Source organism: Populus nigra, chromosome 18, assembly GCF_951802175.1.
Source record: "Populus nigra chromosome 18, ddPopNigr1.1, whole genome shotgun sequence".
NCBI lineage: Eukaryota > Viridiplantae > Streptophyta > Magnoliopsida > Malpighiales > Salicaceae > Populus > Populus nigra.
This window is the reverse complement of record NC_084869.1, coordinates 4,650,034-4,722,122: the sequence shown is the minus strand read 5'-3', so window position 1 is coordinate 4,722,122 and position 72,089 is coordinate 4,650,034. Positions and strand designations below refer to the sequence as shown.

Here is a 72,089-nt window from a genome sequence, read left to right as displayed (position 1 = left end):
ATATACATGTTCCTAAAAAAGAAAAAGAAAATAGACAATTTGCCTTTTAACATTGATAGAAAAAGACTTTCCCTTCAAGAAAACCATGTAAACCTCAATAAGTGGAAAAAGTTCAACTCAATATGGCTTAAAGTCACCATTGCAAATTATATCATGTAGTTGAGAAAGATGCAACACTTTGGTAAGTAATGAAAATATCAAAAGGTCTTTAACATTATCTAATTATCTAGAATCACCATCAAGCCAAATAACAAACTACTAGTTGCCATTTCTCTTTTCTAGTCTAAATCCAACAACATCTTCCTTTTTAAGTATAAAATGAAGACCATTACTTTATATGAGTTAGTTTTAATAAAAGATATATACCTAGTTAATGATGAGGTTTGTATCTCAATAAAAATTTTAGTAAGTCTCTTTTAAAATTTATTGTTTTGCATGACTTTAGTGTACTGTTAAAGAGATGGGAAAACAATACAAACCTACCCTCATAAATAGAACATATAACTTTAATCTTATACTAAATATATATATATATATATATATATATATATATATATATATATATATATATGATGTACTGTAGATATGAAAAGCTAACCAATGCATGTTTATAGATGGAAATGACTCTGGTTAAGGGTAGAACAATTAGTTTAGAAATTTTTGTCTTGAACCATATATTAAGACATTAGGAGAATAATAGACAAGAAGAGAAAATCACCCTTCTATTATAAAGGGAAGCATTCCTTTTAATTAACTTAGAGATTTTTAGGAGGAAAAAAAAATTAAGAACCTAAAACCTATTAATCTTCTCTAGCACCAAAATAGCATCCTCAAGCTCTACTCCACCAAAAATTACATGATAGAGGGAAACATTCCTTTCAATAAACTTAGAGATTTTTAGGAGGACAAAAAATTAAGAACCTAAAACCTATTAATCTTCTCTAAGCACCAAAATAGCATCCTCAAACTCTACTCCACCAAAAATTACACTTATCATCATCTTTCAGAATTATGCAAATTATGCTCTTTATGTTAATTGGTGCATAGCTTGAAAAACATGATGAGAAAGTGCATTGGCACATTTCATATAAATATTCATCATTAAAAAAAAATAGTCAATTTGCCTTTGAATGGAAAGAAAGAGACTTGCCTTCAAGAGGACCATATAAACCTTAATATATGGAAAAAGCTCAAGCTAATATGGCTTAAAGTTTCCCTTGCAAATTATACTAGATAGTTGGAATGCATGCAACAACATTTCTATAAGTAATGAAAATGTTAGAAAGTCCTCAAAAAAATTATAAGACTTAATCTATAAGTTGGACAAAACAATGAGCAAAAAAAATAATTATTCATTAATCAGATTCAAACCTAAAATTATGCTGCTAAAAAAAAAAATTTTGTAGTCCAAAAATTTATTTTATAGTAAACATAAACTCGGGTCCTAACCGAGCCATGCACACATATATGGGAGAATTTAAACTTAAAATTTAGTACTTTTTAGGTTTAATTTTAACTTTTTACATTCTCATTAAGAAAAACTTGTTTCTTTATTATAAAATTAATTTTCATTCATCAATAATTTATTGAAATCATGTTATTTTTTCATGTTAAAAAGCTTACATTATAAATTAAATTCCAACAAAATTTTAACCTAAAATATAAATAAACTCCACTTTTAATTTAGCCTCAAAATATTAACCATGTTTTAAACAAAAATTTCCGACATTAAGAAGTTAATTAAAGATGTTGGAGACCCAATCGAGACAACCCTCAAATGTTGCGGACTCTTGTAAGGTTTTCCCGACAATTTTCTTCTGGGAATTGGGAAACATATGATTCAAAAGAAGAATATGATGCTGATTATAATAGAAAGTAACATTTCATCAATAAAGCTTTTTTTAGCTTCAAAAGTTTTTCTTCTCGTAAACTTGTTGAAGAGCAGTTAATATTGTTACAAATATAGCTGTTAAAAAAAATGTTAATTAGTTACAATTCTTATTTGATAATGCTAGAGGCAAGATCAGGAAGCAGGCACGAAGTAAGCAGGCCGGCAGAGTATCATGAAACATTAATGCCACTTTCTTTAGCTGCTACCAGTGATCTGAGCTTATAAGCATCACATATACAATTATAGAGTTGGAGATCCCTATATACTGTTACTAAATGTAATTATGTGTAGCGAGAAAATTGAAGGCAATGATAATCATTTATTAAAATGGGGGCATGGTTCAAAGTCCAGAAGATCTTCTGCTCAAGGAAGACGATGAGCTCATAATTTCTTGACCAAGCTCCTTTATCTTGTTAAGTAGAAGCATTTGCTCAGTCTCAATCTGTACCATGTACTCTTCTTGCATGTCCTCTAGGCTTTGCATCTCGCTCAAAGCTGTCGAGAGCCCCTCTAGGCTGCCCTCCTCAATCAGAGATTGAAACTTGATCATCAATTGTTTCATCTGGTACAGAAGCAACTTCACACTTGTAAGTATATGTTAATTCATGTAAAAACATAATAAGTATAAGATTTCATGATGAATCCGATAAAAGTGTAAAAATGTGTGTGTGTATGAACACAGAAACAGTGATTTTACAATGAAGAGTGAGGATGACAAATTGGTATGGCATAGATCAAAAAAGCTCAGAGGTGGGGGTAAAGAATTTTTACAAGCTTTTAATCAAATTGGGATTTGCATGTGCTTTGAGTCTCTTGAGCTTGAATTTTTCTGTTGATTATTTGAGAGCAATAAAGATGCTTACTTTTTGGTCCACACAGAATCTTGTACCATATAAAAGATTATGGAGTGTAACGAAGTTGACCGACCCTAAATATTTGAGAGAAAAAGTTTATCATATGCTTCACAAAAGTCCTGATAATTTCCAAATCTGAAGCCAACTAAGAGTTTCATTTCAATGCTTATAGCAATATATCACCTCAAGTGAAAAGAAAGGAAATTAAATGATAATGAGTAACACATTCACACCTGGTTAGAGATTTGGTGTGATTTGATTAAAGATGTGTCAGACTCCAAACTGTTTCTTGCTTGTAGTTCTGGAACTTTCCTAGTTATCCGAACATGGATCTCTCCCCTTGTTACTCCTTGGAGAGGAATCCACTTGTCGGACATCTGGTTTGGAGGCAATCCCTGATACTCTACAACACAATCACCAATACTATAGGTGGGCAGTAAGGCATTATAGTCTTTCACATGCAACTCTAAGGGACTGCCATCATCAGGAAACTCGAGGGTTTGATTCCAATGAGGATTCAGAGTTTTGTACATAACCTGAAGGACAAGACAAGGAACGTTAGGTAAGTGATTGAAGTGTTGTAACATCCAACAGAAGCAACAGCAAGGCATAAACCAGACCACATACCTTTGTTCTCTTCTTCAAGCTTCCATATTGCACCCTCACATATGGATCACTTGTCCCCCTAAGATCAGCAGCAATAAGATCCTTCGCTTCAACAAGAACAAGTTCAATCCAACCATTGAATGAACCTGACATAGAACCCTAAGCATATTCAAGGAAGACGAAAACAACATCAGTAGCTATCAGAAGTTCTGAACATTTGATAGCTGACAACAAGCTGTTCAAAATGGCTTGGTAATATCGCAGCTTGTTTGCACTCTATAAAACAAGCAGGCTATGAATAAATCTAAACTTCAAGTCTGATTTTATATCAGCGCAGCAAGCAGGCCAGCCTAGTATGTTTTACATTTCAACACACCGCACATGTCCACGGGAAATTTGTTTGAAACTACCGAACATTATTTATGGTGAGGTAACTGCCTAAATTTTTAATGCCATGATAACGAATTTTTTATTCAAAATGCATTTTAGAAAACTACAGGAAAGAATATATAGTTAAACTTAAAATTTATTAAAATCATACCCGTGATCCTTCAGAGTCATTGACTTGTACTGCTTCTATTTGAAGCCTTAATTCTCCAGTATTCACTTTTTCAAGGGGAACCCATATGTCCCTGATAAATCCCTCCATCAAACCTTCCAAATTCACTCGTGCACTACCAATGCTCTCATCTCCAAAGATTTCTTCACTGTAGCATTTAATCTTAAGGCATCTATCATCTACTATCTCATCAAATTCAAACTTCTGATTCCAGAGAGGATTAGAGCTATGTGCAGTCCGTGTTTTCTGTAGGACCTGAAAAGATAGGTATGCATCATGATCAGAATCAAACATAAATAGTCACATGAAGCAGTCAAGTAGTTTCACATGCATAATATCTTAATATCATCTGATTTTCAAATTCAGGTTCATACACATCATATATAAAGGAACTAGAATACTACCTTTCCATACTGCAGTTTAACATATGGGTCACACTTTCCAGATCTTTCTTTTGAAAGAAGACCTTTTCCCTCCATGACAGCCACGTTAATCTTCCTTCCTGTTCTTGAAAGAATATTTGATGATCCATATATTGACTTCTGAGAGCTAACGTTGTTCAAGCTATGGGAACCATCAGAGAACAGCCATTCTTTGACCACAAGCTTTACTGTCAACTGCCACATGTACATAAACAAGAAAAATGGCTTAGTTATCATCATTGGATCCTCTAGTGAGAAAATTTAGATGATTTACTTCACATCAATTGCATATAAAACAAAATGAATTTTGAAAAAAAAACTGAATGTTATCAAATACTCAAAATTTGAAACCAACACTTGATAAGCTTGTGTGGGTGAAAATTTGTATCACGGCTTAGTCTAGAACTCCATCAAAAGGAAATAAAATCAACCACATTTCATTATCTGGGATTCAAACTAGTAACTACAGCAAAAAATGGTGAAATTTTACAGCTGATGCCACAAAGATGACCTAATGCTAATCCAGGCTTCAATATTCCATCATAACAATCTTCTGTTATGCACTACAGGAGAAATATATTGATATAATGAAGCAATTCAAAACCAACTAATCACAATGAAATTCAGCATGTCTTACCTCCCCTGAAGTAACTCCCTCAAATGGAACAACCATTTCAACCTCTTTTCCGCAAATCTCAGCATGTTTGGCTATTACACCAGAGTCAGGTCCTATTGCCCAAAACGTTGTTGAATCATCAGCAACATACTTCATCTGCTTGAACAGACCGAAACAGATGATGAATATTGATACACCAATAAATTTTTCAGAAGGAAAAAAAAGCCTGGGATGTCTAATGAACAAACTCTACCCAATACAAGTTAAAAGAATGCATTCTTGTTGAATACATGATTTCAGAGGAACATTTATTTCTGAAATTTAGCTCTGCTTACTTCTACTTTTTTTAGATATAGATAATGCTAAAAAATATGAAATCATAAGTTTGCTTGCTCTGATTTTTTGGATATGAAATAGAGACTTGGCTATCATGGACACGTTTTAACATCCCAGTCTTTTAACTTCGTGCATTACAATTTACATTGCATGAATAATGTAGTAAGAAATTTACATAGTATGCGTAGTAAAAATAACTCAATGACAGATCAAGTCAATTAATTAAATTTTAAAGTTAATTTAATAAAATAATAATAATTTATGGTTCTTATTAGCTCCCAAGTATTAGAGCATTGAAATTATTCCAAAAAGAAAAAAAAAGTCACAGAAAAATTTATTATGAGATAATACATAGGATGCTTGTGATGGTTTTAATAAAGGAATCAAAAACCTCCCCTCATTTGAAGCTCTCAATCTCCTATAACAATAGACAAAAATAATTACATGCCCTACCCCCAGCTTTTGGCTGACAAAAGAATTAACTCACACAATAAGTAAACCCAATGGAAGTGTCCTAGTGCTCTAAAACTTTACACAAAACAAGAATCAGTATGTACCTTGATCTCACAACTTGCTAAATAATCATACTTCACACTGTTGGGTGGGCAGTTGTAAAGATGTAATCGAAGAGTTCCAGTTTCTTCATGTAAGAACATGTTAAATGTGGAATCCCATCTAGGGTTTGAGCCTGGTCTCACATCTGTTCTCCTTGTCAAATGTCCAAGCTCGACCTCCACAAATGTTTGCAGATATTTATCATCAAAATGCTCTATGAAACTACCATTTACCCTTCTTGGCGGACTTCCTCTCTGGTTATTTCTAGAAAGTTTGCTAGCTGAGATGACTGACACGTATACAATTCCACCAACAGCCTTTTTCCTTAAATCTACTGCTGGTAAGCTGAAACAACGACGGCGAGGCTCAATCATTGTCTTGACTAAGGTGTCAGTGAAAACCTTAACCTGAAATTTTAAAGAAAAAGAACAGACACTTGTATAAGACCAACAGTACTGGAGGAACTAGAAATTTAAAGTACACCAAGATAAATTATTATGAACTACTAAAAAACATACATGTCATAATTTAGCTAAAAAAAAAAAGAAACATGATAAATTCCACCTAACTATTTCAAGAGGCGTAGAGGCAGGAGAATTACAAATAATTATAGCAATAATAAAAACAGAAACATTCTAAATTTACTACTTATTCATGTAAATATAATTAGTTAAACACACACCAGCCAAGAAGAAACGCCTGGCAGCTCGGTGGCAGGTAATGACTGGCTTCCTCCACTTCCAAAGGCAACTCCTATTCTTACTTCAGGAATTGACACAAATGAGTACAAAACCGCTCTCCCATCCAGAACTGGCATCAAGAGAAGCTGATAAAAAATAGATGAGCGATTAAACATCAACCACAGAGGGCAAAATCTGATGGAGTTGAAAGCCAAACCAAATTCGAAATTTAGGGCTACTCACCCAAGAAACAAGTAAATTTAATGTAAAACATAAATTGGCAGTCAGTCCCAAGTAGAATTACCACGAAAATAAATAATATATTAGAAAGAAGTGTTCCATGCTTGCAGATCTCCCAAGTACAGAACCGAACCTAGATCCTTTTTCCTCGAGGAGCCCCACATTTAAAATAGTATAGACAAAAGCATTTCCAAATGTTCATTTCCCGCAGAAATGAATTTTCAGAGTTTGGCAAACAAAACCCAAGTAATTAGCAAGGAATGGATGATCTCAAAGCTATAAATGGTTGGGAAGAAGCATTTTTTACATTTACTTAAAGCACTTTCAAAACTACTTAGAGATTCAAATTTTGAGGCGGCTGGAGAGAGAGGGAGGGAGAGGGAGAGGGAAGCAGAAGAGAGGAAGAGAGTGGTAAAGAACTGAGACACAAACTTACTAATTGTTCCCCAGGAATGAGATCATGGAATGCTGGTAGTGACATATAAGGGAGCTATAAGCTAACCTAAGAAATGATGCAATAAAAAAATCATAAAAAAAAATATGTTCATCAACCTGATAGTCATCAGTCAGCCTACTGTATCAATAGATGAATCATAGCGCTGAGAGAATGTGACTGTTATTAACAACTCATAAACTTACTTTTGGATGTTAATATTGAAATGCAACTGATCCTACCAAATAAATGACGTTAGTTTGTGTAAAAGATACCTGACGGTTCTCTTACATTCACTTTCTAGTGTCAATATCAATGAGGAACATATAGAACCAATCCATTAGCCATATACATTTTGATCAATCAGCCAGTGCCAAGACAATATTATATAGAGTGCGGAAAACAGGACATTTTACATACCTCACCCTTGATGTGGAGGCTGTTTATAACAATCCGAGCAGTTCCCATTAATGGCTTTGCCAGCTTAGCCAGTAACAAAATGCTCATGTCTTTGGAGTCCCAATCAAATCCCAAATGCATAATTCTCTGTCAGAAAGCATAAAAACTGCTGCATGAAAATCTGAGACAAATTTACTGTTTGAAGGGGAAAAAAACACATCATGCTACAAAAATTAATGAAACAATTTGTTATAAATTTTATTAATGTGTATTATCCATGTAGTGGCTTGACTGCTCCCTTTCTTTATTCATTAAAAAGCACACATTTCAATAGAACATGCTCCCATTCTTTAGATTTTTAAGGTTGGTGGTTGGCATATCAACCACCTCAGTTACATCAAGCTCAGTCACTGGTTCTCACTTCTCATCATTCAGTGCCTAGCTTAATCACTAACTCACACTGCCACGACAAAGGGGAACAGAAACCAGATCAAAATGTTATCCCCGTTGAATCATGGGCTCTCAATGGGATAACTTTTGGTCATATCTTCAGAGAAACTGCCATGACTATACTTGCATCAGTGAGTACTGAAACAGAGGCAATTGCATGTTCTTTACAAATTCATACCAATATGGGTTCAGGATGCCATCAGTTTAGCAAACCCCACCTTTGGTTTCTCTTTGTTGTTGAAGAATCCTTTCAACTCTTGAAAGCCTCAATATCAAAATAAATTAAGATAAGTGACATAGACCTTCTCCATGCAGTTTTATCAAGGATTAAACTTTTGTAAAATGTTGTGATACTTAGTCATATTTTGTTGTGAACATGAAATATTTCTTGATGGGACTTCCTTTTTGTTCCACATGTTTAGGAAAGTCCATGGCAAAATACATGATTTTAATTTCGAAAACATATATGATAGTCAATCATCACCATCATTAATATAATTATCTCAACTTGAGCCCTTGCATGCTACAACTGTCTTTTGCACTAAATGAATAACAGGATCCACCAAACAGATCAACAAATTTCTGAAGGCACAGAAAGCTAAGTTTGCATGTAAGACAACAAACAGGAAAAACAGTGGTAGAACTTGTTGATTAACATTTAATTGTAAGGCACTATAAGAAAGCATTAGTTTATTTATATGTAGGTTCCTTGCAACCTGTACTGAGGGATAAATTCACAAACATAACTCAGAAAGTGAAAAGGGACCAAACCTGATCACCAGAAGTTGACCAGTGAGTCCCATGAAGACCAAGGGATGGTGGGCATGAACCAAGTGAAAATTCCTGCAACTCGAGTTTTTCCTACAAGAAGGGTAATATTTTCTCAGGAAACGTGTACCATAATGCTAATCCTAACTTAAATATTCATGCCAATTGATACACGATGAAACAAGCATATCACATACCATGAGCTTCAACCTTTGTTGTTTTAATCGTTTCTGCAAAGACAAATGTTTTAACTTTTTAGTTTGGTCTCACAAACAACCCAAATTACACAGAAGTTGTGCATGAGAACACTGTAATATATGCAAAAGACAGTTCATTTAGATCAAATAAAGGCAAAAATCATCAAAAGTTAGGAACAAGGCCAAGTTCTTGAGCCCCTTTCTGGTAGTAAAGAAATGGAAGTGTGATAGCAAATCAATCAACCACTATTTTTAAAGGATTATATTATGTTTATGATCGATTTCCAAAGAAAAAGAATGACAAAGTGGGAATGATTCTGAGTTCTAGACCACCTTTGTAGTGGTTAGGAACCAAGAGTGCAACCACTTTTATTGCAGCTTCATTTTCCTATAAGATTTTCTGTGATATAAGAAATCTACTGTGGCCCCACCACAAAAGCCCACAAGTAACAGACATCTGGAATGCGCCTTTTCATTTAGCTTTTAAAGGAGAGAAATTCATAATGAAATTTTGACTGCAACTTGAACTGAGATAAACTCAATATATCTTCTATCAATCTGTCAGAAGAAACTGAAAGATAACTAAATTTGGTATGTGATCGGTTCTCTTACAAGCCTATCTCATTCTAAAATTCAAAAATATATTATCAACTGCTAAATAAGTCAACGATGTAAAAATTTCTATTCATTTCAGCAAAATGTTCAGAGTTCGCAAACCAACAAACAAATAAACCTAGGGAGAGGGTAGAGAAAATATCCAGTAATGAATCATATGATGTAAGCCAATCAAAATCCTGACCTCAACAATGGATGAGAATCTTATTGCAAGCTTTGGGTTCATATAGTTCATCCAAATTTCCATCAACAGCTTGTTCAGCCACTCACAGTGTTCCAATGGTGTTATTGGCTGTGCAAATATGTGAAGAGAATAGATTAATGAACTTATAAATAAAAACCACAAAAGAAAATAAAGAAAAGAAGAAATACCGAGGTGTTCAATACAACTCGCTTCCACTTTTTGTTTAGGTCTTCCACAATAACTTTCTGTTGATGACTGCAATACTAAAGTGGGAAAAAAGAAAATTCTCATTATACCACAAGCACAACTAAAAGAATTGGAACCTAACTAACTGTGTAATGGCAACCTGTATATATTCATGTAAAATCTGGTATAAGTAAATTTTGTTAATTAATGAAGAAGGAACCACCACTCTAACTGTACCATAATCAAAGTATTAACCGAGAAAAGGAAAGGGTGCTCAAGAATAAACATTTGTGGCAAAGGACACAAAATACATGAAAAGGAAATCAGGCTCAGTTATTTGTTTCTTTATTTGTAAATAATTAGGCTTGATCAACATGGTTCTATGCTTGTACCGCAACCCTTGGTCAAAGATAATTATGGCACATGGAGACAATCCATGACTATGGCTTTGACAGCCAAAAACAAAATCAGACTCATAGATGGTTCAATCAAGGAGCCTAATGAGAAGAATCCAAAAGAATGTCAACAATGGAATCGCTGTAATAATTTGGTCAAAACTTGGCTGCTAGGATCAATGTCTAAGGAAATCGCTAGCAGCGTCATCATCTCCAAGGATGCCAGACAGATGTGGCTCGATTTGCAAGAGCAATTTTCACATGTGAACGTGGTTCAATTATTCCATGTTGAGAACGAGATTCATGATTATGTGCAAGGTAACATATCTATAGGGTCTTATTTAACAAAACTGAAAGGTTTATGGGATGAGCGCGATGCATTTTGCACCTTTCCAATCGGCACTTGTGGATTGATTAAAGAAGTGACTGCATATTTAGAAACGCAGAAAACCATGAAGTTCTTTATGGGCCTTAATGAGTCATATGTAGATGTTCGCAGCAACACCTTGCTACAAGATCCGTTAACCACAGTGAACAAAGCATACTCGCTGGTCTTTCGTCATGAGAAACAGTTGGAGGTGACAACAGGGAAAAGCCATACTTGAACAAAGCATACTTGTTGGTCTTTCGGCATGAGAAACAGTTGGAGGTGACAGCAGGGAAAAGCCATACTCAACCAGATGCTGCTGTTTTTGCCTTGAAGAACTTGAGCCATGAGTCTGAAGGTGAGCTAAAATGCTCTAAATGTAACAGAACAAACCACGGCACCAAAAATTGTCATGCACATCTCAAATGCACCTTCTTTCACTGGAAAGCCATACTCAATGTTTATGGGAAAAAAGGATATCGGGTCTTTGATCTTGTTCATAAAAAGGTAATGGTCTCAAGAGATGTCATTTTCTTTGAAACCATATTTCCTTTTTCTGCATGACATGATAATTTTGATACACCTAAACCTTGGTTTTCAAATAATGACCCATTTCTAAATTCTGACATGGATTCTCTCCCAAGCAAATCATTATTTTCCATCTCTAAATGGGCCTCCTTCCTTCACCAGCTCAAATGAACAAGTAATTCCCACCAGCCCAAATGAACAACAAGTTCTCACCACATCAACAACAAAACCTGCTTCTCCCATTTGTTCTCTACTGTACATAGCAGATACTACACCATCATCACCATCCCTCATCCAAACAATTAACACTTCATCCCAATCGCAAATTGTGTCCATTCAACCACTTTAACGCAGCAGCCGATCCACCAAAACTCCTCAATATTTGCAGGACTTTCATCTCGAGATGACCCTCCCTTTAAGGACCGAACCGACATCGTCCACAAATCTGGTCAAAACTTCAGGTACTGCTCACTTTCTCGATTCTTCTCTTATGATAAACTTTTTCATGTTCACAAAGCGTATACCACTCAATTCACCCTCCTTAAAGAAGCCACCAGTTTCTTCCAGGTTGTTCAAATCCCAAAATGACGTGAAGCTATGCAACATGAGATAACTGTTTTACAGGCCAAATGGACTTGAAGTTTGGTGCCATTACCACCCCATAAGCGACCAATCAGTAAAAAGTGGGTGTGCAAAATCAAGTTAAAGGCTGATAGGACAGTAGAATAGTATAAGGCCCGGTTGGTGGCCAAGGGTTATAGTCAAGTCGAAGGAGTTGATTACAAGTAGACTATTGCCCCATTTGCCAAGATGGTAACAGTTCGCGTCTTACTTAGTGTGGCAGCTTTGCGTGATTGGCATCTACATCAATTAGATGTTAATAACGCATTCTTGAATGGAGATCTTACTGAAGAAGTATACATGTCCTTGCCTCCTAGTCTTGGGCGAAAGGGGGAGAATCGTGTTTGCTAACTTCACAAATTGCTATATGAATTGAAACAAGTCTCTAGACAATGGTTTATCAAGTTGTTCGGAGCACATAAAGCTGCAGGATTCCATCAATCTCTGTCTGACTATTCTTTATTCATCCGAAGCCATCAAGGTAGTTTTTTGGCATTACTTATATATGTTGATGATGTGAAATTAGCTGAGAATGATTTGCAAGACATAAAGATCACTAAGATTTTCTTGTCCAAGCAATTCAAACTTAAAGACTTAGGGTAACTAAAATATTTTCTTGGCATAGAGGTTGCAAGATCACTGACATAGAATCAGTTTGTCGCAATGAAAATATGCCTTAGAAATTCTGGATGATACTGGGGTGTTGGGTGCCGAACCTTTTCGGTTTCCTATAGAGCTGAACATGTCACTGACACAATCCAATGGAAAGCTTATAGAGGATGCATCAACATACAGAAGGTTAGCTGGGAGGTTAATATAACTGACAATAACTGGGTCGGATCTGACATATGTTGTGCATGTGCTGAGTCGATTTATGGACAAACCTCAGCAACAAAATCTGGAAGCAACTCATAAGGGGCTCAGGTATATCCAACATACACCTGGGCAAGGTATTTTATTGCCATCCACAATTTCACTTCAATTAACAGCATTTTGTGATGCTAGTTGGGTCGTTGGAAGGATACAAGAAGATCAATTACAGGGTTTTGTATGTTACTTGGTCAGGCACCAGTTTCTTGGAAGACCAAGAAACAAACAACTATATCTCGTTCAAGCACAGAAACAGAGTATCGCTCTATGGCCACTACATGCTACGAGATTACATGGCTGAAAAACATTTTGAAAGATTTGAAGATAAATCACACACAGCCAATGACTTTATATTATGATAATCAGGCAGTCATGCACATAGCATCAAATCCAGTCTTTTATGAGCGAACTAAGCACATAGAAATAGACTATCATTTGGTACGTGAGAAAATTCATGAAGGAATGATTCGGACGGCCTATATTCAAACCAAAAATCAGCCAGCAGATTTGTTTACTAAGCCATTAAGCTCCCCATAGTTCAAAACCTTACATGACAAGCACAATAAAAATTGAACTAAACAAAATCATAAATAGAAAACAGCTGCATCACCATCCAAAACAGATGACTCAAGACAAAAAGATTAAGTTAAAAGAAGGAAAAGTGAAAGACTTGCCTGAAAAGTAGCCCAGATAGCAACGACAAGAGGAACCCAATTGGAGAAAGAGAAAACCCATTTCTCAATTCCCCAACAAACCAAAATCAAAGGGATTAAGAAAGCAAAAGAAGGCTTTTCCTCCAACAGATGATTAAAGACCTCCAAAACATCTTCAACTTTAAAACCAGCTTTACCCTTTCTTCTTCTTCCCATTTTTCCTAACAAGTCAACACCCTCAACAAGTAAACAGAAAACCTACAGCTTCACTTTCCTCTTATATATATACACTATGTACAGTACCCCCATGAAACAAATTTCCAGAGAAAAGACTTTCCTGGAACGTGTGAGAGAATCGCTGTCTTAAAAGGAAAGTTTAACGGTTAAAAATGGGAACTTGAAGAGACTGGAGCCTGCGTTCCCAGGTTGGTGAGAGACTAGAATGAAGTCGGCCAGAAAATAAGAATAACGAAATTTGGCATGCTGTTAGAATTAGTTACATTGTGGCATCCTTGTAATTTTATTTTATTAGAAATATATGTCAGTATTTATTTAAATTAATACGTTTTATATTTAGTTATTTTTATTTTATTCTTTTTAATTGATTTGGATCAAGACTCATGTGCAATTATTATTATTATTATTATTATTATTATGGTCAAGACTCAAGCTTCTAGAGTTTATGGTCAAAATTTTACTGGTGATAGCCTGCCAGAGACTTTTATTAATATTATTATTCATGGACTAATTCGGTTGCTAGCAAAGAAAATAAAATAAAATAAGACCTCGTTGACATTAACTTTATTGACTTTTGATCATGATAAGGATGAGATCTAAGGGTCCAGATTTAGTGTGATGATGAACATGTTTCTTGGAAGTGGAACACGTTGTAGCAAGGCGGCCTCATAGAATTAAGTTCCAGGTAGAGTACATTGGTTGCTTACCCATCTTCTATTTAATATCTGGCCGTACAGTATAAAAACTTGGATTGAGGTCAATGTCTGGAGTTTTGATAGCAGAATTTTGATTTTTTGTTCACCGAAATCGAGGTGTTAGATAGCTGTGCATCAATGTTGATTACTTCATTGGGGGTATCAACTAGCTATTATTAACAAAAATAAATAAATAAATAAATAAATTAGTTATCTCAACTGCCCATCATTGTAGATAAGATTATTTTTTTCTTCGGAAAAAAAAATTGTGTGTCCAAGTTTTTTGAATGTGTTTTTATATATTAAAAAAATTAAATGTAAATTAAAAAACTTATGAATATATGTAATTAAATGAATGAAGAATTTAAAGAGTTAATGAAAGGAAAAAGAAAGTAATTAATGATAATTAAAAATAAAATTGAAAAAATCAAGAGATAGGTATAGATTCAGATATTTAATCTTATTAAAAGGGATATTTTTCTAGTTATATTTACTGAATTATCTATTAAAATTATTATTCTTATTCAATCAAACAATAATAGAAATAGATACACACATTAAATTGATTGAATATAATAAAAGGTAAATAAATATTATACAAAAATCAAAGGGGCGAATAACCCTACTTTTTAGGGGGGGAAATTAGGCGACACATCATTCACTAAGAACTAAGACAAACGATGTGTTATCTGTAAGCTTAGATTTCAGCTATCATTGTGGTGACTAGAGAATGAAAGCAATGCTTCTTTTGCTTAAAAAATCAAATATTTAAGTCATTTCAATTCAAAAACATCTCACTAACACTTTTAGATCTCCCACAAACCAATTCATTAACTAAAGATACCTAAAACATGGTTCAAAAATATAAAATTAAGTTAGGTTAGTTTTGGCTTTCTCCGCTTAAATCTATTTTTTCATGCAACATTGAGACATTAAACAACTATTATCAAGCCTCTCTCATCTTATAGAACTTGTGAACACCAATAAAAACCATTTAATGGTTGGAAATGGCATAAACGATGACTTTCTCTCTCATCACGAGAACAGTGACCCCTCTGTCTCTCATCTCTCTAACCAAGACTAAAAAAAAATACAGATAAACTGTTGTACCAAAACTAGTTTCTTTGAAATTTAAAGGAACCTAAATTGCATAAATTGTGCTATTTTTAAAGATTAAAGACCTAAGTGTATTTTTCATGAAATCTCTAGCACGCCACCCATGTTTGGCTTCTCTCTCTCTCTCTTCTTGCAATTCCACCATTGCCTAAAAAATTAAAATTAATTGGCCTTTAATTAGGATCAAATGGTCCAAAATAAAACTTTGAGCACCAAAATGAAATATTTAAAAGTGAACAATAAGTCCTCAATATTTTGTGAATGTGTGATAAGTGTCCATCTACAGTAGAAAACTCATACCTTTTAGTATTTTTCTATAATGTTAATTTCATGCTTCTCATGATTTTTGTTATTTTTCAATGTCAATATTGGAGTTTTTGAAATTATTTTTATTTTCTCGTTAAAAAACATCTTTAACAATAAATTAGTTTTGTATATCCTCATATTGTGAATCATATAATTTTACTTATTTACTTATTTATATTTTAATTAATTATTTATTAACTTAATTATATTATCATAACTTGTTCATAATCATTATAATTATAATTATGTGAATTTAAAGAAAAATATTAATATATCACATAACCATAAAAAAAAATTAACCATAAATTTAGTATAGTTTTTATAGTGTTTTACTTATTTTCAACTTGAAATCAAAATTTAAGTTTTTTCTTAATAACTAAAGTTGGATTAGTTAGTTTTTATCCAAAATTAAGATCAAAAGGTTAAAAATGTTTTCTAAAAACTATATAATAAACTTTATTTTCTCAATCCATATAAAACTTGAATTTTTAGTTATTCTCGATTTCTTAAAAAGATACTATTTTCTTGTTTGACTTTATTATTTTATTAAGAAACAAGACTTATTTGAAGAATAATTAGAAATCAAATCATATATAAAATGAATTCTTATACTATCATATGCTTTTAAACAACTTAAAAGAACTTCATATGAGTTGATCTAGCATAAAAGATTGATTTCTTGATTTTTCTTCTTTAACATCTTACAAAAATGTAACTTAACATAAAAAAAATGGATGAGAAATTCATTTTTGGTGCATTTAAAGAGAATGCTATAGTTTTATTTCTATAAAAGCAAATGGTAATTTAAAAGTATTTTATCTTTAAATTAAGTATTAAGAATAAAATGATGCTACAATTTGAGCCATTTAAATTTCAAAGTCTAATACAACAAGAAAGACAAAGAAGAAAAAGAAGTTGAAGTGCTAAATTTGAGTTACCGTAAAACACTTAAGACCTAATTGTTAATAAGCAGATGAATCTAAATTTCTTGAATTCCTTCATTACTATTGTACATTTATAAAATATATTAAAAGGACTAAATATTTTACTATAACAATCAACAACTGTAAGTTTTTTTTTCTAATTTTATTCTGAAAGTTCTTTTTCTTTTTTCCAATTACAACCTTTTATAACTAATTTAATGACTACTTTGTTAAAATTTGTTCAAGAAAGATAAAATTCAACAAAAGTGGACCAAAGTGTAAAACAAGGAGAAAACCCATGGCCTATCTCAAACTAACACGATAAAGTATATTTTGGTCAACTAACTTTTCATTTTCTTCTTTTATAGTCCCTATAGTTTTTGAAATATTTATTTTAGTCCAAATATTCATTGTACTAATTTTGTAGTCTCTAGATTAGAGAAAGGATAGAGAAACTCACCAAATGACAATGAAAGAGAGATAAAGTCGTTGGTTATCCATATTTTGAAAATGAAAAAGGCTGATTTTAGTGTTAACAAGTTTCATTTGAAAAGAGTAGTTCTATGGAAGTGTTTTCAAACCTTTAAAAAGCCTACAAATGTAGATAAAGATTGAGAAAGATTTTTTTCCGAATTCATTTGGTGTCTTTAGACCAATTGAAAGATGTTTTAAGTTGAGAGATTGGTATTTTGAGATGTTAAGGATGTTTATTAAGTGTTTTTGGTTCAAAATGCATTAATAATATTTTTTTGAGGCCTGAAAACCCCAACCCTAGTTTTCTAGCTACTTTTGTGGTGGTCAAAATCTAGGTGAGTAGATGAGACAATTGCTTGTTGCTTTTGTTTTTTTTTTAAAAGATATCTACCCTTATAAAAGAAAAATAAAAAGGGTCAGATGCATGGGTCTTACCTCTTAGGCATATGTGCATCTGACACTTTATATGTTATGCTGGATGTTAGGTCTTAACCCCTTTGTATTTTTTTTATATTTGTTATTCAAATTTGAATGCACTATAAAAAAAAAATTAACATTATATTTCAATTATTATTAAATTTCTTCATGTTTCTCAAATAATATTATAGATTTTTATAGGAATGTTAACATTTTTTCACCAAATTATTATGTGTCTAGTATGAAAAACTCATGAATATTCAATTAACATGAGATTTATGTTTTTTTAATATATTTTTTATATAATTTTTTAAATTTATAATATTTTTTTGTCTTCAATCTTATATAAAATACTTGGACTTTGTTTTAATGTTTTATTTTAAATTTGCTTTTAAGATTATAATGGATTTTTGTTTAGAAAATTATGTTTGTAGTTTACAAAACGTCCTGGTATTAGGTTGGTCATCAGTTTGTGAGTATCTATTATTTATAGTATTATTAAATAAAATGTAGTTTGAAAGAACAAAACGTTATTAAACTCAATTGAGTCCATACTCGGGTTGTGGGTTTGACGAATTAACAAAAGTTATTAAACTAGATAGAGTCCATAACTTGGATCATTGATTTGAAGGGTTAACCCGTGTTATTTTTTTACCAAATTTTGTTTAATTTCATCATTCAACATTGAGTTGATTGGGAATTGAGTTTCATAATTTCATTTGTTTTACTTTCTATAAAGGTTATTTTCGTCTCAAATAAACATCCTAGTATTGAGTTGGTGCTCGATTTTGCAAGTATTTATTTTTTTATCATATAATTAAATAAAATTAGTTTCACAAAAAAATTTTTTATTAAACCTAGTGGAATACATAACTTAGGTTACAGATTTAGCAAGGTTGACCTGGATTGACTAATATGTCGTCATCTTAATATTTTTTTTTAAAAAAGTCATCTTGAATTTTCTTAAATCCAAACTATGTTTTTATCGATTGTCCAGGTTGCTTTTAGACCATCCAAGTCAACTAGATCATGTTAAGATAACTCTCACGTAATTTAATTTGAAGCATGAGCTAAGTAAGGAATTGGGTCATGAGGTTTCAAGATTGACCCGTCGGGTTAGTTTTAATGATATTGTCAAAGAATTCTTGAAAACCTAAATATTTTTTTATATTTAAAAAAAAATTGGTCTGACCTGCAATATATCGCTAGTTGTTATCTAGTTGAATCTTATTCCACCTGAAATTTCAACATCCTCACACTAGCAAGAACTATTTTTATTTATTTATTTATTTGTCTTACTCATCAAAATAGTAATACTTTATTCTCATGAACATCCAATTTGCTTAACTTTGAATGAAAATGGATATCCACTTTTTTGAATGATGGTATAACTATAACTATAATCATAACCATATCTAAATAGGAAAAAAATCAATAACCATAAACTAATAATTAAATAATTTATAAAGATTTTGGATAAATATAGTCAAACCATTGAATTTAGTAGCTACTAGATCATTGACTCGCGTTATGCTGCGGGTCGGGTCAAATGTTTTTTTTAGCATAAAAAAATAGTCAGATATTGCTAATGTTTTTTTTCTAGAGGAAAAAAACTTTTACCGTGTGGGGGTTGATATGATGTGACTTAGTTGAATTTGTGAGTCCAAAAGTAACCAAAACAACCTGTAAAGGCATAACTTGACACAAAAAAAATTTCAAGATGATATATTTTTTTTTTAGTATTAAGAGAACAACATATTAGATTGATTTTGATCAACTTAGATTAACATGTCAAATATGTGACCTGTGTTATGAGACTATGATAATCTCATAGAAAGCGAATCAAAATAAATTATAAAGTTTAATTCCCAATCAACCCAATGTTGAAGGATTAAATTGAAAAAAATAAAATTAAAAAAGAACTTAAAAAATAATTCGAATTAACTTGTTAAACCTACAACCTAGATCATAAGACCGAGATAATTTCATAATAAGCAAATCAAAATAAATTATGAAATACAATTCTTAATCAACCCGAGTTAACTACTTGGAAATTAGATATAGGGGCATTGAATGTTCCTTATTAGAATCAAATTATGCATAACATCCTATGAGGTTTTGTTTATCCTAAGATATGTTGTTGAGTTAAATATTACACTTTATTGTTTAATATTTTATAGTGTTTCCCCTAAATAACAACTATGCATATCGATCTGTGAAGAATCATCTATCATAATCAATGTTAGTGGACAAAAGCTCCAACCCAAGGTGATTAATAATCAATGTTATTTTAAAAGGATGGAGATTTACAAAGAAAAGGAAGTGAAAAGATAACACTACCACTATATTATCATCATAACACATTATCACATTTTATTAAAATTATATTTTTCACACTATTATTTATTAAAAATTTTCTATATAAATTATTTATGGAAAAACATTTTACATGTAAAATATTTTTTATTTATATTTTTTTTTAAAAAAACAAAGTTTTCAAATGGATTACGTAACAAAATATAAAATATAAGGATGGTACTAAAGTCTTTTTTTAAAAAAGAAATCAACAAAACTACACATGTCAATGACTCCAAGTTGATTTACTCATGAAACTCTTGCATCTTCATAAATAAAATAGCCCAATACTTCTTCTTTAAAAAATTTTCATAACAACTATTATATAAGTTTCTTCATTTTTTTTTAATTCTTTCAAGAGTACATAAATTTTCAAAATAACAACCTAAAAAATTAAAATTGACCCATTTTAAACTTAACACTCCATTTATCAAGAAGGATTAAGAGAATGATTGATATGTGTGCAAGGATTAGGGAAGAGACGATAAGAAAGTTTCCTTTAAAATTTTAAACTTAAACTCTAAAAAGAGAAAGAAAACCCCAATTCTTATAAATTCTAGGGTTTATGTAATTGCTGTGGGAATGTTATTTTGATGACTTGATAGTTTAGTGGTGCGTTAATGATGAGAATAACAACAAAAATTAAAGGAAAATGTTGGGCGAAAATCATAAATTTTTTGGTTCTTATGAACGGTCATAGTTGATGTTATTTGGGTTGAAAAATTATAAAATATGTTATAAAGGTGATTTGAATGTATATTTATGTGCATAATCATTTCAGAATTTAATTATGATGTGTGGAATCAATATTAATATGTTATGAAATGTTAGGTAAGTGAAAAAAGGTGTTGGAAATTGAGTATTTAAGTGTTACAAAGATGAATTGAAAGTGTAGTTGTGTGTAGAATCATGGTAAAGTTGAACTATGATGTATGAAACTATATTGGTGTGTTTTAAAAGTTAGAGTAAGTGAAGATAGTGCAGGAATTTGTGTTGATTACATGTTTAGATGGTGAATTAATTGGAAAATTGTGATTATTATTCTTGTGAATTGAGGTTTGATGTGTGAAATCGTTGGGGAAAAAATTATAAATTTATCATGATGGGTAAAACATAGTACATATGTTTTGGAAAAATTGTGAATACATATCCTTATGTAAGGGATGATTTAGCTTAAATGCACATAAAGTGTTTGATAAATGGTGTGAAAGAAAATAGGCTTAGAAAATGAAAGCTTGTTAATATTGGTGATAATTGTCAAAATATCATAAAAAGGACATAAAGTATTAACAACAAAATTTTCAATGATAGATTGAGAAGAAATGATATGAAATATTGAATTATGTAGTGCATAAATAATAAACAAAAGTGATAAGCATTAAATTGTATTACAAAAATGAATAATAATATGTTTGGAAGATTAATTGGATAACAAGAATGAATGATAAAATGGTAGATATTTAATTCAATTTGATATGTTAAGATTGAGTGGGTTAGGTATTAGAAATATGATTTGCTAAATATGACTGGAATTTTATATTTGTAAAAAATGATAGAATTGAAAAATTTGGGTTGATGATGTAATTATTGTGTAAATTGATAAAGTATAAGTTTAATTTAGCAAGATTAGGGTGAAACTAAAATTATTGTGTGATTGAAAAATTATGGCTATGAGTTTGAAAAATAAAGGAATGTGAAATCCTAAGTTTGTTGTGATTGAGATGTATATTGACAAAGGACTTGATTATTTGGTATTGATGTTATGTTGGAATTATTTTATGTATGATGTGATGATGATTTACTTGTTTGGGTTGCATATATGGTGTTTATAGTAGTTAATTTGAATATGTAAATGGTTGTTGATATGTATAGGAGAATTTGGTATGTCTAAATACCAAGTATAAGATAGTTAAAATCCAATGCCACCATGTGTATGATTAGATGTTGGACATTGAAATTCATACATTAAAAACAAAGTATTTTGAACATTGAAATTTTTTGATGAAAAATTAAGTTACTTGGACATTTAGGTTCGTTGATATAACGTTAAGATATTTTGACATTGACATAATTTATAAAAATTAGGATGAATTATGAAAATAAATAACAAAATGTTCAAACATTAAGTGTTATAGTAAAGACATGAGATGATGTAAATAAATATATATGCTTGAGCATTGGGTTGAAATTGTGGATATTTATTTGGAAATTTTAAGATTTTATCGATGCAAGTGGTGATTGGTATAATTATGTGTTGGATTGAAATTTGTTGTTAAATGATGTGAATCTAATTAAGCAAACATCATTTTTTATTTTCTGGTAGTTGTAGGAGAGCATCTAGAACCAGACTTGACTTATTAAAAATGTGATTAACAGAAGTTTAAGGTAAGGGTCACCCCCTTGCTTCTTTAATTTCTCTAAAATTTTTTTGTAATGCTAGAATGCAATATAAATTATATGTATTTTGTTCAACTATGTATCATGAGAGAATATTGCCTATAAGCAAGAGAAATATTGTATGTGAATATTGCCTACGGGAAGGAGAAATATTATTATTATGTGAATGTTGCCTATGGGTAGGAAAAAAATATTATTATGTGAATATTATCTATAGATAGAAGAAATATTATTAGTATGTGAATGTTGCCTATGAGTAGGAAAAATATTGTTATTTGAATATGTTTACTGGGCTAGAAACTAGTCTCTTTCCCTCTTTGTATGTGTGTGTGTGTGTGTGTGTAATTGTGAACGACCGTAACAACAATGATTAATATATCAATTTTAATTGAGCACAACGATGGATCCTGAAGGTAAATAAATTCAATCAGCTGTAATACTAAAGACTGATAAGTTAATTGATACTTAGCTGATCATGTTAATGTGGATAAGGTTATGGAATTGATACTTAGTTGATCGTGTTGACGGGACTAAGGTTATCGAATTGCTAGTTAGTCAATTGGATGGAAGGTGACTAAGGTTGTTGATATGATACTTAATTAACCAGGTACACAGTAACTAAGGTGAACGATATGTTCTTAGATAATCATTTGGACTGAAACAAAAATAACAACATTAATATGTATGCTAGTCATTGGTTAAGGATAAATGTAAAGGTTGAGGTGTAATTTACCTTGCAATTATGGAAGTAAATATAACGATACTATCTAAGTCAGTTGTTGGTTAAGGATAAATATAATGATTAAGATGTAATTTACCTTGTAATTATAATAATGTATATAAGGATATTATCTAAGTTAGTCATTGTTTAAGGATAAATGTAATGGTTGATGTGTAATTTACCTTGTGATTGTGAAAGTAAATATAATGATATTATGTTTTTATATGAGATCATCTAAGTAAGAGGTTATTAATATAGATAAGAAAAGACATGTGTTAATTCATTATTCATGGGAAGTGTATGTGAATGCTAGGTAATTCCATGAATGTTATGCGTATTGCAGGTTTATCTTGATCTCTTAGATGACACTGTCATTATACTGTTTTCGCTAGTTTTGAGTTGACATAAACCTTGGCTATAAGACGTCTTAAAAACTCCTTTTGTGTATGTGTATAAGTTTAATGTACCAACCCTTATAACCATTTTAGTATTCCTTAAGTAACTTATAATATGTAATTTGTCATATGTGAAACTAGAAAGAGCATGGTGGATTCATAATATAATTATTATGAAAAACATCATAAGATTATGACAAGCAATGAACAATTAAAGAAATGTTAAAATTGACTAGCGATATACTTGAAACCACATGTGTGATGATGATGTTGGAATTTTGTGATGTGTTTTACATAGGAAATAAAAGGAAAAAATTTGGGTAGAATATTTGTATAAGAAAAATTATGCTAAAATTTCATTAAATCAGAAAACTTTCCATTTGAAAAATAATAAGTCGATGTTAAAATGTAGGCCTTAAATATTTTTGAAAAAAGTTAAAAAAAACATAGTGTGAGTGGTAATAACATAAGTTATATAAAAGGAAATGAAAATTTGAATTATGGTGATGAACATACGAGAGATTGAACTAAAAAAATAAGTGCATAAAAAGCCTAAATGAAAAAAATATGTGTTAAGGGAAATTGGTTGCATGAATAAAATGAAAAAAATTTGAAAATGCTAAACATAAAATTATGTACTAAGAGAAAATAAATGCTTATTTGAACTGATTCATAGGTGGGAAAACCAGAATAATACATAATGCGTAAGAATAACATGAGTGTATTGTTAGAATAAAATGAATGTTGGGAACTAAAAAGGCATAAGAATATTTTTTTGACACAAAATGTACTGTGAAATGAAACAATGGTGCGAACGAGTGGTGATTGTTAAATAAAATATGTGAGATGTATATAATCGTACAAATTATAGGTGTCTAAGGAAATAGATTGTACTATGAATCAAAGGTGTTGTGAACAATAGTTGCTATAATGTGACTGTGATAGTGTAATGTGTATAAGGGTGAATAGAGAGTTCATCAAAAAATAATTAAAATGTATTAAATTGAAATCTAACATGGATTGATGAACTTACAAAAGTTAGTGAAATTGGTTTTGCTTGTATACTTGATAATCGTTAATAATCCCAATGACACAAATATTTATTATGAGTTTCATGATTTTATATGTTTTACAAGTATTTTCTAGTATGATGTTATCAAGCTACTTAGTTTTTCATATTGAAAAGGTTCCAGTATTGTCCAACATATGTTTTGTAAATAAATATCATGTATATAAATTGGAAAATATTGTATCCACACGAAAGTGTAAATAAAGACTATGTATCATTGTATTTATTAACAAAATTGTTAAATGATCAGTTTTAAGGTAGTTCTCATGGTTTATATATAAAAAATAATTACCTCTAAAATTCACTTAAACGACATTTGAAACGATAATAGATGCATTAAAAGTATGGGGCGTTATAGATTGCAGAAAAAGAACATTCACCAATAAAGAAAAATTAAAAGCTGAATTCCAAGATAACTTAATATTAAATGATGAAATAAAAAAATTAAAAAAATAATAAAATAAAGCACCTCGAGTCAACCCAAGTTAGCATGACAAACTTATAACCCTAGTCATGAGGCTTAGCCAAACTCATTAAAACAAATTAAAAAAATTAACGACGGCCAATTCTCAACAATCCAAATGTAAAAGGATGTCATAAACAAATCACTCAATAAAAAGAACCCCTACAAAAATGAAACACTTGCAAACTCAGGTCAAGCCACCTTACGAGCTGAATCATGCGAAATGGAATAACCTAGTAGAAGGAAAATAAAAATAAATATGACAAAGCTTAATTTTAAAAAGAATTTAATTTTAAAGGGCAAAACTGAAAAAATATATAAAAAAAGCGACAAAAAAAACTTGGGTTAATTGACCAAACTTATTGCCTAGATCTTGAGATCAGGATAACCTAATAAAAAGAAAATTATGAAGCTTATTTTTCAAAAAAAAAGGTCGAATGATAAATTTTTTAAAAAATAAGCGCAAACAAATGATGTCAATCTTTGTTAACTTTTTAAACCCGTGACCCGAATCATTATATTGGAAGCACCCCATCTAAAAACCACAAAACCCAATTTCTAACCAAACAAAAACCAATTCCTGAGCAATAAAATGTTGAAGAATAAAATTGAAAAAAAAATCAATTATAGAAAAGAATCTAAAATAGAAAAATAGCAATTAAAAAAATGATGATCAAATTTCAATTAAAAAAATAAATGAAAGGAAAAATTACAATTTTGAATTGAAGTGGAAAATTAAAAAAAAATCAAATTCACAAAAGGATCTAAAACAAAAAATAACAATAAAAAAATGAGGATCAAATTTGAAAAAAAATAATAAATTACAATTATAAATTCAATGATGAAATTGAAAACAAATAAAAAAAACCAAGAAAAAAATTAAAATTAATAAAAAAAATAAAGATCAAAATTAAAGTATTAGTATATGAGAGGACAACTCTAAAATCTTGAATGACCATTGTGAATTTCAAGGGGAGGAGAGATATAAGAGGAAAGAGAGGCAATTGGCGACACAACACCAGCACATAATTGACAACAAGTGTTGCCCCACGCAAAAGGAGACACCTTTGTACTTCCAATATCGTCATGCAAGCTGATGTTTGGATGTCATGAGACTCCATTCTTGCCTCCAGAAGATGGCAGGTACCTTCCACTCGCTGACGTGTGCATTGCACTCGCCAACCAACTTCCTCGAACATTTATCCTAGCCCCCATATTTATCAAACTTTCAATTTTGGTTTCTTAACACTTAATTGTTTTAAATTAGCTAATTTTATTTTATTTTGTAAAACCGAGTGTCAACTGAGCACCAAAAACTTCACTCAATATTGCAAGATCCCCGTATTAAAGCAACAAAAATAAACTACCAATTCAAATCACAAATAAAGTCAATTTGAAAGGATCAAATTATAAAAAAGAATCTGATGAACCGAAAAAAAAAAGAATTACCCTGAACATGCAATTCAATCCCTGATTTTGGTAAAAGAAGGTACTAAAAATTTCTTTAAACTTTAAATCACGTCCCTAAAACTCTAATTATTGTATATCAATTCATTTAAATCTTATTTCGCAAAACCGAGAACTAACCTAGCAAATGTAACATTTCCTCGACACCTAGAAATCTCCATAAACATGCATTGGAATAGATTATTAAGATCAATCACAAATAAAATAAATTTTTAAGGATAAAATTAGAAGATGAAGAAACTGAGAGAACAAAAACGTAAAAATTTCCAGGAACCAAAAAGAGAAGAAAAATCAATGTATGAATCCACGGTGATTCTTCTCTAAGTGTACAATGAAACACCAAGGGGTATTAGTTTTTTATTTCTAACATATAACCCATCGAATTGAATTCTTTAAGCTCTATTTACTATAAATAACCGATACAAAATTTCTAGAGATTTTTATAACATCTCATTAAATTATTTATTTAACACGTAAATATTTGCATTATAGATTTAAGTAGGCTTACCTTTCCGCGTGTTAACCATAGTTATTAAACTTAGATTGGTCCAATGAGTTGTCCAGGACCTAGTGGTTGTACCTGCCCGGGTGAGATAAAAGATCGGGATGGGTAAAAACCCGGCAAAACCTAGTTGAAACTTTTTTTTTTACAAATATGTTTTTTCTCCTAGTTAGAAACCTTATATATATATATATATATATATATATATATATATATATATATATATATATATATATATATATATTTTAGTTGGTTATTAACCCTTTTCAAAGTTTTCTAAATAAATATTAGAAGAATGTTTTATTTTTTTAATGTGGGATTTGAAGCCCTTTAATTTATATATTTTTTATTCATAAGAAAAAAATTATTTTTTTAATATGAAATTTGAAGTCTTTTAGTATATATACTCTATATTTACAAGAAAAAAAAATTATATTTTTTCAATATGGAATAAAAAATCTTTTTGATTTCAATACTTCAATTTAAAATGTTTAACTTAAAAGGATAATATACTAACATAATATCTTTTCAATATACAATAAAATACCTTTTGAAATAATTTTTTAAACTTCATTATTTATAACATGTATAGTTTATTTTCAAATGGATTGTTTCTTATTTTTTTATATCAAATATTAAAACTTTTAGTATTTTTTTTAATTTTTTCGAGTTAATTCAAGTTAATTCAAGTTAACACATCTAACCCGAACCCAACTTCTTAAACAGGTCAATCCCCAAATGGGGTCTGAAAAATATGTTGTTAGCTGGTAAACTAAGTTTTTAACTTTATTATTTATAACATAGATAGTTTATATTTTTATAAATTATTTTTTATATTTTATATAAAATATTAAAATTTTAAATATTTATTTTTAATTTTTTCAAATTAATTTAAGTTAATCCCGGTCATTTCATCTAATCCAAAACACAAGCTTCTTAAACAGAGTTCTGAGAACCATGTTCTTAACTGCTAAACTAAATTCTTAATCTACGATAATTATTAATTTATGATACATATGAAAAAAGAATAAAAAAAGAAGAATACCCTTATCTGTTGAATGCAGTAGCAGGTCTTAACAAACTGATCTCAGTTTCCCGCCAACTGCCAGACCGAGATATCCGGTAGTAGAACACGTGTCAATCATCCTCAAACTATTTTCCTACAGCCTCTGGCGTTTTGACAGCTCAGCACTCGCATTTTAACAGCCACCTTACCTGGCAACTCCTTCGAGATGCCTACTCGGCATTGCCTAAATAATTTCTAATTTTGCTGTATAAATTAAAGGCTTGGGTAGTCTGTCTCTTTTGACCACAAATTCGGGTCAAAATTTATTATTATTTATGTTTTTTTGGTCATCCTTTCAAGCTATTTATTTAATTAATTAACCAGAGGAAGCTGGCCGGAAGTGAAATCTTCAAAAAAAAACCAAAATGAGCCCAACAAATCATCAAGCGAAGACCAGCAATATGTACCCTCCACCACCCTTGAAAGTCAACAAGGACTCTCACATGATCAAGAAATCTTCGCCGCCGTCTTCTTCGTCGTCGTCATCTTCATCCTCCGCATCTTCTTCGCTCGGCATTGTAGGTCCTGTCAAACCCCCACAACGCCATCCAGTGATCATTTATACTCACTCGCCCAAAATCATCCACACAAATCCTAAAGATTTTATGGCACTGGTGCAGAAACTAACGGGTTTGTCGCGATCCGAGGAGGATCCCACCCCTCAAGTAAAGCGAGAAAATGGTGGTCGTAGGGAGGAAAACAAGAGGAAGGTGAAGATCAATGATGGTAATGAAGGAGGCTTAGGGGGTGGACAAGTTCAATATTCTTGTTTTATGCAACCTCTTTTCCAGCCACCAAATCTTAATTACATTCCAGTTTTTGCACCCAATTCAGCTGGATTTCTATGCGCAAACCAGACATTTTATAACTACACCGATCCTTTGTATTTCCCTTCTCCAAATAGGAGGAATTCCATCTCCACAAAGTCCACCTTGGAGGTGAAGAACGAGTTCTGCGGGTATTAATTTTTTATTTTTTTTCGTTTCTTCTGATTTTGGTGAAGAATGGTGTTTCCTTGCTTTGTTCCTTAATTAGATGAGATTTGTTATTGTTGATGATATTTAATCGGTTACTTTACTTGCATCAATAAGGAAAAGAGCTGTTTACAAGGTAATCAAACTCTATTTATTTGTGTTCATATATCCATGCAAAAGCGTGAAGAAAATGATATCTCCATATTTGGAAAAAAACAAAAAACAGGTTAAGGACCGCTAAGATAATGATATGTTGATGATGACAGCTCAATTAGGATAAGCAACTGGGATTCCATAAATTTTAGAGCATGCCATTTCAAATTACAGTTGCAGAACAGCTGTTTTGTTCCTGTTTCAAATTCAGATTTTGAAGCTAGATGTTCTGTTCTGTTCCTGTTTCAAATTCAGATTTTAAGTTTGGAGATTACTTTTCAAAATATATTTTTTTTAAATTCATTTTTAATGTTTACATATCAAAACAATCTAAAATCTTAAAACAAATAAATTTTAAAAATTTTAAAATAATTTTTTAATAAAAAACAAACACTGATATTTTCTTTCAGAGTTCTAGTTTGCTAAGCTAAGCTTAAAGTGTCCCTTTACACCAACCCAACCCAATTTTGAAATCTTACTTTACAACCAAATGGATCATTGAGAACACTTACACAGTTACTGCATTCCCAAAGAGCCTCATTAGGCTATTCTCTTGGAACCCTAATGGAGGGAAATTGTTTGTTAATACTTTTAAAGTATCAAGAATTCCCTTTATTAAATATTTTGCTAATAACCCAATTCCAGGTATAGTTCAGTGTTTTAAAACCCGGACCGGCTCGGCAGGTTGACCCGGGACTCGGCCAGAAGAGAAATTTCACGGAAGAGAAATTTCTTTTTTTTTCCTGATTACGATTGCTCTTCCTTGGTTGAGATTTACACTCGTACAGATGGTTCTGTAGAAACATAACTGTATATGTACATATATATACTGGTACATGTATAAAGACGACACATTTACTTCTTCTTCTTGTCCTCCTTTTCTCTTTCAAGAACTACAGGAGCCGCCGGTATGCTGAACCACCACTCTCTTAGTCTCCTTGCCCATCTTTCTGTGCTTGCTGTCCTTGGAGGAGAATATCTTGTAAATGTCTCTAAGAAGGTCAACAGAATAATGTACTTGCTAGGCATGAAAGCCAGGATCAAAGCAACGCCCAGGAGAGTGAACGCAAACTTCTCGCTTGCCTGTTAATTACGTGAACACCCAAAAGCAGCATGCACTTCAGTGATTTTAAGTCTAATTTGGATAGAACATGAAGAAATGAAGGGTAATTTGTACTCCTGATTCACTTGTGTGTGATTTATGATATACAAAGAGGATAAAAATTAGAAAAGCGAAGACATGCTATCCTGCTAGGAGAATGACAAACCTGTGGGAAAATGGACAACAGCAGGCCACGAAACTTGAGGAGGACGATGTTTCCATCTTGAATGAACTGTTCAGCTTGAGAAATAGCATCCTGGACAGCTAAAAGCTGCTCCACAGTGTTCATTGGTGGAGGTGCTGTTACCTTGATCTCATCAACAGGCCTTCCTTGGTTACAAAATCGTGTGAGCACCATAAAGATAGCAAGAAAGATGATCATCAATCCAAACGTATAGCCCAGCCATCCCCTAAAATGCAGTTCCAGTAAGTCCTTGTTAAACAAAAAAACTATCTTTCTAATACAGTACAGAAATCTACCTAAAGATGAGAGGGTTTTTTTTTGTTTGAGATTGAAGAGAGAATGTGCTCTCTTATAAGGTTATACAGACTAGCACATACTCGCCATATATAGTACATTGATACTACAAGATATACAGTCATATGCACAAAGTTCAGGTAAACTAAACTTGTTTGGGGGACCAGACTGATTGACTGACTTCAGTATCCTAAAATAGGTAATAAGTCATCCAAGTATCCTCTTTTACAGCTAACTGAGAGGATTCAAAACAATATAAAAGAAGGGTTATACCATGCATACAATCATCCCAATCTAATAGAACCATTTTTTGTTGGAAAAGGTTACTCAAACATAAAAAGCAAATGAAACAACCATAATTGGGTTTGAAGTACAAAGGGGAGACAAACATGGGACTGGCTAGATTACTTGATTCTAGGTAATCCTGCAAGGAATTCAACCACATACAGCATCTTGCACTGATACCTTTGATCATCTAAAGAGAGCTTTTCCTGAGAAATTAATATCTCAAATGCACCCTTCATAACAGCTACATGCAACCTGCGGTTTCCATTCATGTTTAATCCTTTAGCCATTTACATAAACTACCACAACAGTGTTGACAAACAAAACTCCACTATTATTAGGATAACTTAATGATTTGTGTCATTATAGCATCTAAATAATGACACATTTTTACTAAAGTTCAACAGTAATCAATAATGTAACAAGCGTCTTACCTCCAAATGACATAAGTAAGAACCAAACAGAACACCAAAGACTTAATGGGGTCATCCCAGTGTATCAAGGAAATAAGCCACCTCCCAACTTCCATAACAGGGAGAAGTAACTCCTGCAAACACCAGATGTTTGTTTACAAGGAATACAAGAAGGATTATTGAAGGTACAACCTGAAAGAGATTAAGAAAATGGCCAGTTGTCACACTATAAAACTCACTATCTTATAAGGAACTCTATTTCAAATAATGTGAACAGCATAAATAATCCAGACACAAAAATGACATTGCTAATTCGACTAAGACAGACAGTGATCATTTAAAATTCTTAGCCTTGTCAGCAAACAGATACTCTCCATTTCCAGTCATTCTAATGTTTTATTGATGGAAAAGAAAAAAGGCAGATAGAAACTAGAGGACAAAGTGTGCTTGGTAAAACTGAAACTCATAGTGACATATTAGTATCACCTTCATCACTGCCAAATTGGTGTCAATGCCATCTACTTTTACTCCATCAACTGTTTCTTGTGCCAGCACTGCTTTTTTGAAGCTGCTTTGCGATTCCTTAACCACCTTCTCCAATGAACTCATCTCTCCCACAGATGTCTCACCAACAACAAGCCCAGCCTCATTCAGATCAGTTGAACTTGTTCCTAGCATGAACCCTAAATTGGAAACCATGGCCCTTGCAGAGATTGAATGCATCCCCCCTCCAGTCTTGTCACTGTTAGTTCGATCTAATTTTCTTAAGGATGATATGTTTGCCAGGGTTTCCAGTATCAAATCGCCACCAGGAAGTTGATCACAAAGATTAAACATGAGAAGCGTTTCACAGTGAACAGAATTTACAGAAATAATTTCTTGAATTGCTTGAAGTCGCAGAATTCCAAGTACAGCTAATGAAAGTGCTTCATCCCTTTCAACTCCAGAGATCTTGAACTTTTTTATAAATCTGTGAACAAATAAAATTTCCCGGATAACTGCCAACCAGTAATCACGACGAGTATGGCCTTTAAGCTCTGGAAACTCTATCACGGCTGGCTCTGATCTGCAAGAGAAATGCTAAGAGGTTAATGCTGATAAAGTTCTCAAAGCAGCTAATGTGACAGTGCCCAGATTCTAGCATATATAACTCTGAAACATATATTTGATCAATGGAAAGGAAAACAAATACAAATCATGCCTTACAAGGAAATAGATTTATACAAGACTGCCTTGTCAAAAAGCCGAGTACCCCATGGTCCAGTCAACTCAGGATTAACAATCTGTTTTAGGTCATCTGCCAAATCATATGTTTTCGGCTTGTCATAGGATACAACACGGAGAGCTTCATAGTACAGCGCGTGATCTGTGAGAGTTACCCGACCTGATGCACATGATAGTTAATAGCAGAAATTAGAAAAATATTGCACAGCATATAGTGATCAGAAGTGAAGGGAAATTTCACCATCTGTATATATCGAAACCTCTTTAGAATGTATGTATGCACTTCCTTTTCCTTTTCCCGAGAGAAGGGAACAAATAAGATGAATTTACCAAAATACTTATCCAATGAATCTACCTGGCCATGTCGATATTCCAACATGTTCAAGAACTGGTTGGGTCGTCACTGTTCCATCTACTTCCAGAATCTTCTCCCTTCTTGACAATCGCACTGTAGAAAGGAGTGATGAATCTGATTGGGTCTTCATCTTTTTTATTGCCCTGTACAGAAGATGAACCCAAAATATAAACACTGGATGTATCTGCCTACACAGCATAACATATAGATGTAAAAACCTATAGTTCTGCTGAATATAAACTGCCACAGTAAGTTGCCTAATCTTCATACAACATATTATATCATTTACAATCAGGTATGTTTTAAAGAGAACATAATGCGGGTTGTCAAAATGAAAGCAAAACCCAAACTGTACAGCAATTTCTCAATAAAGCATCATCCTAGGTCACAAGTTTCAGTAAGCTTTCATGGTGACAACTATCATGTTCCAAGCTGATATAGCCTAGAGATTGATAGGGTTAGGAGGGAAAAAAAGAAACAAAGGAAAAGAAAGAAAAACCAGTGACTCGAAGCAAGTCTGACACTCTAATAAAAGCTTGATCTAAATGCACCCAATAAGAATATTTGCTAGCCAATCTAGCTTTGTGTTTCACCTTGTGGAAATGGATATGTGTGACCTTCCCTAATTTTTATAGATAGGATTGTGAGTTAGATTGTGTGCTTTCTTGATAGTCGACATTGTCGCTTTGTGATGTATTTTGATGAATTGTCTCTTCCTGTGAGTGCGCGCGCGCGCGCGCGGGTTTATAGAAGAAGTGGAGCACTTAAGTAGAAATGTACAATAGGAAAATGCGGAAATATGGAGCAGCACTCAAAGGTTTGGCTTAGCAAAATGACTTAAGAATATAACAAATAATAAGCACATGAAAAAACTAAGTTCCAGGGGAGAAAACATACATAAAATAGTATGAAAGCAGAAAAAAAAGAGCATATCTAGGCAAGCCTAAACAGTACAGATCTTAATAAAAATAGAAAGAAAAAAGTGTTGCAGCGTTTGCTGGTTGGGCAACTAGGCCCTAAAATGAAAGTGAATCATACTGCATGACAAACTAAAAGCAATCAAAGGATCTTGTTGGAAGCGGTGTACTGCACATCCCATCAGGTAAGTAACAGAAGAGTTGTTACCTTTCTAGTCCACTAAGGTACTTTTCATAGATGGAGAGTTGAAGCCGACCATCAGTTCCCACAGTAAGCACTTCAAAAAGATTTTCACTGATAATCACATTGGCAATGATTGGGACTGCTGGAGCTATTCGAGAGAAGGCCTCTAGACCAACAGTGAAGTCCTCATCTACCTAAAAGGAAAAGACATCCATAGATGCCCATATCAACAGTAAGGCGCATATAATTACTAAGGGCACCGTAATTTCATAACTTTTCTACATAAAATTGTTCTGTATTAGCCAGAAAATTAAGGACAGTAACAAATGCATATATTAGCCAAACACCCATAGACAAACACAGACCTACATGCATATGCATGAGCTGAGAGAGAGGGGAGAGTGAGAAAGAAAACACGATTATTTACATAATTATGAAAGTAACCTTCCAAATAGTTTGGAATACTACATATGACAGTTCTGAAAGAAATCAATAAGTAAGAAGACTTGCCAATACTAATCAATGGGCTCAATAATGTGGGACTCTAGAAGAACTTCTAATTTAAGATGATTTAGTAGTTTATGTAGCATATTGTCTGCCTTCAATAACAGTGTCACACCCACACACACAAAGACTAAGATTATGGGCCACCACTCTACGATTTTATTGTCATGGCTATATTCAAGTGTATGTTTGAACTTCAGCATTAGATTCCTCTAATCCTTCTACAAAATCTGTGCATGAAGGTTGCAAGTGTGAATCTTCATGGCACACTTGCAAGAAACAGCTTCATTATTAAAAAAAAAAAGTTTGCTGTTCTTGTGGACAACAAGATACATGCTTAAAATGAATAAGGTCAGTGTAATTAAGTATAAAATCATACATTGAGCAATGGTTGGCTAGCAACTGCTGGAGTCTCCCAAGCTAGCATCATGTCATATGTTAACCGCCGGAACTTTTTATCAGCTAGATGACCGGTTACTTGAGTAGATAAAGCCAGTGCTCTGAAGCAACAGTATTCCAAGAAGTTCCTCGCATAACAGGAATGATGTTTTAATGAATCAGAAGCCTCTGCATTGAAGCTTTCTTGAAGTTCACTTGCAGAAACGCCAAGGATTCTGCATCATATTATTGCCCTTGTCCATAAGGAGATGAAAATTGGAGTAGAAAGTAATTGCATATACTCTGAGTTAGTGATCGACTAAGTGACAAGGGAACACTAGCCTACAAGATAGTCCATACAGAAAGTTCTAATATCAACTGAATCATAATTTGCACAGAAATTACAGCAAGTGGAAAAAAGAAGCATGGAACACAAAAAGAGCAGCGCAACGTACTTTGAGCATCGACGAACAACCAGATTAGCAAGTGGGGAGAGCTCAGCTATCCAATTCCTGCCAGCTGATGGAGATCTTTCCATCTCCTCGAGTTCTTCATTAAAAGAACTTCTCTTGCCAAGTAGCCATTTAAATGATCCTTCTCTTACTAAACCCTCAAGCATACTTCTCGTTTTGCTTACAGTAGGTGTAGCCATCTCCAATTTTCACCTCACTATATGATCAAAGTGAAAACTTAGCCAGTGTCCAGTTGCCCATCAAAATCAATTCATCCAATTCAGCACATATACCTATTGAAGACAAAAAGCCTCGGCAAAACTACGTCATACTTATTCAACTCTATCCAAATCCAGTTTCCAAAACACAAATTCACCAGCTGCGCAATTCTAGTCTGAAAACCTTGTTAAAAACCCAACACAGACTATTATCTCCAAAACCCAGATACTAAATTCACCAACAACCGAAACCAAAAATCCTTCTTCAAATAATCAGCAGACAACAGAATATACTAAGAACTAAACTCAAAATCTCATCTTAACAAGAGATTCTATCAATTCTCACAACACCTGTACTAAGAAGGAACTACCACAATCTTTATCTCAATAAAATGAAGTACAACAATACAACAGGAAAAAGTGTACCTTGAAAAATAAAATTCTCTGAATATCGGCAAGAGTTCCCGAACCCCACCTCAGATTAAGCTCAAAGAACCATTCTACGAACCCATTGAGCCAAAAAATGCAAACTTTTCCCAGAATTAAATTCAACAAAAAAGAAAAGCAAAGAAGATAAGCACCTCCTAGTTCTACACAAAGAGGTTTATTGCTAGAGATGATTCTATCTTAATATCAAAAAAAAAAAAAGCCAAAAAGGACAAAATGCTATTTAAATGAGAGTGGGATCTGTGATGAGAGGAGCCGCGATCAAGACACTCAGTTGTTGAGTTCACTTCACCAAACCATGCTTCGTAAGATAGATTGGATACTTAAGAATTAAGATACGTTTCTTAAATAAGATACTTAACACAATAGTATATATTTCATGTATTCAGTCTCTGGTGCAGTGTTGCTATTGCTTATGTTTAAGGTGCAGGGAACTTTTACAATTGATCTCCAATCAAATCTCAAGAGTTCACATATATGATTTGCTAGTGTATATAATAAAGAATTCTCTTTTTATTTTATTAACATGGGTGTCTGGGCTAACTTGTATATACCTCGATTAATCACACAGGTCTTGAAGTTAACGACCATGTAAGCTTTCAATGATCATCATATTACCAACCACAGGACTCAAACATGAAACCACATGAAAAGCAAATTTCTTAGTTTTACTCTTACCATTAGACCACCTACTAAATGGTTATTCTTGTTTTTTTTAATATATATACAAAGAGGTAAAACTGTGAATATATATTATTTAAATGAGTATGATATTTTATGATTCGTATGGATTTAAGTTTGAATAATGAGTTTGGTTTTCGGATAAATAATGAATTACAATTACAATTATAATTAAAAAAAGATCTAATTCCCTCTTGATTTTCTTGGATTCACACATTAACCTCCTTTATTTTATTCTTTTAATTTTTTTTTAATTTAAGTTTTTGACATTGTGTTTATTGAAGATTAATCTTTATTATTTGTTTCAATTTTGATTTGCATAGAACTATTATGGTCTTAAAAAAGGTCTGGGGTTTGGATAAGTGCTTGATTTTACAGGAATTTATTTGATTTTGTTGTTTGCACGGGATTAAAAGTTAGGAGACCAAAATTAAAGAAGAAAAATGACAACTTGTTATTAAAATAAATTTAGTCCCTCTGTTTTTTTTGGCTAATTTTTTTTCTAAGTTATTTTTTGTCCTTTTAGTTTAGAGAATAAACACTTTTGGTCCCTAGTTTTTTTTTTTTTTGGGAGGGGGATCCTTGAAAAATATATATGAGAGAGAGAGAGAGAGAGAGAGAGAGAGAGAGAGAGAGAGAGAGAGAGAGAGAGAGAGAGAGAGAGAGAGAGAGAGAGAGAGAGAGAGAGAGAGAGAGAGAGGTCACACAATACGTAAATGAAAATTTCAGGAAAAAAAAATTTATACAGGTTCCACTGAAATTTCTACCAAAATTTTAGCGAAGTCTCCTTTATACCAGGAGGTCGTAAGTTATAATTTCAGGAAAAAAAATCTATACAGGTTCCACTGAAAATTCTACCAAAATTTCAGCGAAGTCTCCTTTATACTAGGAGGTCGCAAGTTATCGATAAAATCATATTACACTTTTAATTTCATTTCACAACTTGATCCAATCATCCTGAATCTTAACCCAATTCATCCTTATCAACACAACGCATCTTATTCAATAACATCATACAATTCAAGTTCATAAAATAATAATGCATAATTCAATTGTTACATAATATCATCACATAAACTATATCTTGCATAATAACATCATATAATGTAATTCAAGTGAAGGATTCGATTTTGACTATAAACATGCATAGTTAAACAAGTACTTAGAATTACATACATTATATTAAAGTCATACATCCAAATTTACAGGTTAATATTACATTCAAGCTTTAGGAGATAAGTCTTTTAATTTACAAAATAATTACATGTCCAAATACAAAAGGTGACTAAACTAATATTACTCCTAACATGACCTCGATGGTCCTAAAAACAAAAATTAACATGTACATTTAAATAAAACAAAACAGTAACAAATAATAACAACATGTAATAATTTTCATGGCATTTCTTTGATACATAAAATTAGACATAGATCACTTTTACAATATATATATTTTTTATCTATATTATCAATATCTGTCTAATATCCTAACCTATTTGCCAAGAATACTTTCATCTTGGAAATCTCAACTCAACTCAACTCAATCGTTTTGAACACCATCTCCTCATAAATCAATTCTCACTTGATACCAAGATATTCCTCTCTTGGTATCATTAGTTTATCAGATTTTTTTGAAATAACTAATTAATACATTTTCTTCCATTCTCTATAAGGTAATTGTCGATATAATAAATCTCATTAATATCATTAGTATCTCAATACTAGGTTAGACTAATCAATTTCATTAAGTGTTAATATCAATACAACCAATTGATATCATTAACTATTCCTACCTGGAATAGTTAATCAATTCTTATCCACATATGCTTTACCATCAAAATTATTGATGTCAAGAACCCTTGACATCATTAGTCTCCTTACCCAGAGTAGTTAATCACACTAGAAATGGTTATACCAATGCAATTTATTGATATCATTAACTATTCTCAACTCGGAATAGTTAATTAACTTATTTTTTTCCTTTAACCGGAGCAACCATGCCGATGTTAGAAATCTTTATTAGCATCATTAGTCATCCAATTATCCGGGATCGACTAATCAATTTAAAGGACCTTGGCACCAATAAAACCTCATTGATACCATTAGCTATCCAAATCGGATAGCTAATCAATGTCACCTGAGATGTCGATACCAATAGAATCTTATTGATATCATTAGCTATCCAAACCCAGATAATTAATCAATGTCATCTCAACCTACCATTTGTATCGATCCCCTTTTATTTTTTTCTTATTAACATCATATACATAAACTATCAAGCTCAAAGCACTAACATGTCAAACAATTTAAAAAAGTAGAAAATATAAAGCATAGGTGTTGGGCACTTACCTGCTGTAAAAGCTTGAATGGTAGTCCCAGGCTACTATCTAGGTCTTGTGGCTTCCCTTACATCAACAAGTATACCATGTCATTACTCATGAGTGTTTATTCCTTCTAAATCCAAAATCTATACAAATTTCTCTTTAATCATCTCATTCATTATTACCCACTTTTCTTAAATTTACATCCCATGTTCTCATTAAATCATTTTCTTTAGTTTCTTAAATAAAAATGCAAACCGACATCACAATAGGCGTAATTCCTTTTTCAAACACTGTTTTGTGTTTGATCTATAACTAACATCATATAATTCAGTTTAAGGTGTGACTTATTCCCTCTAAAATCTAAGACACAAGGCTATAAGATTACTGAAAGGAGAAAAACTCAGTTCGGCTCCTACAGCCCTCAAAACTACCTGTTATTGAGAAGATGACCAACTGTCTAGTAGGATCTGTCTCGACCCTCTTCGGTTATTAGCCTATAGCTGGAGTTATCAAACTTAAAATTAAGTAATGTCAACTTTCTTGGATATCTAACATCTAAGGCTACAATTTCTATAAGAGACCTAGTCTAAATTCTCTTATTTTCATGCTCGAATTCCCTTTGGAAGATCAAGAGACAAAACTGTTCAGTTTCATCAGTAAATTCTGTAACATTCACACATTACCAATTTAACTTATCCTCATTCAAAATCAATTCCTTGCCATTTTATATATATTATAATGTTGCTGAAAACACCTTCTAAGAACTATTTTACCTAATTTTATCATCATTTTGCAACTTATCACAATTGTAGACAATCCTCCCAATTTCATTAACTTATTAATTGAATCTGCAATATCTTTTTAGTTTTAGGTGAAATGGGGTACAATTAGACTTTCAATTCCATCTAAAATTGCAACTTGATTTTTTCTACGTTTGAAATTCTCCCAACTTGTTTTTGTTAAAATGCTAATCTTCTTCTTCTTATTATTTTTTTTTATTTTGGAAAGAAAAAAAAATGAATTAAGAGAATAACTCAAAAATGAGTTATGACAAATACAATTATTGTCATATAAGTTGAGGTATTACTGAACTTAAGATGAATGTATTGAAAAATGGTGTTAAAAGCTTTAATAGACATAATGATTCATTTCCCTCGTGAAAAATCATATGCATAAGTTTTCTTGATGACTAATAACTCTCATAATGCTATATATATGAAGTGGGTCAACATTGATTGTGTCATTTCACTGTTTATAATTTTGTTAAGTGCTTACTTATGTACTATAAATACTTATAATTGTGTTAATAACTTCACTTGGAAATGTACTAAATGGTATAAGTGTACTTCCAGCATTTGATAATTGAGTCTCTTTCGTTATGTGTGTGTGTGTGTGTTCATTTCATGTATGTTTTTAAGTAAAAAAATGAAAAGAATATAAGATGAATTGTGAGAAGTGATGAGAAAGAATCAAATGGAGAAATAATTAAACTAGTGGGTGGCTAAAAGCTACTGCTTGTATACAATAAAGTTATTTAATATTATGTTACCTAAAAGGTTAATAAAAGATTTGGAGAAATGTATAAATTATAGGGGAAACTCTGCTATAAATCTGGTAACCTAAAAGATCAATAATGGAATGAATTGTTTAGATAAATTGCAAAAAAAATAATAAAAAATTACTCCATTATGCTTAGATAAAATGATTAGAAATGCAAAAGTTATATAGAAATTCTGGGTCGTTAAAGTTACAACGATTGAGGGATGAAAAGGTCTTGACTACTACATCCACTACTAGGTTAATTTTAAAAGCTACCAAACTTTTAAACACATTAATAACCTCAAAGTCAATCATCGAAGTCAATTATTCCTTCTACTGATATGAAAATGATTAAACTATAAACTCCTAAAGCTAAAATCCTTAAGAGAGTTTCATTCTCTTCATCTTTCAATCTTTATTTAAATATGGGTTCTAATGTGTTTCAAAACCAACCATGCCTGAAACCTTGCTTAGTTATTTCTCATCCATTATCCTATGATCCACCTTGGTCAACTAGGTATAATTCAATTGAGCTTGTTCTCTCGGTGTATAGAAGTGCACTATGTCTAATTTTAGGTAATCCAAAAAAGAATTATACTCCTCAAGACCGAGAGTCATATATACTGTATCAAAGGTGAAACATCTATATTCTAAGTTCTAAAACCCTATCATAGCTAGGATACCTGAGGGTTGTATCTGTATTTTGAGTAGTTGAGCTATTTCTCCATATTGTTTTAAAAAACTGGTCTAATCTTGTAAAGTTAAGATCTCCCAACAATCCAATAATTGACCATCATTTGGCATTATATCTTTAAGTTTTGCACGCTCTAGTAATTTAGACTTAAACCTTATCGGTAGATAATTTCGCTCATCATATTGTTTTTTTACCTAGTCCTTATATCCTCAATAGTAATTTTAACATGTCTTGACATCTCACTCTTCCTAAAAGCATTGGTGGAGAAATAACTTAACATAAACACTACGAGTAAATATGTCATAATATGATTTGTGTCTTATCAAAATTCAATTATAATGAATAAGATCTAACTCATACATGGTTTGATTTAATTAGTCCATCCTTAAATTTTTTCTTAGGTTCCTAAACAATCCGAATTATTAGTGGGGTAACCCAACCTCTTAACCTTACATGGATAAAAGAGTAACTCTATAATATCTCCTCCATAGGGTGAGTTCTAATTTGGATTGAAGTCTAAGTGAGAATTAATGAATATAAGTCACACTTGCCACTTGAATCTTCCTATCTAATTATAAAAGAGACATGCTCGAATCCGCGACTTTTATTGGTTTTTGTGAAATATATGAAAACATAAACAATAAAATGCATTCATATTCAATCCAACAAATCTCAAATAAACACAATAATAAATAACATAAATAAAATAAATGCATTAAATTAAATTAAATAAATGATCAATAGGCTTACCCTAATGTCCCTAGCAGAGTCTCCATTATGTCGTTACCAAACATAAATTAGAACCTTTAAAAATTAAAGGAAAATTTTGAAAAATAGAGTCACATCTAGTTTTTAAGGAAACTAAGAATACTAAAATATGCATTAGTTCTAGAGATCTAAGTGAGGGGTTGATTACATGTAATGAAAGATAAACATCACCTTTGCCACATCATTTTAGATAAAATGTTACCTTATTTATGTGTATTCTCCTAAATTTATATTGTTAATTGTCTAAATTATTTCTAAGATAATTCACTAGTCATTTATTATCAGTGGATGTTCATCGAATTAGTGTTAATTAGTGTCAAGAGTCTCACAACTCGATTTTTTTTTAGTTTTTGTTTTATTTTTGGTTAAAAGCATCATTCTAAACCTATGTTAGTCCTTAAAATTAGAAGACTCATCGACCTAACCATTAAAATCCAAGTTTAAAAAAAGCATGTTGTTAACTTGATGAAAAATTATCAACGTATTTTTTTAATACATTTTAAAGTTAAAAACATCACACTAGGCCTATGCCAGTCCATGAATACTAGGAGACACATTGACCTAACCATTAAAATCCAAGCTTTGATCAAAATAGGACACAAACTTGATGAAAACTCGTCACCACAATTTTTATTCTTGTTTGAAAAATAAATATTTACATACATATGTGAAAAATATGAAAACATAGTTTAATGAAATGATATTAATATTATTGTAAAGCTAGTAAAAATAAAATAAAATACAAAATGCATCAATAAAAGTCCAAAAATGAGTTTTTTTTACTCGCATATCGAAAAGGAAGACAAAGTAATTTTATGAAATCAAACTAACTCTATCACAAAGCTAGTAAAAATAAAATAAAATAAAAAAATACATGAGTAAAAAGTTTTTGATTTTCTAATATGAATTGTTTTACACTTATGCATATGCAAATAGGAGACAACACAGTTTTATGAAATGAATATAATATTATTTAGGAGCCATTAAAAAAAATGCATGAATAAAAAGTTTTCAATTTTCAAATATGATTTTTTTCATAAACATATATACATAAAAGGAAAAAAAAATTCACAAAATGACAATCATGCTATTATGAATTCATTAAAAAAAAAAAGCGTGGTTGTATAGTGACCATGCATGAACATGTAATATTTTAACATTTTATGAATAACAATTATGTTAAAAAAAACCTATGAAAGAAAAAGAGATGTAAAAAGGGTATGACTTACCTTCAGGACTAATTCTAGGAGAGGAGGGGCTACTATGGTCTCTTCAGGTGGTGGAGACAGCAGAAGTGATGATGTTTTTTTTTTTTTTTTTGGTTAATTCTCTTTCTCTCTTTCTTTTTTGTTTGCTTATTTTTCTTTCTTTCTCTTTTTTCCCTCTCCTCTTCTACTTTCTAGCTCAAACAATTCTTTTTTTTTTTTAAACTTAGAACTTGTTTGTTTCTTCTCTCTCTCTCATAACTTTCTATCTCTAGCTCAAGGTCTTTTTTTTTTCTTCTTGCTTTGCCTTTCTACTCTCTTTTTTAACTTAGAACTTGTTTGTTTCTTCTTCTTCTTCTTATTCTCTCTCTCTCTCTCTTTCTCTCATAACTTTTTATCTCTAGCTCAAGGTATTTTTTTTCTTGCTTTGCCTCTCTATTTATAGCTATAATAAAGGTTATATAACTCTTCTTGGTGGCATGAGTATGATAATTAATATTTTTGGGTCAATCTCCACCATTTGCCATGGTTATGTACTTTGACCAAGCATGCTTAAGTTGCCTTTTTCAATGTTGTTTTTGCAACAATTCATGGGGTCAAAGTGTTGTTTCTTGGGTTATACATGTAATACACATGCATGTGAGGAGAGTGATTATTTTTTGGCAATTGTATGTGATGTGGGTGAGAGAAATAAAAGGCCAAAGTGTGCCGTGAGACAATGAAGAAATGAGGAAAGAAAGAAAATGCATGTAGACATAAGGAGAAAGAAAGCATTGTTTGGGCATGCACCAAAACAATGTCATTATGGTGCATGTGAAATTTTTTTATTGTTAGGAAATTAAAAATTATTGTTTTATGTGAATAAAAGACTATTTCAATCAAAGTAAAAGACATTATTTGACTTGAACTTTTTTTTACTCAAATTCAAAACGATATTGTTTTGAAAGTTTAATATTTTTAAATGGGCACTCTACTTTTGTGAATTGTCCATTTTAGTCCTTAATTTCCCATTTTCCTTATTCTTGACCAATTTCAATCATTTTCTTAATATTTATTTTTAATTTCATCCCTCATTAATTAGAAACAAATCTTGGCATGTTGCTGTATTTTACATTTTGGCCATTGGCTTTATAATTTTTAATTTTCAATCAAATTCAGTCCTATTTCCTTTATTGTGTCAAAAAAAGGTGTTTTAATTTTAGTGCCTCTTTCAATTTGGCCCTTGACTTTTTAATTTTGAATTTTTAACCAATTTCAACTATTTTTTTAATTTCTTCTCAATTTCACCCCTCATTGTATTAAATTGACCCCTCAATGTTAGCTCATTTTTCAATTTGGTCTCTAGCTTTCTAATTTCTAATTTTTAGTCAATTTCAACCATTTGCTTTTAATGTCTTCTCAATTTCACCCTTAATATTTTTCAATTCTTTTTTTTCTCTATTTTCTCTCTTTTTTTTTAGAATAAGTTTTGAAATACTTTTCTTTTTTTTGGAATACTTGAGCGGGGTTAAAATTTGGGTTATGACAAGTGTTACAAAAAGAAATTCATGTTTGGTGAGCAGTAATTAAACCTTTGAGTATGGAGATATGGATTAGTATAAACTCAATAAAAATGGTGATTGGTTTCTTTTGTAATTTGGCAAGCAATTGTTATCTAGCTTTGGACAATTTTACATGATCTCTTAATTGTTTAGGATCGTGGTTTTAAACATATTGTTCTGAAATGTGTTTTTTTTTTAGTGGTTCAAATGCTCAGAGTTCAAGTCCTTCCTCCCTTGCAGATGATATTTTCTCTCATTTATATTTTATTTTGATATTGATTGTTTGGAACATGATGCATATTCAAATTGTCAAATCTTGGTGGAGGTGGTTATACCAATACTTTTATATTATTCAATCCTTCTAATAGGATTGGATTGCAGTTATTTTACGAATGCATTAAGACAATGTTTGGAAACACGATTGAAATCGTATTTTTTTTAAATTTAATTTTTTTATTTAAAGTTAATTTATTTAAATTTTCAAATCATTTTGATGTACTCATGTCAAAAATAATGTTTTTAAAATAAAAAATATTATTTAAATAAAAAATACTTTAAACCACAACCACTACTATATTTATAAATATCCGTTTACTGTGTAGCTTATTATTTTTTTTAAGGCATTTGGCACATATATCTACATAAAAAGATAACGAATCTCATTCATTTTTTCTCTGATTTTATTTTGATAAAAAGCCTAACATAGGTAAAATAAAATCCATAAAGAGAGAACAAATTAAAAGGATAACCAGGCCCAAATAAAATGTACAAGCCTTAAAACCCAAAAAGCCAAGCAACCTCCTATACAAACTTTCATTGTTATGCTGCCTCTTGTTCACATTTATGTCATCTTCCACAGCCCACACCATCTCTTACCTCAGTATAGATCTTCTCCAATCCGGCATCCATCAGTTCCACATGCCAACCAGCAAGAGTTTCTCAAAGCAAATAGTGTAAATGAGAGGGAGAAAAAAAAAAGCTCTCTCATTCATGTCTGGTTTCAATTTCTTTTCGTCTTTAGTAGTAAAATAGTAGGAATCTCAAAAAAAATATTTGTTTGCACAATGTATTTATTTTTATGGAATTCCGAGACAATTTCAAGTTTTTTATTTTTATATTATTTTCTTATAGTTTTTATAATTCAAACATTAAAAGAAAAGAAGAATATATATATATATATATATATATATATATATATATATATATATATATATATATATATGTTTTTTTATTTATTGTCAGAAAAAGCTGAAGACATTTTTATATGGCATGCATATATAAACGAATGAAGGGATCATGTGTGATCATAAATTGAGCATGGGGTTTGATATGCCCAAAGTTATAATTTAAGACTTAAAATGAACAAAGCCGAAAACTCCAGGGACCATAGATGTAATTTGCTAGAAAAAAACAGTCTTGACCATAGTTATTAAACTTGGACCGGCTTGGCGGGTCGATCCGGTGGCTGGACTGATCTGGATAAGATAAAAGATCGGGATGCGCAAAAACCCTGCTGACCACTGGGTTGACCTGTGACTCGGGCGACTTAGCAAAACCCGATCGAGACCTAATTTTTTTTTCAAATGTGTTTTTTTTTCTTAGCCAAAGACTCATAATTTTTTTTATATTTTTTAGTTGGTTATTTTAAACATTTTAGTATATATATTCTATGTTCACAATAAAGAAGTTATATACTTTATATTCACAAGAAAAAAATTATATTTTTTCAATGTGGGATAAAAAATCTTTTAAAATAATTTTTTAAACTTCATTATTTATAACATATCTAGCCTATATTCACATGAATTGTTTCTTAATTTTTTCCTATAAAATATTACTACTTAAAATATATATTTTAATTTTTTTTTAAGTTTATTTAAATTGACTCGAGTAACCCATATAATCCAAATCTTAATTTCTTACCTGAATTAACCCCGAATTAGATTGGATAACTACTTCTCTTTGTGGAAACTAAAACCATATCATCAGAAAGATGGCAAGGTCGCAGCCCATAAAACCCCAAGAGAGATGCCCATGGGCCATTTGTCTCGATGCTTTACAACCCACTTAATCTTTGCTAAAGTCTGGATTTTCAAAAAAGCAAAATAAGAAATCAAAAATTAATTTGAGAACTCTCTTCTCATCATTCCCTTGACTATCTTTGTCCTTAGCATCTTTTGTTTTTGTTTTTTGTTTTTAAATAAAAAGGTGAAGTTATTAGAGTTAAATATTAATCAGTGATCATAGCATTATTTAGTTTCACATTTTCAAAATTGTTTGGAGTTAAATATTTCAAAACAAAAAACAGTAGGAGTATAAAATTTGAGTGATGCTCCATCCGATTTTTCAAGGTAATGCCTTCATATGTCCTTTATTTTATATTTAAAACTCATTCTAGAAATAAATATTATTTAATATAAAAAACAAGGACCAAAAAATCATTTAATAAATAAAAGCCTCCATCTTTCTTAGATTTTCTATTCCAAGGAAGCAGCAGCAGTGGAGGTGCTAGCTACTATCCTGATGACATGAGCATGCTTGCTTCTATAGTGTATTCTTTTTTTTCCTTTCTTTTTTCCTGTTCCTCCAAGTTATGCTCTAAGTTCTAATCAAACATTGAGTGTGCTTAGTGCATAAGCTTCAGGATTTGTAAAATGCATGAATGTCTACATGATTTTGCAAAAGCAGTGACTGGTGACTCAGTGATATTACAAAATTAATTGACCCCTGACTTGCTAACAACCTCTTCCACTTCGAAAGCCTCGAGGATGAGCCCACTGTGTTTGGATCCCTGAACTTGCCCATATTAGCTGATGCTTCTCTCTCCAACTTCACCTAATATGTGACCCTCGATCTAGATTGCGAGTACATGGCACTATCCATTTGGTTATCAAGGGACCCATTTGAGTTCCCTACCCACCCCTTGTTCATGCATGCTCAAATAGACAAGCAAAAAGCTTGGTCAAAAGGGGGTCAAAGAAGGATATATATATAGAGGTAAATATGGGTATTTGAATTAGTTTACGTGTATATTAATTAATCTCATGAAATCTTAAAATTAACAACTATGTAAGTTTTCAATGATTTTGAAGTTTGTGATACTTGAATTAATGATTTTTGAAGAGTAAATTTAAGGTCTGACAAGTTAAATTATACTCTTTAAAATAAAAAAGAAAAGATATTTGAGAGTGTAAAAGATATAGCAAAAATGGCTTTAAGGGTTGATATTGCATGAGAGCTCTTTATCATATTTGAGATGGTGAAGAACCCACATTGCCTATCCTCTTTTGGGCATCCATGTCCCATTTAAGCTGTCTTCCGTTGTCTCTTATTTTTGCTGAGTGCAATGCATCTATCTGCCTTCTCCTCCCTCTTAATATGTGCATTCTTAAGGAAAAAAAAAAAAACTTCTCCTCTCCAATCATTCACTTAATGAATCGGCAACATCGATGAGATTTTAAGTAAGTATTTAATTTTGTGGGATCCCTTTTTTTTTTTTTCCTTTTGATTCATCATATAGATTCAACAAATCATGACATGCCAATACCAAAATTTGTCCCCAATTGGTTTTACGCGTATTTGCACCAAGGATCTTTGGTATCTTGTGACATGGAACTCTAATTAATTTGTATCAAAATTGAATAGCAAACCTATGGTTTTACAGACAGAGAGAATTTTCCTACAAGTTGATGCCAATAATTGATGTGTCACTTACCCGACACAACATGGGCTACAATTTTATAGAAATTTGTCTTTACGAGCACCTTATTGTATAGTTAGAACTGTTGTACATGAGGCTGTGTTCCAATAAAGAGAAAAAAGGTTTCTCTATATATTCACTTGGTTCAGGCTACATTCCTAATTTTTCTGCATCATCTGCATTAGCTAGAGGTCAACAATACTTTTCTTTTATATATATATATATAATAAAAGAATACACGTGGTTCCCTATGGTTTATTTGAAGTTGTAGCAGTGGTTGCAGTGTAAAATGCTTTTTTATTTAAAAATATATCAAATGATATTTTTTTATTTTTTAAAAATTATTTTTGAGATTATCTTATCAAAACGATTTGAAAACATAAAAAAATATCGGTTAACCAAACAAAACAAATTTTATTTTTAAATATGAGGGAATACGGTTTCCAGATGGTCTCTAAGTTTTTTTCTTTGGTCAACAAGAAAAAGAAGAAGCACATGTTGTGCTATGACAGAGTGCAAAATTCTCCATTGCATCATTGGAGAGAAAGCATGGCCTATAGACATAGTTAGCAAAAACTAAAGAAACAGTGCTTTGGGATCCAGACAGAAGTCATGAACTAAAGATTGCAATAACCCCCAACTCGTGTCTAAGGCATGTCTACTGGAACTAAGCATCTCATATAGAGATGCAGTTCCTTGAGCATAATCTAAAATGTTAATTCAATGTCTTCTCATCTTCATTCACATACTGGGATTTAAGAAATCAATTTATCCCTGATTTTTTTTTTTAATAAGAGTAATTGTATTAAATGAAAAGAGTATAAGAAATATACCTCAAGAAATACAAATGAAATACAAATGCTTGTTATTCAATCAAAAACAGTGTACATGAATCAAACATTATTTGACAGCTATAACTCGTCTCTGCAGTGTAGAAAGGATACTTGGTAGGCACCTGGTCAAACAGAGGAGGACAGTGTGTGCTCCTGTGAATCGATGTCTTGTGGTTCCGTACAAACCCCAGTTGGAATCATGCTCTTTCTACTAAGAAACTGAAATAAATAAATACATTTGAAAGAATTCACTATATCCGAGTAAAAAGTCCACATTCCTTACCACGACTACTTATGTAAATAATTCTAGTCTTGGTAGAATTGTCCTTTCTTATATATATATATATATATATATATATATATATATATATATATATATCAAATAAGTCCTGGTAGAATTGTCCTTTCTTTTATATATATAAACAGCTTTTTAAGCCCTTTCCTCCCTCCTTTTTTTTTCCTTTCGTTTTTTCCCTCCCTTATATTGTTTTAACAATTATATAGGTTATTTTTGGATCAAAGAAGTTAATTAGATTATATGGGACAACTTCAATATAATTTAATTTTAAATTTGAATTAGACAAGAATTCAAATCAGGAGATTTTAAGATTAAATCGCCACAGCAAATTTAATAAAAATAATAAATAATTCTCTAGAATTTGGAATTTTTTTATTAGAGTAATTGTATTAAACAAACTTAAAAAATGATAAAAATAGATTGTGAAGAAAAACAGCAGAAGAGTCGGTCGATTGATTTTTGAAAATTCCTTAACTATCCGATTGGTTGATTACATATGAAAATTGTGCTAAACAAAATCTCAAAATCTGCAAGAGCAATGATATCTCATGACTATTGAAGATGCTAAATAGACCTAAAAATAGTTTGGATGTGAACCTTGGTTCAAGCTCTACCAAACAGGACAAACTAAATAAAAAATATCGTTGCAAAAATTTAAACATTATTTTATTGACCATCAAGCACAACAAGTTAAATTAGCTTTACCATGACTAGAAATTATGAATTAATCATTTTCAGTGCTGGCTCCAATAAATAATTATTTTATTGCCTAAAAAATCTAAATAAAAAATGACCATATTGCAATGACTTTGTGGTAATGACATCCATTCATCACATCAATTCAAGTAGATTTATGTTCAATCCTTATATATAAAGGAGGGTACTGCCACTCGTTCATCAAAACTAAAAATTTTGCTCAACGACGTTTGAGCAAAATTTTTAGTTTTGATGAACGAGTGGGAGTACCCTCACTTGATATGTGGCCTTCTTTTTTTTTTTTTTAAGACTCCATCAAAGCATGCTTTGATGGAGTCTTAAAAAAAACCAAGGGGCTTAATGATACGAAGATGGTTATGTGATGCCTCAATCTCATTTCAGATAAGAATAAGAAAGATCTTGTATATATAAAAACTTGAGTTGAACACCATAAACAATTATAGGATTAAGGTTTTGTTTTGTCAATGAGATGATGAGGCAAAATTCATTAGGTTATATTAGTTAGTGGCTATTTATCGTTAACTCTATATGCATATGGGGATGGGGATGAGTGTGGTCCATGTTTCATGAAAGTGTTAAGTTAAAATGTATAACAATGAGAGAGATTTTGTTCATTTAATGACTTTGGTAGAGCATTACCAACAGCTTAGAGCTTAAATGTTTTAGCATGAAAGTGTGAAGCTCAATCCAAGAGGTTATGTTTAAGGAATATTTTCTTAATTTCTCTTCGGCTTCATCTAATTTGATAAAGCCTTATTTGCAAACTATGTATATTTCAATAAAATAGTATCCATTATGTAAATGTCATTTTGTTGGCTTAGATTAGTGAAGATCCTTTTACGATTGTTAAAAAGATAATTAGGTTAAGATAGAAGTTTATCAAGATTAGTTAGCATTATCTTATTTATAATTATTTGCTTAGTTTAGATTAATAAGAGATAAGTTCAAATAGAGTAGAAACAATTATCTGAAAATAACTTTATTAGTGTTTTTGTAAAACATGTTAGTAGTCTGCTACCAACGTGACATACTAGAAAACTTGATGATTATCCTTATCCTTATCACCTAATAAATGTATATAAGGCACGCTAAGTCTAAATAAATGATAGTGTTGTGTGCTTTAGAGGAGAGTTTCATAATGTAAAAGCATCAATTACATTAAAGCAAGTGTGCCAACCAGTTAAGGAGTTTACATAGAGTTCGTAGCACATACTCTTGACACGTGAGGAGTGTGTAGGAAATTCTTAAGGAGAATTGATCATTGAAGAGTTGGAGACCTTGCAGACTCCTATAAGAAGTTCCTTTATTAACTGTTAGCAATTAGAGGTTTCAGTTAGGATGACAACAGTTTGAAGATCTTATATGTACTGGAAAGCTACTGCGGTAGGAGACATAACATGGTTCACTGTCTCATCAAGTAAGGTAGTATAGATATAAATGGTTGTGTTTATAGATACTTCTCTTGTAATTGTTCAAACTAGTGAAACAATTGTCTATCCTAGGTTTGGCTACCCCGGAGGGTATTTTTTTTTAATCTTTTGAAGAGTTCTTCAAAAAGTTTTTCCTTCGTAACCAAATACCTTGTGCATTTAAGTTTTCTGCATTATTTGTTTATTTAGTTATAATCAATGTTTGCAAAATGTTATTAGATCTTCTGTTAATATGTGGTAAACAAGAAAACAATCTTTTAAGTGGTATCAAAGCAAGTTCACTCTATAGGAGTGAGATCTATTTTTCCTGATTGAAGATATCAACACTAAATTCACCACTATAATTTAATGGTGAGAACTATTCCTACTGAAAGGTCAGAATAAGAGCCTTTCTCAAATCACTAGATAAGAAAGTATGACACTCAGTAGAGCAAGGGTGGACCAAACCTAAAACTCTTTTTGCAGAATGGAACAAAGATGCTGCTGCTAATTGTAATTGGAATAACAAAGGCCTGAATGCTATATTTATGGTGATTTCTCTTGATGAGTTTAAAAGAATATGTATGCGTGAAATAACTAAGGAAGCTTAAAATATTCTTAAAGTTACTCATTAAGGAACTAAATTAGTGAAAAAGTCCAAATTACAAATGTTAACCTTAAAGTTTGAGGAAATTAGAATGCTAGAAGATGAATCTTTTGATAAGTTTTATGTTAAACTTAATAATATTATGAATTTTAGGTTTAATTTAGGATATAAAGTGGAGGACGCACGGATTGTAAGGAAGATTCTAAGATCCTTACCTGAAAGATTTTGGCTAGAAGTAACAACCATTGAAGAAAGCAAGTATCTTGATACTATACGTGTTGAAGAACTGGTAGGTTCCTTATAAAAATATGAATCTACATTGTCTCATCAAAGGAAACGTAAGTCTATTGCACTTAAATCTTCTAAGAAAAAACATGACTACTCTTCTAATGATGATCTTAATAATGAAGATATAACTCTTATAGCTAAGAAATTAAGAAAATTCATGTTTAAAAAGAAGAAAATTGATAAAGGAAAAAAGATAAATGATTTTGTCCAAAGAAATGAATTAGAAAATGAAAGTAAAATTAATATTGAATCTAGAGAAAGAGTTAAGTGTTTTGAATGTTAAGGATATGGTCATTTGAGAAGCGAATGTCATAATTTCAAAAGAAATAAAAGAAAAGCTCTTAATGTCACTTTAAGTAATGAATCTGACTCTGAAAATTCTAATTCATCATCTAATAATGAATGTGTTTTTTTTTAACTCTTTATGACACTACTAATGGATTTACTGACATGTCATGTGATTCTGATACATATTAGATTCTTAGTAATTATAGTGATTCATATATTACTTTTGTTATTGCCGATCATGAACTAAGCTTATAGGAAGCTTATGATAACTTGTATGAAGAAGTAGTGAAAATCAAGAGTGAAAATCAAGAAATTGAATAAGAAATTGTTCAATAAACTAATATATTTGAAGAATGAGAAGAAAAATCTGGTAGATGCCTTAAAGTTGTCAGAAGTAGAGATATCGAGATCTCTTAGAAAAGTCAAAGCACTTAAAAAACGAGATAATTATATGCAAACAATCACAAGAACCGTTAGCAATATAGAAACTTGATGGGCTGTTGAAAGCTTAAAGGGTAAGTACTGATCGTATATGATTAGGATACATGACATGTGGAAACTCCATTAACAATACGTCTATATCTTTCTTCTCCAAAGGGATTACCTTTGTAAAGGGTAAGGAACCTTTCATGTTAGAAGACAAATCAAACAACATCTGAAAAGGTAAGTTGAAAGGTAAGTTTATTCCTACCTGTCAGCATTCTGGAATTGAAAGACATGAATCAAAATCTAGAGTACAAAGTTGACTTAGTCTTCAATCAATTATATGTTATAGAAAGGAAAATTGATAAGTTAGGAGGTTCTGAGAAATCTAATGAAACTGAAAGTTTTAAGAGAACAAAAATGAAAAATCAATGGGTAGTTAAGAAAAAACAAATATTTAGTAGTACACATTGCACTAAAAACTATGAATAAAATTTTATGGTATTTAAATAGTGGTTGTTTTAGACATGTCGGGACATAAATGTCAATTTAAGAAATTTGAATTCATGAATGGTGGTTCAATGATCTTTGAAGATGAAGGCATAACTACCATTAAAGGTAAAGGAAATGTTGAAATTCTTATTTTACCTATTTTCATAATATTTTGTTTGTGAATGGCCTTAAAGCTAACCTACTAACCATAAGCCAGTTTTATGATGAGAATCATAATGTGTAATTTTCTAAGGATGAATGCAACATCTACAATTGTGTTGGCAGGTGGATCTTGAAAGGTACTAAAACTTCAGACAATTGTTATGGAATTTCTACCTTGACTGCCTTGGGATGTCACAAGGCAACACTAAATGATCTTGATCTTTGGCATCAATGCCTTGGTCATATCAATTTTAGAGATTTATCAATTTTTTTCCAAAAAAGCTGTACGAGGATTACCAAATATGCAAACAGTTAGGACAATGATGTGTGGAGCACGTCAAAAAAAAAAAAAAACAAAGTAATGTTAAACATAAAAAGATTGCTAACATTTTGACTTCAAGACCACTTAAATTATTACACATGGATCTAATAGGTCCAACTCAAACTGAGAGTATTGGTGGAAAGAAGTATATCATGATCATTGTAGATCATTATTTAAGATATACTTGGGCTATTTTATTAAGAGATAAATCTGAATCTTTCGATCTTGTAGGGAAACTGTTCAGAAAATTACAAATAGAAAAAGATATTTCTATCTTTAGAATCCGTAATGAACATGGGAAAGAATTTGAAAATACTAATTTTTATCTTTTTGTGACGAACTGGGTATGCATCAAGAATTTTTTACTCTAATCACTCCTCCATAAAATGATGTGGTTGAGAGGAAGAATAAAATTATACAAGAAATGACTTGAACAATGCTAAATGGCAAGAAAATTGTAATGCACTTATGAGGGGAAGTTGTCAACACAACTGTCCACATTTTAAATCATGTTGTATTTAGACCAGGTACAAAACTCACCCATTATGAGTTGTGAAATAACAAAAAGCCCACAGTTAAATACTTTGGAGTATTTGGAAGTTCTTGCTACATCTTGAGAGATCGAAAAGACTTATATAAGTTTGATAGCAAGAGCAATGAATGATTTTTTCTTGGATATTTATCACACAGCAAAGCCTATAGAGTCTACAATCTACAAACTCAAACTATCATGGAAAGAATCAATGTGGTCATTGATGACAATATGAAGGAATCTGCCTAGAACAACCTTGAAGCAATAGAAAAAACCCTATTGGAACATGATGAACACTATAAGTAAGGAATTTTTATGCAAACAACCTTGAAGCAATAGAAAAAACCCTATTGGAACATGATGAACACTATAAGTAAGGAATTTTTATGCAAAGGTTTGAAAAGTCCCAATAAAAAGAACTTTCCTCAAGGATAAAACACAATCACCTTAAGAAGAATATCATTGGAAAATTAGATGAAGGTATAAGATTGAGAAAAAAAAATTATTAATCAAGTCTCATATGTGTGTTACTTGTCATATATTGAACCTAAAAAGGTTAACAAAGCTCTATAAAATGAAAGTTGGATCAATGCCATGCATGAGGGACTAAATTAGTTCATTAGAAATGATGTATGAGAGGATTTTCAAGAACAAATTAGATGAGCATGGAACAATTATTAGAAACAAATCAAGACTTGTGGCATAAGAATACTCATAAGTTGAAGGAATTAATTTTGATGAAACATTTGCACCGGTAGCTTGCTTGGAGTCTGTTTCTATATTGCTTGTATTTGCTTATCACTAGAACTTCAAACTATACCAAATGGATATGAAGAGTGCTTTCCTGAATGACATTCTACAAAAAGAGGTATATGTAGAACAACCTAAAGGTTTCACTAAAACAAACAACGCAAACCTGGTATGAATGGTTAACAAAATATCTATTAGATAACTAAAAGGTCATTCTGACAAGACATTCTTTATAAGAAAAACAAGTAAGGAAACACTCATTGTTCATACTTATGTTGATGATATTGTGTTTAAAGCTAGTTATGATTCACTTTCTCATGAGTTTGCTAACGAGATAAAATCTAAATTTGAGATGAGTATGATTGGTAAGTTAAACTTTTTTCTCGGCATACAAGTTAAGCAATATGATAACAAATTTTTATTTCCCAGTCAAATTATACATGAGATATAGTTAAGAAGTTTGGTATGAAAGGTAAGAGACGTGCTCGAACGCTTATGAGAACTTTTATGAAGATCAGTTCAGACCCCACATGTAAATGTGTTGATTCCACACTTTATGGAAACATGATAAAACGTTTGCTCTACATAACTGTAACTAAACTTGATATTGCTTTTTATTTGGTAGGTTACTCAGAAAAAACACAACAGGAGGTTGTTTTTATGTTGGTGGAAATTTTATAGTATGGAAAAGCAAGAAACATAATTCAATTTCTTTGTCCATTACTAAAACTGAATACATTGCTGTTGGAAGTTGTTACACAAGTTCTTTGAATGAAAAATATTTTACAGAATTATGGTTTACTCAAGATACTATAACTATTTATTGTGATACTTTTATTGCCATTAGTATTTCTTAGAATCCTATATAGCGTTCATGAATCAATCATATTGACATAAAACATCATTTCATTTGAGACTAGGTTGGATAAAGAATTATGATATTAGAACATGTTAAGACCAAACATTAATTGACTGACCTTTTCTCAAAACCTTTGGGTGGTTCTAGGTTTGAGTTTTTTTAGCAAATCCATTAGTGTATGCAACATGCCATGATTTTTGAAGATAAAGTCCTTGTCTATATTTTAAAAACAATTTTTTTTGTTTCTTTAAGTTTTTTTTCCCTGTCTCACAGTTAACAGGTTGCCTTTGAACTCCACAAATGTTAAATGACGCTGAAACAAAGAAAAAAACCTGCAAGTATACCCAATATATGCCTTTGAACTCCACAAATGTCATTTTAATAGGATTGAGGTGACTCTTGCTTGGAAGGTCTTCCTTTCTGAAATTATATTCCTTTGAAAGACCAAGTAAAGGGTATTTTCTTATGCACTATGAGATGCCATCATTCTAACTATTAGCAAAGAAAAATTTTGTTTTTAAATGTAGATATGTTAACAGTAAAAGGGAGTATGTGCATTGAATTGACTAAAGCTAGTTGAACTTAGTATAAATTGTTAAGATAAATTCCCTTTTAACATATCCCTAAAGAAAAATTCGATTGCTCACATCATCATGGAAATAGATGAGCAATCTTATAATGGATGATACTTTTCTCTTCAAATCCTTAAAGAAAAAGTTGATTGCTCATATCATTATGGAAATAAACGAGCATCTCATAATGGATCATTTTTCTCTCTCTTTAACTCCTTGAAGAAAAAGTCTTTGCTCACTTCATTACAGAAATACACAAGAAATTTCATAATGGAGTTGTTGAGTTAATTAAATTTTATGTTGGAAATAATAAATGTTCATATATCTAGGCTCTAGTATAAAGTTTGATTTTCAAGATATGTTGTTGACACCCCTATTAAGCATAATTTATCAATGTACGAAGATGATCAAAAAACATTTTTTTTAAAAATCAGAATGGTATGATTATCTCATTTAGACACTCACATATCTATTTGGTCAAATAAAGGGATATGCTTTCATGAATGAAGATTGACCATTGAAGCAAATATCTATTTTTAAAAATCAGAATGGTATGATTATCTCATTTAGACACTCACATATCTCTTTTTAGGCTAAAAATTGGCTTACCTTATTAAGCTCTATATCTTTGAATGACGTGGTTATTTTTTTTTTTTTGTAAATGATCAGTGGTTCAAACAAGGTTTTTAGGTTTCAAAGAAGGTATTTAAACAACCAAATGACATGTTTTAATGAGAAAAAACTAGTTGGACTTATCAATAAAAAGGAAAGAAACCTGATTTGATATGACAAAGCCTTTGTCAAATATTGCATTATTATATCTGTTTCCACCATAAGCTTTAGTCAAATCAGTTCTCTTTTTTTTTTGCTATCATCTTGACTTAAAGTCCTTGTTTTGCCCATTTCTAAGGCAAAACCTTTTATCTCTTTTCTTTTTTGATATCCCTGATAATCTCTTCAACACTTATTCAAAATCTTCTCTTTAATCTTACATTCTACATCATTCAAGAGAAATGGTAAGAAGATTATATCTTGATTTAATAAGAGAACATATTGGATTTCATATGAGGTTGAAAAGCACAAATCTTGAAATTTCTTGAAAACATTATTGGTGAATGTTATGTTAATTTATACAGGGTCGGTATAAGATGAAAGCACAAAAAAAACCTACACCACCTTCTTCAAGCTCCTCGGATGAACAAGAGCATGCGACCTTAGCTCATGAGAAAAACCCTCTTCAACCTTCAAAGATTCAAAAGACCGATGAGAAAGGTAAAGGCATAGCCAGTTCACAAAACCTGAATCACATTCTAACAAGATGAAGCGTTTCACCTCACCAAAGGTAGAAAAGGCATACATGACCAACTTTTTAAAGAAGAATGTGTTAGGAGAATGTGAGGTATCTATAATTGATTTATCTGATACTGCATTTACTTTTATTGAAGAGCTCTTTAGAAAAAAGCAAATAGGAAAAGTTGACTGAAGGGGCACATGCTCCTTATATGAAAATTGTGAGGGAATTTTATGCTAATTGTGACCCGTTTGACTTAGATGAAAAGTCAATCACTTCTGAAATGAAGGGTCAAACCCTTACTATGTCCTCCTCTATAATTAGAGACTTATATGTCATACTTAAGGTCAGTAATTTGGGTTTTTCTTTCAAAGGAATTGGGACACCATCCAAAACCCAAATAAATGATCTGTTTATAGGACCTGATGGACCTAAATGGATGCCAATTCATAAAGGTTACCTATGAAGTCAACAGTGGTACCCTATAGACTGCTAGCAAAAATTAACCTGATCAACTTATGATCAATTCTGAGACACACAAAACTAACTACTAAAAAGGCACAAATCATGTATGCCATTGCAACTAATATACCCATTGATCTTGCTTCACATTTTATAGATATGATTTAAAAAGCTATTTCTAACAAGGAATCAAGTTTGTCCTTTAAGGGTCTGATCATTAGAGTAGCTATTCTGCCTAAGGTTCCCTTGAGAGATGTTGAACCCATAATGAAAATATTTGGTAAAATTTCTATTGTAACTGATGTGAAATCTAAAGTTGTGGTTAGCAAGAAAAAATCTTTTGTTGACGAGTCCACCTTATCTCAACCAGAGTCACCCTCAACCAACTCATTACTTCCACTTATCATAGAGCATTTACAGTTTTTAACCAACAAGTTTGATAGTTTTACAGGAAGGTGAGAAAAAAAAACTAGAGAAGTTGACAAGTTACTCTCTAATATCCAACAGGAAGTGGTACAGGTTAATGACAGGCTTGCATAATTAGTGTTGGATGTTAAACAAATTCATCATATGATTGTAGGGGATGACAATGATGAGAACCTTGATTAATGCCAAATCAAGGGGGAGTTGCATAGATTATGGTGTTGCTGATATTTAATGCTCTTTTTATTATTCTATTCCTGCTATTTTAAAATCTTGAATTGATTTTATTGGTTTGTAATATTTGGGATAAGCATAAGAACTTCTATGCTATGGTTGCATATAATAATTTAAATATAAATTTTATGCATATGCACTTTTATCTGAATAACTGTTTAAAAGTCTTGCATGAAAGAACTTTTTGAGCATCTTATGAATTATTAGCATGATACATGTTATGAACTATTAAGAACACTGACAATTGTTCTCATGCTAACTGATTGTGTTTGCAAGAATTTCTGTTTGATTTGAACTTAATGCTTATTGTACCATTTTTGTATGTTTTGTCACAAATTAGGTGAAAGGGAGAGAATGTAAATGTCATTCTGTTGGCTTAGATTAGTGAAGATAGTTTTACGGTTGGTAAAAAGTTAATTTGGCTAAAATAAAAGTTTATCAAGATTAGTTAGCATTATGTTCTATATAATTATCTGATTAGTTTAGATTATTTAAGAGGTAATTTCAAATAAAGTAGAAAAATTTATCCAAAGATAAATTTATCAATGTTTTTGTAAAACACGTTACAATCTGTTACGAATGTGATAGACTAGAAAACTTGAAGATTATCCTTATCCTTATCATATAAGACATGTATATAAGGAAGTCTGAAGAAAAGAGAGCATTGTGTGCTTTAGAGAAGAGTTTCAGAACGTAAAAACATCAATTACATTGAAGTAAGTGTGCCAATTAGCTAAGAAGTTTACACAAAGTTTTGCAGTACATACTCTTGACATACGAGGAGTGTGTAGGAAATTCTCGAGGAGAATTGGCCCTTAAAGAGTTGGAGAGCCTGCAAACTCTCTGGAAGGGTTCCTGTGTGAATTGTTAGCAACTGGAGATTTCAGTTAGGACGATAAAAAATTGAAGATTGTCATTTGTACTTGCAAGATACTACGGTACGAGACATAATATGATTCATTGTCTCATCAAGTAAGGTAGTATAAACACAAAGGGTTGTGTTCAGAGATACTCATCTTACAATCGTTAAAACTAGTGAAAAAATTGTCTATTTTAGGTTTGGCTGCCTAGAGGTTTTTTTTTTAATCTTTTGAAGAGTTCTTCAAAAGGTTTTTCCTTTGTAACCAAATACCTTGTGCATAAGGGCGGAGGCATGTTAAAGGCTTGGGTGGGCTTTAGCCCAGGTCAAGATTTTATCAATATTTTTTTACTAGTTTTATGTAAAAATAACTTGTAATTCTTGATTGAGTTATCAAAAAAATTTTGAAAATTTAAGTGGAGCCTTCTAATATGATGCTTTAACTTAGGTTAAAATTTCAGAATTTCTCCTTTAGAATTTTTGGAGAAATTCAGAAATTTCTGAAATTTGATGAAAAATCACAATTTGACCAATTTTACATTATTAGAAGTAATTTTCAATCCGACCATTAGATGGAGTTGAAATTTTACGAGGGATCTAAAAATATATTGAATAACATTTAGTTAAAATTTTAGGATAAACAGAGTTTGGTAGTGTTAAAAAAAACCGTCAAATAAAATCAAAACGACTCATTAAGAGTAAAATGGTTATTTGCCAGTAAAAAATAAAACAAATCAGAAGTAGAATAGGAAAAGAAAGAAAAGAAAAGGCGAGAGAGAAATAAAGAAAAGTAAGAAAAAAACATAAAAAGAAAAGAAAAGTGAGAGAATAACCTTGTAAACTTACAAAGTCCAACTTATAAAACACTAATTTAAGGAAGAATCAAGTGAAGGAAGAAGGAATTGAGAGAGAGAAAAAATTTAATTACTTTGTTTTCCAGTTGACATGATATTGTTATTTTTGCTCAGTTGAGGGGTTGTTACAATATCGATTCAGATTCGATTATAGATGAATTATATTCCACAAAATATCGAAGAATGTAACTTTAATAGTGGATTTATTTTTACTTTCACTTCAATTTTATGTATTTTCAAATTTATTTTTTAATATTTTAGATAGTATATTTGAATTAAAACTTTATTGTTAACTTTAAAAATTCATGTACATGAGTTAATAATTGATTTTAAAAAATATTTATATATTTATTTAATAGCCTAGGGCAAGAAAAATTTCTGGCCCCACCCTTGCTTGTGCATTGAAGTTTTCTATATTTTTTATTTATTTGGTTAGTGATTAGTGTATGTAAAATAATGTCAGATTATTTGTTAACATATGGTGAAGACTTTCACATTCCGTACGCTTTCGCAAAATCAAAAAGAAAATCCAAGGATATACAAAGAGAAGAAATGAGTCAAGAAGGCTCTTGTCAATAAATTTGTATTCCCATACCAAGTTTGACGTACTGAACAATTATGCCACTTGTGCTTGCTATATAGCATGAAGTGGGATCTAATCTTGAGATATTGGAAGTTAAAAAAAATATAATAATAATAATAATAATAATAATAATAGCAGTAGAAGTAGTTGGGAAATATAGAGAATCTTCATGTGTTGTTTGGAAACAAGGAGTAACATCCAAACATTGAAGTCAGAGGGACCATGTTGAGTGGATGTGAGCAAGCCCTCCGGATCCTTCTCTCATAGCTCTTTGCATCTCTTTTGCCTCCTGTGCTTTTGCCCTCTGAAGAATATACAACATTCAACATGAATTATGAAAAAGGAAGACATAATACGTATTTTATAAGCCTAAGAAGGCCATAATAGTTTTTATTTTTTAATTTTTTCTATGCACCTGCATTGTTTCAATAGCATCTGTTTCTGCGTTGAAGTCATAGAATGTGCTTGCTGCAGTGAGCTTCATGGATAGAAACTGTGTTCAAAAACCAAGAGGAAAAGAAAAAAAAGATGTCAGTGTCAGGACAATAAAGGCACCGTTTGCTGTTATCATATGTTTTGCAGAACTTGGGAAGCATCAACTCACCTCAACTTGATTTTGCAAGGACTGGACATAATTAATTATCTCATCCAACATTACTGCCATGCCCATGGTCTATAAATAATCAACAAACTAGTTACAATCAGCAAGAAAAATTACTTTTCAACAAGAGAAAATTGTTTTAACAATAGATTGACGTTGGCCATTGTTTTTCTTCAAACCTTGTAGCAGCCAGGCACTATATCTTGCAAGCATCTTAATCTTTCATTGATTTTTCCTCTTCTAACCTGTTGTGCATCAAACAAATCTATCAATCTCTATGTCATTTAAGACATACTGTAAGACCAATAAATATGTACTGGCTGATCAATATAAATGAATTGATGATCAATACAGACACTTGTGTATATTATCCTATTTGATTTCCAACTTGGGCTTTCGAAAAGTTACCCTTTCTGCTAAACTGTGGCTATCAGTGGCTTGACCTCTCCTAGCTCTAACATGAACAACGTCTTTTGGTTTCCCATCCTCATTGCTTTTCACTCCCTTTCCCCTTCTTGAGCTCTGTAATCAGAAAGCATAGAATCAGCTCATCAGGTTCTATTACCCAATAAATGAACATAAATCAAACTCTAAAACAAACAAACAGTAGCAAGAGAGGTAGAATTTGACAGTTGATTTAATACATTTACATTTCTCCTCTTACTCCCACTCTCAGAAACTTGAGGAGATGAGTTCATAGAACTGCTTTCAGACACATCCATTGCTTTTCTCTTCTTGCTTTCTTGGAATTCGCTTTCATTTCCAGGTGTGGTAAAGGGCTGAGAAACTTGCACAACGTTCTGGTCGTTTTGATGGAAAATACCAGCAAAACCTTCCGCTAAGTTTCCAGGGAATTCTGGTGCTTGATGGCTGAAGAAGTTGTCACTAGTGAAAGGCATGAAGCTATGAATATTATTCACGCTTGGATTATCTAGGATGGCTTGACTTACTTCTGTGAATTGGTTTAATGCCACCATGCTTGGATCAATATCTAAGAAAGGAAATGGTGGCCTAAAGCTTTGCAAATCTGCTGTGAAATCAGCCATGAATTTGTCTTTATATTATTATGAAGCTTAGTCGTAGCTAGGGAGAGCCAAATGGTTGTTTTGGATCTTAATGAGAGTCGGGCTTGTATTTATAGAGTGATCTTAGACTTCAGAGACTGCTATTTTTTCTATAGACAAATCACTATTATTTAGTATGGGTCGCCTAAAATTATGTGTACAAGTATATATCCATCATGGCCCATATTGATGGTTTCAGCAAGCATATCTTTTTATTTTTTCTTTCTTTCTTTTCCATTAGCAAATTGATAGTTATCACCATCACCACACAACGTTTTCATATGCCACCTCTGATATAAATTACTAGCAAGTGCATTTGGACATATAATGGGCATATCAAACCATTGATGTAAACTGTGTAAGAGCATATCTCTAAGTGGTTCTGTGCAGATATGGCACATCAAGCCAATCTGCTCAAGTATCGTGCAATTTTTCATTTCAAAATGACAAACTTCCACTAGGGATTTTTTTTTCCCCATTTTCCATTGCCCAACGAACCACACTTATTTGTTCGAGTCGGCATTATGATTTATGGATACTATCAAAGGAATCACACAGAATTTCTCATATAAAACTTCACTTGTTCTGGCCTACAGCTTCCTAGCTAGGCTTAGATAATTAGGATTCAAGAGGAAGAAAAGAGTGGAATTAATTAATTTTGTGTCTTCATCACATGTGGGATGTGAGTTTGGCATGTGTCCATGCAGTAAATTGTGTGCTCTAAATGGTTAGATTCCTAGGGCTACCGAAAATCCATCAAAATATATTGTTAACCGAGTGGGATTTCCTTTCCCAGCATGGATTATGTTTGACATTTTCGTAGCTCTTAAACGAAAAAAGGACTTTCTAATTCTAGTGTAATGGTTCATTGCTTTGCCCAATATATGCTTTCATTTACAAATTTCCAGCCTTTAAAAGGCTAAAGTTTGACAATTGAGTAAGAGCTAACTCATTCAAAACCTAACTCATTCAATGACCAATGCTGGAGTTATTTTTGGTCAAGCCATCGAAAAGGTTGGATCTATCTTTTCTGATATGGATTTTGCTAATGGCATGTAAATTTGTTTGTGATTGTGGTGGTGGATATAATTTAAAGTGTTTTTCATGAAAGATGTTTTTTTTTTAATTTTTAAAAATTATTTTTGAGATCAGTACATCAAAACTATTTGAAAATATAAAAAAAATTAATAATTTTTTTTAAATTTTAAAAAATATAATTTCAACCGTGTTTCTAAACAACTTTTTAAAATTAAAAAAAAAAATTGGATTAACTTTGAGGTAATTGAAATATACTGCTTTCGAAATTATTAAAGTTTATGGATCCCTTTTTTTTTCCCCTCCAATGACTGCATTACAGCTCAACTAAATACGATCTCTTCTTCCCACTCTTTCTTACCTTTTCTACAACGCAATATTTTCTATAATGCAATATTAATTCCAGGCATTATAATTACTACGTCGTTTACAAAATGTTCTCTAGTGTTGGCTTAGAATATTCTCTAATTTGGTCATGAATGATCCCGGAGGCCTTTCAAAATTCCTAGCTCAAAAACGTCAAACCAACTTCTTAAAAAAAAAATGAAAATAATTTTTAATCTCGAATAAAATTTTTCCAACATGTTGTTGTAGAGACCCGGTTCTATAGAGACCAGTTGCCAAGAACTAGCCGAGGTTGTTTTTATACTTAAATTCGATCTAGAAGTAGTTCTTCAAGATTTTTTATCTCTAGATTTTTTCTTAGTCATTTTATTTTTTCTTATTTAGTTTAAGAATCTTCATGTTAGTTGTATTTTATTAGCCATGTAACTTTTAATAAGTATTCTTTTTCTATAAGGATTTAGGTATAATACTAGTATAAACATGGATATTTAGTTTATTTTCAGAAGAAATTATACATATTGATTATTCAAAACTTTTTAAGTTTAGAATTTTCTTTATAGCTTAAAGGCTATAATTTCAAGGTTTGATAAATCTTAGTATCTTTCTGTGCAATTTAGGGTGGTAAGTTATAGAGTTTAAGAAACCTTAATTTTTTTTTTAGCTATATATATTGTGTCAAGTAGTATCAGAGTAAATATGCTTATTCGATGAACAAAGGTGTTTGCAATATCATCCCACATGATGATGAAGGAATTAAAGCCAACTATAGCATTGTGAAGGCATCTTGGAACTCTAATATAGAGATTTAATCAGTTAGATCAACTGCCAAAGAAAGGTGCAAACAAGGATCGTGATAAGGACAAAGATGTCCCTAGATCTATTCCTATAAACTCCTATGCGCAGCATAACTATGTAGAGAATAATAGATTTCTGAGATTAAGGTGAAATCAATAGAATAACTTGAATTCACTAAACATGCTAAAAAAGTAAAACATGAAGAAGAAGTGAAATATGAAGGACACCTTGAAGTTATTGAATATATTGAGATTAAACCAATTGATAAAAATCCAGAAGAATAAGTTGTTGGAGTTAATCATAAAGGTTGATATCAAAGAGGATAAAAAAATATTCTTTTTCTAAAATAGTAAGAAAGACAGGTCTAGAGGATAAAGTGTAAACCCTAGATAAAATCCATAATGTTAGTAAAGGAAATATTATTTTAATGAGTAAAGTGAACATTTAAATTATGGGGATGATGATAGATTTATGAATTTGAAATAAAATATTTATGTGCTAATGTTAAAAATAAAATAAAAATAAAAAAATGACTGGAAAATAAAAAAATACAGAAACATGAATAAAAACTAAGTGATGTATGAGGAAATAAAATTATCAGTATATGATTTAATGAAATCCAAAATAGTCCAAGTTAAATTCAGTATAAATAGGTGGTGTAATCTAGACAATATTACCCAACGAATATAAAAGGTACAATGTGAACTCATAACTCAAAAATTGATAAACTAGTGAAAATATTTAGAAAACTACTTTATAATTTTTCAAATAAATTAATGTGTTGTTTTACGTGCAAATAACCTTGACCGCTGATATAAACCTTGTGTACAATCACACAATTTTTAACCCGAAAGGGGATGAAATATGAGGCGAATTTGATTATAAATAGGGATGAAAGTTTCTATGTATTTATTGGTTATATTATACAAAATATGAGAGATTGTTTAAGTTATATTAAAATCTTTAAGAAGGTATATGAGAATTAATAATGGGAAGATGTGGTTGAAATATATGTTGGAAATATTTGTACACATGTATTTATAGTTGTATGAATATGATGTATACGCTAAAGTATGTTTAGAAGTGAAAAATGTACATGGATTTTAATTGGAAGAACTAATACCTTAGTATGTTAAAAGAATTTGATGTCAATAAATAAAGTGTGTATTAATTGAGTTTGAAAATATATTCATGTTTGTACCTTTTTTTTGGATCAAGAGGAGCACTCGAAGTCAGATCATTAGCAGTTGGAGGAGCTCAATCTATTGGAGAAATAGGTAGGTGCTTAACACTTATTCCTAGTATTTATTATATTGGTGGAATTTCTAGAATTTTTTAATTGTCATTGATTTGTCTTGACATGAAAAGAAATTAAATTAGTGGAATAAAAATAAGGAAATTTGATTTGATTAGTTGTTACGAGGATGGAGGCTAACAATGTCAATAGTTATTTGACATCAATATTTATTGATTAGTTCATCCCGGATAACAAGAAAGACTAATAATGTCACTACGAGGGTATTGACATCGACATTAATGATTGATCTTTCTTAGATAATAGGGAAGACTAATGATGTCACTTCAAAGTTATTAATATCGATATTAGTGATTAGTCATTCTCTAATAATAGGGAAGACTAATGATGTCACTATGAGGGTATTAGCATCGACATTAGTGATTAGTAATTTTTGGAAGAGCAGGAAAGACTAATGATGTTAACATAAGCATTTGACATCATTATTTATTGATTAGTTTACCAATAGGTTGGTGGCTAATGATACTAGATGATTTGTTATTGACATATTTTTTTATTAACCATATCGAGGGGAGATGATTAATGATATCACTTTAACAATTGATATTGGTATCGAGTTGTTGATATAAAAATTATCAAGTATGAAAGTGATATATTGCTTTAATTCCTTCTTGTTGGAATTATTTTATTTATTTCGTTTGTTTATATTACTTGTTGTCTTATTTTTAGGTTCCTCATATTAGCTTTAGAAGTAAAACACTTTGTATTTTGTTCATGTAACATAATAAATAATATTAGGTTTTTTTTGGACTTTGAAGACAAATGTGTGAATATTTTATAATAAGAATGTAAATAGTAATGCTAAAGTCTTATTGTAAAGGTATGTGAATTAAATATTTAATACATTAACTTTCTTTTGTCATAAATGTAGAATTGTAATACAATAATATATTCTTATAAACATATTGTGACATAATTAGTTTGCTAGAAATGTATTGACGTCAAAATGATCTAGGAGATATTGGATCAAGGAAATGATAACATTAGTTTGAGAATGTTGCTTATGAAACAAGAAATTATCGATAACTTGGAACGTTCTTTTCTAAAGGTAACTCTATCGAAATTATGATACAAAAAATTAGGTTCCTATTAATTATTGACGAAATCGATTGAAAAGTGTGTTTAACAATTGGGATGTGACAAAATAAATGAATTGTTATTATGCAGGAAAATAGAAAATGAAGATGTGGAAATGATGGAAAATTAAAAGGAAACTTTGTTGAAATTTTATTAAAATGAGAAATTAATAAATTAATATAATAAATTGTGGTACAAATAAATGTGTTACAAAATGAAGAAATAGAATGGATTAAATATGCTAGTAAGATAAAATGGTATGGAAACATTATTATTGGAAAGTATTATTGATGATTTATGGATAATCTCAAAAGATACCAAAATAAACTAATGAAATTGGAGGGTGGAAATTGTGGTAAGAATGCTTGCAATGAATGATTATGCAAATTAATAGACATGTTATTATGGGTGATATGACAATAAAGAAATAATGTTTCAAGTATTAATTGAAAGAAATTGTAAGTTATTATGGATGTAAACTTATTGTAAATGAGTCATAAGTAAGTAATTATTCATATAGTTTATTAAGGTTTTATAGTTATGACTATAGACAAGAATCAATGGTTACTTTGTGTTAATTTCTTAGAGATAATAAAGGCTTAGAGGATATGCATACATGAAAACAAATAACTTATGAGTTACTTTAATTATATGTCATAGCCATATCTACAAATGGTCTCAACCTGATGATCACTTCAAGAATCATTTTATAGAAATTCCATAGAATGAGTGTGTTGTATTTTAATAAATTATGCATATTTATTAAGTAATACAATAAGATAACTAATGAGAAGTGCAATATCAAACTTTAGACAAGGAAATAAATTGTAAGTTAACGAATTTTATAAGGAGTGAGATGATGGTGATTAATAATAAGTATTAACAAAGAAAATGATTTCGTTAATAGTGGATGAAAAAATATTATGTTGAATTCTACCATGAAATTCGTACAAGCAAGTTAATAATGTTGAATTGCTATTATAGATTGATAAATACTAATCATTATGACTACTTGAATGCCAATTAAATTCTATAATCTTACATGTGTTTTAGCAAATTATCTTAGAAGCTATCAGCTCTCCTCAAAGAAATAGCAAGTTATTTAGTCTTTTTGATAGATAAATCCTGGTAATGGAGAAAAAGAAATTTATAATCATGATATTCGCATGTATTATTGAAAATGTCTGAAAACTTACTAATGTTTAAAAATAAACATGATGTAAAAAAAAATTACCTGAATTGTTACGTACAAGATCTTTGAAACTAAGTATAAATGCATTAAAAAGTGTGGGATGTTACATAGAGGGATTGATTTTGTTGAAGTATCTGCAACAAAGCTTTAAATTATGAATAAGCTAGATATAATGCTATATTTGAAGTATATGTTCTTTTAGAATGTAAGAATTCAATTTCTGACCATGAAATCGAGGATGAGTTTTTCTTAAATAGAGGAGTATGATGTGGAATATGTATGAGAATTCTTAGCATAAGAAAAATGCTAGATACAATAAACAAGATTTTTGACGAAAATGGATATAACTTTTAATTTAATCATTGGATTGGGCTAAAATTTTATCTATACATTCTAAAGGCCTAGTTTTGTATGATGTTAGCTATTTATAATTAGTTAATATAGTTTTCATGCCTAAATTATATCCAAAAGTTGTTCATGATTTTTTTTCTTTAGTTAATTTTTATTATTATTTAGTTTATGAATCCTAATGCTAGTTGGATTCTATTAACCATGTAAATTTCAATAAATATTCTTTTCTTATAAGGATTTAGGTCTAGTACTAATATAAATATGGATGTCTAGTTTATTTTTTTAGAAGAGATTGTATTAGAGTATGTTGGCATGTCTAGTTTATTTTTTAGAAGAGATTCTTTTCTTAGATGGTAATTCTTTAAATAAAAGATTTTTTATATAGCTATTAGATTTGGAAGCATACTCTCAATTGAATAAAAATTCCTAGTTATCAATACGTATGATTTGTATGAAATAAAACATAATTATGGTATTGAAGATTAATGGTACAATGTTCAAGGTGATAAAGTTCATATTAGAAAGTCTGTAATTCAATCATAACAAACTATAAGAAAAATATTAATTTTAAAGTTTGTACAAGATGATTATGAAGAGCTTTTATATGAGACATATAAAAAGTCAAATTGTTATTACTTGTCTGATGTTCAACTTTCTCAAATAGCAAGGGGGTAAAACTTAGAGGAGAAACAACTTAGGACGGTAGTTAATGTTAATATGATTGATGATTCTCCTAACTTTGGTGTTCTATTTGATGACAAAAAAATAGTTGCAAAAATATTTTATTCTTGACTCACACATACGTAGTGTCATGTTTTTAGCGAATAATGTTGTTAATGGGGAAACAATTGCTTTAGCAATAAAGTTTGTTTCTAAAGAAGTAGAAGAGTGACAATTATCATCATTCTTGGATTAATTACCATAAGAAAAACTAAAGATTGTTAATGTTTCTATATCATTAACAAAACCATTGAGAAACCACACGAGTCATCATAAGTTCTTTTTATTAAAGAATTACAAAACATTGAGGCAAAATAAACTAAAGATACAATATTGTTAAAAGGAATCGACAAACCAAAATAAATGGCTCTTAAGGTTGAGGTGAAATAGAAGCAATAACCTGAATTAAACATACTAATGAACCAAAACATGAAGTAGATGTGAAAACTAAGGAACAACCTAAAACACGTTGAGAGTAAATCAAGTAAATAAAAGCTAGAAGAACAAATTGCTGGAATAAAACCAGGAGGGTGAAGTTGATATCAAAGAGGAAAGAACGAGAATGTTCTTTTAATGAAGTCACGAGAAAGGCTAGTCTAGGGGATGAAAAGAAAGAGAGAGAAAGGACTAATTTGGTTGAAGTGTTAGGAAAAGAGGTTCAATTCATGAATAAGTTTTCTATCATGTTTTATTTAAAGTATTTTTTTATTTGGAATGTTAGTGTTTAATTTTTTATTTTGAAATCAAGAACAACTTTTTTTTTAAGCGGAAGATCTTGACGCAGGATGCTTATAAAAAATCCTATCCCAAGAAAAAACTCGAATGCATCGAACAAGCTTTCTGAAAAATGTGGGCATAACATCTAATTAAATTATCAGATCGGGTTGAAATTTTACTAGCACATTCAACAAGCTCAATTCTATAGGAAGTCAAATGGCTGTAATCAACTAATATATTTTTCATGTCTAAATTATATCAAAAAGTTGTTCTTCAAGAATTTTTTTATTTTTCATTAATTATTTTTTTTATTTTATTAAGTTTTAAAATATTAATGTTAGTTGGATTTTATCAACCATGTAATTTCCAATAAGGATTCTTTTCCTATAAAAATTTAGTTTTACTACAAGTATAAATAAAGATGTCTAGTTTATTTTTAGAAGAGATTAAATAGATTGATTATTTAAAAATTTATTTAAAATTTCTTAGTTTAAAGTTTTTTCTATAGTTTAGGGGCTGTAATTTTAAGATTTCAAAACCTTGATTTCTTTCTTATAATTTAGAGATATAAATTTTAGGATTTTCTAAACCGAAGCTTTATGTTTTTTGATATACATTATCTCAATGTAAATGTCGTTAAAAAAAAAGTTAACAAATGAATTTTTCCTTATTCTACAGTAGAGGTTATCTTGAATTATAAATGGAAAAAGATACCTATAGGTTGAGTTTTGCAATCTCTATACCCGAAGAAAAAAACATTTAGTTGAACCCGACCTGAACTTGATCAAGTATAAACCAAACCTCACCTAATCGAGTTTTAGGTATCTAACGTGTATTCATTGGGCATCCATGCCCAACTAGGACTAACTCGAACCCGAATGCGACCTAATTAAATTTGCATTGATGAAATTTATTTGTATATAAGATTATAGCAAAGCAAAAGGATAAACCTCATGTCATAACCCAATTTTAGATCTCTCTCTGTGTGTCCGTGTGTGTGTGTGTGTGTGTGTGTTAGAGGGATCTAAAATTAAAAATTCATAAATATTTTTGGT

At 31.0% G+C, this 72,089-nt stretch overlaps 4 protein-coding genes across 10 annotated transcripts; 1 reads left to right on the top strand and 3 right to left on the bottom strand.

Annotated features, from left to right (window-relative positions):
• Positions 1–1,881: 1,881 nt before the first annotated feature.
• Positions 1,882–13,897, bottom strand: LOC133678631 (synaptotagmin-4-like). The gene is made up of 14 exons (XM_062101019.1): positions 13,447–13,897; positions 9,994–10,068; positions 9,806–9,913; positions 9,007–9,039; positions 8,813–8,902; positions 7,613–7,738; positions 6,522–6,665; positions 5,842–6,246; positions 4,970–5,104; positions 4,315–4,527; positions 3,893–4,165; positions 3,373–3,510; positions 2,979–3,281; positions 1,882–2,453 (listed from the first exon to the last, which is right to left on the bottom strand). The coding sequence occupies exons 1-14, from the start codon at positions 13,639–13,641 to the stop codon at positions 2,232–2,234; spliced, it is 2,460 nt and encodes an 819-aa protein (XP_061957003.1). The 5' UTR covers positions 13,642–13,897; the 3' UTR covers positions 1,882–2,231.
• A 14,463-nt stretch (positions 13,898–28,360) lies between these two features.
• LOC133677906 (VQ motif-containing protein 20) lies at positions 28,361–29,100 on the top strand. The gene has a single exon (XM_062100041.1). The coding sequence runs from the start codon at positions 28,394–28,396 to the stop codon at positions 28,991–28,993; it is 600 nt and encodes a 199-aa protein (XP_061956025.1). The 5' UTR covers positions 28,361–28,393; the 3' UTR covers positions 28,994–29,100.
• Positions 29,101–29,868: 768 nt separating this feature from the next.
• On the bottom strand, positions 29,869–36,540 carry LOC133678981 (uncharacterized). 6 transcript variants are annotated; one of them, XM_062101528.1, is made up of 12 exons: positions 36,092–36,540; positions 35,741–35,849; positions 35,451–35,664; positions 34,997–35,231; positions 34,138–34,307; positions 33,013–33,155; positions 32,640–32,817; positions 31,920–32,499; positions 31,455–31,567; positions 31,144–31,275; positions 30,424–30,667; positions 29,869–30,238 (listed from the first exon to the last, which is right to left on the bottom strand). In XM_062101528.1, the coding sequence occupies exons 3-12, from the start codon at positions 35,645–35,647 to the stop codon at positions 30,011–30,013; spliced, it is 2,220 nt and encodes a 739-aa protein (XP_061957512.1). In that variant the 5' UTR covers positions 35,648–35,664; positions 35,741–35,849; positions 36,092–36,540; the 3' UTR covers positions 29,869–30,010. The 6 variants fall into 6 exon arrangements, with proteins under 6 accessions (XP_061957512.1, XP_061957511.1, XP_061957510.1 ...); XM_062101527.1 differs by having other exon boundaries at positions 35,741–36,540; XM_062101526.1 differs by lacking the exon at positions 35,741–35,849.
• Positions 36,541–61,792: 25,252 nt separating this feature from the next.
• Positions 61,793–63,545, bottom strand: LOC133679008 (transcription factor BEE 3). Of its 2 annotated transcripts, none has more exons than XM_062101566.1 (6): positions 63,074–63,545; positions 62,832–62,945; positions 62,603–62,668; positions 62,427–62,495; positions 62,238–62,315; positions 61,793–62,126 (listed from the first exon to the last, which is right to left on the bottom strand). In XM_062101566.1, the coding sequence occupies exons 1-6, from the start codon at positions 63,467–63,469 to the stop codon at positions 62,034–62,036; spliced, it is 816 nt and encodes a 271-aa protein (XP_061957550.1). In that variant the 5' UTR covers positions 63,470–63,545; the 3' UTR covers positions 61,793–62,033. The 2 variants fall into 2 exon arrangements, with proteins under 2 accessions (XP_061957550.1, XP_061957549.1); XM_062101565.1 differs by having other exon boundaries at positions 63,068–63,544.
• Between the last annotated feature and the right edge of the window lie 8,544 nt (positions 63,546–72,089).

Excerpts from the sequence above, each read along its gene's own strand:
- LOC133678981 (XM_062101525.1), bottom strand. The coding sequence starts at position 35,647 with ATGGCTACACCTACTGTAAGCAAAACGAGAAGTATGCTTGAGGGTTTA. Across the intron at positions 30,668-31,143 it reads GCAGGATTACCTAGAATCAA|GGGATGGCTGGGCTATACGT; the intron begins GTAATCTAGCCA and ends ACTGCATTTTAG. Across the intron at positions 30,239-30,423 it reads TGTTGTCCATTTTCCCACAG|GCAAGCGAGAAGTTTGCGTT; the intron begins GTTTGTCATTCT and ends CGTAATTAACAG.
- LOC133677906 (XM_062100041.1), top strand. The coding sequence starts at position 28,394 with ATGAGCCCAACAAATCATCAAGCGAAGACCAGCAATATGTACCCTCCA.
- LOC133678631 (XM_062101019.1), bottom strand. The coding sequence starts at position 13,641 with ATGGGAAGAAGAAGAAAGGGTAAAGCTGGTTTTAAAGTTGAAGATGTT. Across the intron at positions 7,739-8,812 it reads GGTCAACTTCTGGTGATCAG|AGAATTATGCATTTGGGATT; the intron begins GTTTGGTCCCTT and ends GCTTTCTGACAG. Across the intron at positions 6,666-7,612 it reads GCCTCCACATCAAGGGTGAG|CTTCTCTTGATGCCAGTTCT; the intron begins GTATGTAAAATG and ends ATTTTTTATCAG.
- LOC133679008 (XM_062101565.1), bottom strand. The coding sequence starts at position 63,469 with ATGGCTGATTTCACAGCAGATTTGCAAAGCTTTAGGCCACCATTTCCT. Across the intron at positions 62,946-63,067 it reads GTAAGAGGAGAAATGTAAAT|AGCTCAAGAAGGGGAAAGGG; the intron begins GTATTAAATCAA and ends TTCTGATTACAG. Across the intron at positions 62,496-62,602 it reads TAGTGCCTGGCTGCTACAAG|ACCATGGGCATGGCAGTAAT; the intron begins GTTTGAAGAAAA and ends GATTATTTATAG.